This window comes from Drosophila rhopaloa, unplaced genomic scaffold, assembly GCF_018152115.1.
Source record: "Drosophila rhopaloa isolate 14029-0021.01 unplaced genomic scaffold, ASM1815211v1 contig_3, whole genome shotgun sequence".
NCBI classification, from domain to species: Eukaryota; Metazoa; Arthropoda; class Insecta; order Diptera; family Drosophilidae; genus Drosophila; species Drosophila rhopaloa.
Window position 1 is genome coordinate 20,578,286 of NW_025335123.1, and position 70,911 is coordinate 20,649,196.

Sequence of the window (70,911 nt, forward strand, 5' to 3'; positions counted from 1 at the left end):
AGTTGTGCGGAAAATTCAGTTTTGGAGCCGGGACTTTTTCAAAATATCACAATTAAAAAGTTTGAAACAATGTCCTTAGGGCAATGCGCAAATCACAAGTTGAGTTAGCAATTCGAAATCCAATAAATTTATTCTAAGTATTAAATAAAATAAAATTCTGATTTTAAGCTGTTCAGAAAATAATAAATATAGTAAAATAATTGTTTAAAAATTTGTAATTTTAGAAATCAACTTTATTATAAATTAATCAAATGTATCTACATTTAAAGGAACTTTCTTCAAAATGTATGTATTAATTTATGTTTAATAAAGTTTATTTATTTGCTTATTATATTTTTTTAATTCGTAGCTCTTTTTATTATAAATATTTAATAATTTAAAACATATACAAATTTGTATAATTCAATTTGTTCAGAAACCACAATGAAATATAATGAAACAATATTATTGATTTAATATAACTTGAATGGCATATTATTGCTTAGCTTAAAATAAACATATATTCCTGGAAACTTGACAATCAACCCACGCGTGCAGCTATATTGGCATTATACATTTTCTGCTTCTGACCGATACTCCTAGTTACCCTCTTCAACGTTTTGCAACGTTTTTTTCGAATTGGTGCTGCGTGATTTTCAATCGGTGGCGGTGCAACATGGCGTATGCTTATCAAATTAACGAATTACCCGCTTTTACAATAACCCGTCCGGCATTTTCCGCTGCGAGCGTATGCGGTTGCAATAAATGATAATCGTGCAGGGGGTTTCCCTTGAAACCACGCCCCTTCTTTAACCCTTGTCGCCGCTTCCTTTTTGATGGTCGCTGCGGCTGCGTTGACCAAAAGTCGTAAATTCCGTTGTTGCCATTTGCCGCAGAAAAACAGAGGGTGGTGGTGTGGGTGGGTTTGGGTTTTCGATTGTGGGCGGTGGGAGGGCTAGTGGGCTCGGCAACAACAATGCAAACAGTGCCACAAATGCACAAAATACGAACACCAACCCACCGCCCAACGTTCGACATAATTAAAAGCGCGCGCCGTTTACGCAATTAATGAACTCTCGCCAAATTAGGCTGCGGCAGGGCGCAGACAAGCAAAATGTCCAGGATCCCAGGATCCCGGGATCCTGATTCCGGGACTCACTGCACGGACCCACGTACACTTCCCGAAAATATCTCTTTTTTGCCATTCATCTTGCAGTGTTTTTTTTAACTGGTTTACTGCTCATGCGTCTTGCATTTGGTATTTTAAAAGCCCTATACTTAATTATTTAAAATTATAATACCCTCTGCAAGGGTATAAATATAACAAAACTTGAATAATTATTTTGTAAACTTTAAAAGATTATTTAAGCTGGCTTACTTGCAATTTAGTTTTAAATCGAACGTTAAGATTGCTCAATGTTTTTGTAGATTATTGATAATTTTGTTTAAACAAAAATCCTATATGTTTTCTATTAATTTTCATGCTATTTTTGACGTTTAAATATCCATGAGGTCCGGATAACCAAATTATATTGTATTTATAATGTAATTATATAAAGCTAAGTAGTATTTTTTCCCTGTGTAGGAACGCACTCATACAGAGACACTGGGCTTGTGGTTTTGCGGTCGAGGCGGGCGATGGCAAAATGGAGCTGCAAAAACCGCGCCGCTTTTTGCCGCATTGCAGGAGGCGAACCTTTGTTGCACAAAATGTGAGGGGGATTCGGAAAGGCCGGGGGGATCCCCCTTCCAGGGGGTTGTGGGTGGAGCAGAGGGGGCGGCGAACAGGGAGCCGCATTAATGGTCGCCAGTAAAACAAGGCGACATCACCTAAGCCTTGTCACCACTAAGGAATGAAATATTTCTCTACACAATGCAATAGATTGATTGCAGTGCAGTATTATTATTTTATCTAAAACAAACTGTTACTATTGTGATTTTTTACATACAATTTACCCATATACAAGCACTTCTGATAGGATCGCGAAAGGATGCCTATCTATCCGTAACTCACCGTCTTAAGTTGTTCCTCCGTTTTGTCCAATCTCGAATCCAGCTGGGTCTGCAGAGCCTTAATTGAATTAGCAGTCTTTTTTTGTGATGAGTTCCTGCAGTTGTTTCTTCATTCCGGCCTGCAGATCCTCTTGTCCTTGCGCCGTGGTCATCCTAAAGGAATCCTTAATGGCTGTCTGCCCTGCCTCGATTTCATCCAACCTTTTTCGGATATTGCGAGAGTGGTCGAAAAGAGGGTTGAGTGCGGCCAGGCAAAAGGAGCCACACTGACTTGGTTCATCTTGGAGAACGCACAACGAATGATCCTTTAAATTGGATGCAGTTCCTCCTTGTACACTTGGAAAAATTAATAAGCCAAGCAAATAGGATAATAGTCTCAGCATCTTAAGATGTTCCATCTGCTCAAATCGAATTTAAAAAGTGTACTGAAATGTAGCTATTAGTTGAAGAAACAGCGAAGCCTAGAATATTAGAAAATATAATATATTCTTATCTATAGTACGTAGCCGTCCAAGTCTCTCATCCGTCGGACAACAATTGGAAAAACCCAAATCACCAAATATGTATGTGGACTAGCATATAAATAGAAATGAGCTTATGTGCTTATCGATTATTTGTGCTTTAAATATTAATGCCAGTATTGGTGAATCATTTGGAAACCAAAAAAACAACGGGATAATTGCATACTTCTTCGAAAACAAATTTACAATCTGAAAATAATCTTCGGCTTTGTTTATTTGAGAGTGTATGTGCGCCAATATATTGATAGACACTATCTACTAGACTTTCCAGAATCGAGAATCCATCATAAATCACATTTGTCGAAATTTCTTGGGAAATTCAATGAGCATTTGTAACCTTTTGAGCGAACGACCCTAAATTTTTCCTGGGTATAATCCAATTTTCAAATTTTGGGCTGAAAAACATGTCCTATTAGTTTCTTATAAACAAGTAATACCATAGTACATAGTGCTTACTGTTTAATTGCCTTAAACAGTAATTTAATTTCATAGCTGATAAATTTAAGTTTTGCCCAATTTTTGCAAAAACCTAAAATAATGTGTATTTATTAATGGCCAGAAATTAAATACATTTTACCACTATATACAATACCACCACACATTAATCCAAGCTAAAGTCATGTTTTTTTTACCACAATTTTATTTTATTTGTCTTTTTTAGCTTCCATATCATTCTTAGTCTAAACATAAAAATTAAACAAAAACGGGTCACTTCAATTCCATTTAATATTTCATCTTCTCATTTTCATACTTACAATTAGGCGAAAAAAAATATGTGTATTATGACTATAAATTGTTGTTTTTCTGCTTATGTAGTGTCAAATGTACATCAATTTTACATTATATGTACGTAATGGAAGGGGAGGATTGGGGAGGAGCGGAACAAAACCAAGGGGAAACGTTAATAAATAGGAAAAAAAATCATAAAAACAGCAATTGTATGAATAATTGAAATGCCAGGCTAAACAGAACCATTGAATTGCTTAAATTTCCTTCTTATCGGCGGGCGTTTGCGTCGCAGTCGCAATGGAAGTAGTCGTAACCCCAGTCGGCGAAAGTTTTGATCCACTCGAAAGGTCCAAATCACTGGCGCTATTCTGAAATAAAAATCGAGGAAAAAAAAAAGACCGGAAAATCATAAATAGGGGTTAAGCAAGAAGGTCACCTGGTCAGCAGGGGGTTAATGTGACGTCACCTTCTCACAGCTTAATACATTTAATTACTTTATCATTTGGTTGCAACACACTTAAAGCGAATACTTGCCATAAACAAGGCAAAAAAATGCTTTTAATTTAGCAATACATTTGCAGCTAAAGTCAAAAGAGCAGCTTCAAGTTGCAAATTCACAATAATAACTATCAACATATATTTTTTTATAAAAAATACTGCTCATAACTAAGCAAGCCTAATATAATATTTAGACCTTGCTTTTCCAATTATACAATACAATGTGTTGTATTGTTTTCGTAGTCTATCTCTAAACGTCATTATAGCCTACAAAAAATTTACAAAATAGTTTTTACTAATTTTACTAGTTTGAAATTTGCAGCGCACTTAAGTTTTTGTTTATTTTACGGCATCCAAATTGCTAGTCATCTAAGCGGTCTAAAAAAAAAACAAATACTAAGTATGCAAAAATGTAATTAAGTCAATAGCCTTGTATTTTGATACATATAGGTGGTAAATATTTAACGTACTTCAGTCTTTGTTTATTTTACACAGTCTCAATAGCTAGTTCGTCGTGATTTTTAACATTTTTTCTTGCGAAAGGGAACATATTAAAATGGCATTTCAATGGGACTTCCGGCCATCCATTTGACTAAAAGAGCTTTTTGAAGTGGTTGGGAAGGGGACACAGACTCAGAAGGTTCCAGTCGCCGCCGCCCCGGTTGCTCACCTTCATCTCCTTGCGCAGCTTCATCGATTTGCCCATGCTCTGGAGGCGGTACCGCTCCTTGGCCCGTTCGCGGATCTTCTCGGGCACCACCCACAACGTGGTGGCCATGTTGCCGACGAACAGCAGCAGGAACAATCCGGACATCACAGACACGTGCCACGGCGCATCCGCCGTACCGTAGGCCAACTTGTAGAGCGTCCAGGCGTTGTACGCCTGAAATCCATAGCCGATGAACAGGAAGGGCAGCAGGAAGCTCAGTCCGCGCCACATCCACGAGTGGAAGCCCTCGATGGTGATGTCCATGTTGTGCCGCTCGCCGAGCGCCTTCAGTCGGTAGAGCAGCCCCTTCTGGTAGCCAAACTGCAGATACTGGACGATACCTGCAATTGAAAGTGAGGCGTTTGCCCCGTCTTACTTTTCATGAAATCAAAACACGAGGCACAAATCATAATACAAATGAATATGATAATATTAATATTAATAATACAAATAACCGCAAAGAAATCCCTTTAGCAACAAATGGGCACCATGTTATGGTTATCTTATCACTTTAAAATTTTAAGAATAAATTTAATACATTGTAAAAATCAGAAGAATTAGTACTTATTTAAAAAACACTTTCAAAAGCACTAAAACTTAGCCCCATATACACTCTTTAGAATATGATAAAAGGTAAGGCCCAGATTTTAGCAGCATTAGTAGTATCCCAAGAAACAAGTACTGCATAACTCACTGATGTAGACGTTGAAGTACATGAACTGCATCCGGAAGATCTGCCAGTGCTCGCCCTGGGGCCAAACGAGGAGCACTCCGGCGGCCACCGTGGAGATGAAGTGGTGCGCCCGCCACCAGCCCTTAATCCTCGAGCCGTTCACCTTCAGGATGGACTCGCGGATGGTCAGTGTGCAGTAGTACCAGACCAGCAGGAATATGAAGGCCAGCTCCAGAGCCCTGGGAAACAAATACAAAACAAAAAGAGTCTCAAATTCAGCGAAATTATAACATAGGCAGCCAGATGTAGGACGGCCCACTTACCTGTAGTTGAATATCAAATTGAAGAAGGCCATTATCAGTCCAATTACGTTGAGTATTAATTTAAACTTTTCATAGTCATCTTTATAGCGAACTTTGTCGTTTCTGTTGAGAATCGAGACGTTCACATCGCCCAGGATTATCTGCAATTGAAGGCGGAGAGAGGGGGTCGCAAGTGGATTTCAGTGGGTCAACTTCAAGTCAAGTCGAGTTGAGTTGAGTTGAGTTGAGTCAACTCGAGTGGAGTCCAAGTGAAAGACCAAGACCAAGACCAAGTCAAAGTCTGAAGTCCAAGAGTCCATAACAAGACGCGCAAATTGTCGCGCAGGAAAGAACTTTTTACTTTACTTACTCCCAGTTTTCACTTTGTGGAAAGTTTTCATTTTTTGTGGGAGGATTTCGAAATGAGGACTCACCTGCAAGTAGCGGCCGGATTTTGCTGGCAAGGATTGCTCGATTTCGTGCAGTTGCGCCTTGCGCTTCAAGGTCATCTTTTGCAGGTCATCGAACTTCTCCTTGTCCTCCGCCGCAACGGGGCCCTTGAACCTGAAATAATACATTTTAAAGGGGTTAACAATTTACTAATAAATTTCAATTGAATTTTATAAATAATAAGATTTTTTCTTCCTTTTATTATATTAAGCAAAAGACATATTAAATTGTTACAAATAAGTAGATTACCAAATGGAATACCAAATTGTATTTATAATATTTGTGATAAGCCAAACAAATAGATAAATTTTTTATATTAGAGCCGCATGTAATTTGTGATATAACGATTTTTTCCCAGCACTTGGATTTAATCAACGGAAAAGTATTTAAACAGAGTTCTAACATACAATAAACAAATTGCCATAAAGACAGGCAAACAAACGTACACCAAGATTAGATTAGATTCCTGCGAATTGAAGGTAAAATCGTAAGCTTACAAAATCATATAGCGTAAATAATGAAATAATCTAATAAATAATTTAAGTCTTTGATCTTTAGATTAAATTTTTTTTTACCAGGTATACAAGTTGTAAGTTTGCAAAATATTTCATTTTCCATAGTTTAATTATTAATTTCAAATTTGAAGCAATCTTTTAATAGTGATTTGAATGGAAGACCGATTAGATAATTTATATTTAACGCACTTAAGCTATGGACACTTTTTTTTTTTTTTAGTTTCCCATAAATTAACATATAACTATATTTTGGACTTTGTTCGAATTTATGCTTATTGTTTTATTGATTGACCACAAATGCTAGATTTTGTGCCATATTTTTGTAATTTATTCGCCTATAATTATTTGTTTATTGCGGGGCAAAAAAAGGGGAGAATGGGCGGAAAGAGGTCGCCCACCTACAAGAGCAATTTCCAGCGTCAAAGTTCAATTTAGATGCACAAAATTGATGGGCAAAGTGGGCGGGGTTTATGTGGTCAATTAACGGTTACCATAAACGCGGGTTCCGCTTTCAGTACATCTATATGGCGCTTCAAAGGTAGATTTATTATGGCACTGGGCTGGCTGGCTGGCCATTTATCAGGCCGCTTCTATAGTTCATGTTTTATTTTTAAACACCTCTAATACCCCGTTGGGGCCGATGGATAGATAACGACGGCGATACGGAGGTGACCGTTCAAAGTGGTTCGATTATGTTAGTTTCCGCTCCATTTGCTTATGGGAGCACAACCCCTTTCCGCCAATCTCGTCTGGGATAATGACTTGCCGATCTTTGCCAGATTATTTCGTCTAAGATAGTGAAAAATTTCCATGGGAACGAGTCCAAAATTAATGGGAGTAAAGACTTTTTCAACGATTTTTTGGGGAATCTTTGTACAAGTCACAAATAAGTTAGTAAGATAGAGGAAAATTTTCATAGCCAGGAGTGAAACAATTCCAAAAGAGATTATTTCGTTCAATATCAGGGAATACTATTACATGCTTATTATAATATAAAAATAATAATATGCATATTATTATAATATAAATTCAATATCAGGGAATACTATTACATGCATATTATAATATACAAATAATAATATGCATATTATTATAATATAAATTATAAAAATCAATGAGATTAAAAAGTATCGTAGGAACCGTCTTACAGATTCATGGACCCACAAAAAAAACACTTTAAAGTGCAAATTAATTAAAAGATACACACACACAGCTCTACAATTACAATTGACTGAGATTTGAAGCCAACAAAATCGTTACAAAACGAGCTTACCCAACTCTATTTGATCATTAGTGTTTGAACAATATTTTTGAGTGGACAGTGAGGCTTGGCAAATGATGATGCTAAATGCATTTGGATGGTTCGCAATTGTTTGCTTTCGAACACTTTCTTCAACAAACACAAACAGGAGCGAATTCCGTAACTCCGGCACCCAATTTGTATGTCTCAATTAAAATTCATTTGGCTCGGCAAGAAATACGGGAAAAATGGAAATCAGCGACAAAACCAGCGCGAATTTAACAGGTTTTCTATGTCTACACTAGGAAAAAAGATGTACATACCAAATGTCAATAACTAAAATTAAAAATCGTTTAGAAATTTAAAACTTAAAAATGAGCTTTAAATTATGAATTGCCTTAAAATAAATTCAGCCGACTAACAGTTGGTTATATTATTTTTCCAAAGTGTAGGGCCTATCAGGTCAAAATGGTAATGGTCGATTTTAGCTATTTGTTCCACGAATTGCATAATTTATGTGACCGAGTGAATGCGTTCACGAGGTCGCTGGGTTCATCAAACGTTTGCAACGTGACGCCTAACACGCGACATTAAAATGCAAAGTAAGGAAAGCGCGCGCGATAAGCCAACTTATATAAAAATCAAATAAACAAAAAGACGCCTAATAAAAGTGTCAAGAATCTGACGTTTCATCATTGCGGAGATTGTGTATTTATATACCCCACATTCGAGAGCGCTTAAAAGCGCGCCAATGCAAGCGATTTCTACTTCACTCGCTGCGAAACCGCGCTCAAAACAAATGAAAAAGTAAAAGGCCTTGGCCGCACAGTGGGTCAAAGTTGACATGCAAGGCAACAGCGATTCGCGATGAGATTATATCACCCCGGGGTTATTTAACACTTAAAGTAGCTTGAAAGTAATTAATTGAAAGTAGTTTTGGATGAAAAATAAGCTGGCTATAAGTTAATAATCTAGTTTCATCACCGAATTGACAATTTAATAATCCATATTTAAATATTTATTGTTTAAATATGTATGTTTATATGAACCGATATTTGGGGCCTTTTTAGAACTCGAGATATAGCCAGATTACTTTGGCTATTGAAAAGAAAAAGTATAAGTTAAGCCCCTTGAATAAAAGCGTTCAATTTCTGCCCGTGGAAATCCCGCTCTGCCCCACTGTGCCCGCTCAATTGTGTTATTGTATTTGCTGGGATTGCGTGTTGCGCAGGTGAATGTGTCTGTGCGATTACGGCGGAGGGTCAAGGGCATCTGGTCAGCTGGTCAGCTGGGCATTTTTCGGTTTAATTTGCAGTTCGTCCAAATAGCTCCATTCCCAATTTTTTCGTATTCTTTTTTTTTTTTATTTTTTTTCGAATGTATGGGCCAAAACTGTTATTTTTATGAGGCCACCATAAAATGTAAGTCGAATAGTCGTAGCCGCCGTACACCTAAAAGGTGCACGGAGAGCAAAGTCTAGTGGCTCTGGTTTATCAGAAGTTTTATCATGGCCAAGAAAAGGAAAAAGAAAAAAAAAAACAGTTGTAAAAACACTGTTTCCGAGCGATTCCACCAACTGTTGCCTGTTCCCCGATAAGAACTGATTACCGCCTGACTAATTGCCGCAAGACCTGTGTTCTCCCCACTTATCGGGGAACTCGAGTGCTCGAGTGCTGAAATGCGTGTGTTCGCCTGATTAGACGGCTCTAAATTGATTGAAGTCAAATTCCAATCGGGCACATACAGAACACAGAGCGCCCAGCCGAAAATCCCCGCGAAAGGGGTGGGAAAATGCCCCCGACTTTCAAGGTGCCAAGCGATTCGATTGGTAATGCCCCTGTGCAAAGATCGCACTGTGTTTTCAGAAAAAGATTTAGTGCTACGTTATTAATTAAATAAACAAAAAATCCACATAATAATTATATCATTATGCAATCTTATATTAAAACATTTTGTAATTTTTTTGAAATCAATTTATCTTATACAAATTACTTCGATTTGGGAATGGTTCAAAATGGGTACAATCTTTGGGTCGGATTAATTTTTATTTAGAAAATTGATCTTGCATTATGATGTTGTATGTTGAATGATAATAATGTTGTAAACTTTTTCCCATGGTTTTGGGCTTAAGAATAAAATAGATATCATACATATATTATTTAGGTATTCTCTCTAATGGGGCCCGATTATTTTTTTGTGAAAGGGTTTTCAAGGGTTAAGAAATAAGGTAAGCCTAGCAGATGGCTTTTCAGGGTTGATGACCTGTAGTACTCACTGTCGCAGAGAGGCCGTTATCTGGTTCATGCGGTACCGCTGATGCTTGATCTCATTGAAGCAGATTTGTTGGTGGCTGTGCAGCTGCTCCAGCAGCTCAATGTACCGCCTGTTGCAGCTCTGCGATCGGTGGGAATAAATAAAGGGATGGAAAAGAGTAAGTTACATCACTCAGAACATGCACGAGCTTCGGTAAGCCGAAGTTTGAAATACCCTTTAAGATCTACATAAGGTAAAATATATTTAAAATATAATAGTATTTCGAATCTTTAAGAAGTTTCATCAATATAAAGTGTTTTTTAAATTGACCAAAACATTGTATAACTTTCTATGACCGCAATTAACAGCCATATTCGAACCTTGGGTACAATAATCTTTAAAATCAGCAAAGCGATCGATTCTATTACCGATATCAGCTATAACATATTTTATTACTTCAATATGTTGAATTAATAAATTTAGCTTTAAAGTGTAGAGACCAATCAACATTTTTCTAGTTTCCTAGTTTAATTTATATAAGATCCATTGTTGATAAAAAAAAACATTTATTTATCAATTATTAAGAATTTGTTTATGAAAAAAATGTTTTAAAAATGTAAATGTTAAAATCTTTAATAAATATAATGTTTGTTTACGTCAAATAAGAAATATTAACTTATAATTTTTGGGGTGATCGTAAGGCCCTTTCTCAGGGTATGCTTAAAATATATTCATAAATAAATGTATGACTGTACGAATATATTTTGTCATTTGTTTCATATTTTAAATATTTTATATATGAGATAAAGTAAGCTTTGTAAGTTATACATATTTTGGTAGGAATAGTTAAATCTTAAAAAGTCATTGCAACATATTGTTTATTTCATTAGGTTTAGTTATGTTGGTGATCAGATCCAATACTCTTTGACAAGGGTATTTATAAGAAAACAAGCAGCTGGTTTTTCAAGGTGAAAGCAACACAGCCACCCGCGTGGGTGTGTGTGCATGTGTCTATTTCTTATTTTTCGTATATTTTTTTTATATATTTATATTTTATATATTTTTTTTTGAGGAATTTTCATTAGATTTTCATCTTATATTTACCTCCAATTCGGCATACTCCTTGTTGAGCTCCTCCCACTCGTTCTTCAGCGAATCGATATTCATGTTTATGGGTTTTTCTCTTTTTGCGGCTTTTGTCGCCGATATTCTCTTTTTACTCTGCTTTTCTTTCTGTGTGTTTTGTGTTTGTTTCTGTTTTGTTATTTGTTGTTATTGTTGTTGTTGTTGCATGCAACAGCTGGCGAAGAAGAGGAAGAACCTAAGCTTTGGGGTTAGGAAATAAACCGGTGAAAAATCAATTAAATTGTTTTACGCGAATTCTCAACAAACAAACACGCACCCACACACACACACATTCGCACACTCACACACGCACACACACACGTGTTGCCACGTTGGAAAAGCCAAAAACCAAAAACAACCAATTTGACTTTGCAATTGGAAAATTAACAAACAACAAAAAAACAACAACATACATTTTGTCGCTCTAGTTCTTTTAAAAATAAATTTGCCGTCGTTCTCGCGGAGAGCACGAAAAAAAACCGCACCGCCACCGTCGACTTATATTTTGTTATTAACTATTTCCGCTGCCCTTTTGTTTTAAATACTTTACTTCACTTCGGCGAATAATAAATACTTTGGTCTCTAGTTCTAGTGTGACCGCGACACCAAACACGCAAAATACAACGCAAGAAGCGCAAAACAACAAAAACACACCCACACGTGAAGAGAGAGAGAGAGAGAGAGAGAGAGAGAGAGAAGAGCGAGCCGAAGAGAATGCGAACCAGTTCCGCAAAAATCACTAGCATATATAAAAGATAAGCGGACCTACGAATTTTTTAAATTAAATTGAAATTAAAATCTAACAATCAATAAATAACTTAATTTAATTTACTTTAATTTTACCTTTAACTTTTATAAAAGTCTTTTAAGTTGATCCCAGTTGGTTAACAAACATCTAAAATACCTGAGGCAATATTAATATACAAATTTACAAGGAAAAAACAAGAAAATTAATTACAAATTAAGTTAACATTTAAAAGTTTATAAAATAGTCTGAAAAGTATTAAAAAAGGGTGTAACATTTACTGTTCTCACTATAAGCAAATAAGCAAAAAAATTCTGTATAAAAACAGCATTCTATTTATGTTGTTACTTACCTTATTTCTTTTAACATTAATATCACTAAATAATACTTATTACCAACACAACGAAAATTTAATAAAACCGATTTAATTTATCTACAACCAGTTGGAACTATTTACGCGAACTGAATTTCGCGGAACCAAAATAAGTTCAAGTTGAAAGGGTGGTGAAGATGAACGTGTGCGTGGTGGGTTTACTGCTTCGCTGTGAACTTGGCGACTGTGGTGTGGCCTCAAAGCGCGCGCGATTTAAAAGTTTGTTTTTTATTAGGGCGTACAAAATATATTCCAGTGTTCGGTGTAAAATCTGCTTTGTATTTAATGGAAATAGACTTGATTTGGAAGTGAGGTACGTCGAAGTAAATCCTTTGGTTGGGGAAACAACAACCACTTTCAGTTATGGGTACTGTATTAAAACTAATATCTGTTAAATGTGTGTTTTACAACAAGAGTAACAAACAGATCTTACCCAAGGATGCTATAACAAAACCCAAAAAGACTAATATGCATTTTTTTATAAGTCATATCTTGCTTTTATTGACACAAACAATGGCTTTTGTGGGGGCAAACAATAAACACGATGGTAATTATGGTAAAAAAAAAGCATTAACTATGGAGTTATTCCGACTACTCCTTGCGTCGCGCCCGAAGTCGTAGGGCCAGATAGGCGAACACCCGGAATCCCACGATCAGGATGACCAGGCCGACGTAGTCCAGCGGCAGGTCGGCGGCCGAGAAGTTGAGGGTCTCCAGGATGACCTTGCCGGAACTGGGGCACGTGGTGTTCGACGAGGTGCAGCTGATCTCGCCCGGCTCCACGTCCGCCCACTGGTTGATCAGCAGACCCTCGTTGGCGTACCGGAACCAGGAGAGGTACGACAGCCATTTGAGGTATACGGGCACCGAGCCCGAGTTCAGGAAGAAGCCGCCGAAGAGCAGGAAGGGTATTATGACCGGCGGACCCACGGACAAAGCCATCGACGTGGAGGAGCTGGCGCAGGATATCAGGTATCCGAAGGAGGTGGACACATTGGCCACCAGGGTGACCAGCGCCAGGCAGTTGAAGAAGTGCATCACCCCGGCCCGCAGCCCAATCATCGGATAAGCGATCGCCGTGAAAACCAGGGGCACGGTGAGGAATAGCGGCAGTTCGGCGATCGTCTTGCCCAGGAAGTAGGTGTCACATCGATAGAGGCGACTCCGTGCCTCCCTCATGAAAACCGGCAGCTCCGAGGTGAACACCTAAAGCGAAATGGGAGTTAAGTCAACTATTTCAGGGCGGATAATACGGGAGGTGCAAGAAAACAGTTTAGGAGTAAGAAACAAAGCTATGTCAATTTTTTTTGTAATATTATAACAACATTGTTAGACCTGCATTCAAGCAAAAATCTTATAAGTTTCATATTATTTAAAAATGAAATTAATCATTTAAAGTTGAGAAATTGTCTGTTAAAAATATAATGATTTGAATAATATTTATGGAATCTAAAACACATTCATAAATACGATAAATTGCAATTTATATTTACTAAAATATTCTATTATTTACAAATACACATATATTGTTTAGTATATACAAAAACTTACATTAATCGTGGCGAAAACATTTTGAAAGGTCATGTTGGTCAGGAAGAGAAAGATGGCTCCATTGATGTTCATCACGCCCACTTGCGTTAGTTGTTGGCCCAAAAAGATGAGGCCAATCAAGATGGCCACCATCTGGAAATTAAATATTTCTTATTTCTCTTTAATTCAAATTTGTAAAATAATGTTGGATCTAATTAATTTTATTTACTTTCGATAATAACATTACAATTATGAGGTCAAACTATTTGTTGAAGAATATAAAAACACGATGGGTAATATAAACATAAAATAAGAGCAATTGTTTATTGTCAAAAACGAAAAGCAGGATAACTAACGAAAATCCCATTTGAATATTATTTTGAGCTTAGACAATTAGTATTTGATGGAAAATCATAATGTTCTCTTTATTTAAACCAAAAAGGAGTAACTTGTGAACTGTTTAGATTAGTTAGGATATTGTATCCTGGTTGGCCTACTTGTTTTCCCTGGAACCACTCACCGTTGTCTGAATGAGTCGCACTTTGACGAGGAGTGGTTCCTTGAGCACCGACAGCCAGGATCGCCAAAGGACAGCCCGGAATTGCATGAACCAGGTGGCCTTGTAGGTGTATCCATTTTCCGGCTGTTCCAGCGGCTGCTCCAGATTTTTGGTGGCCAGCAGCTGCTCCATATCCCTAGCCACCTTGCTGATGGCAAAGTTGTCGCAGATCTTGGCAATGCGATCCCGGGACTCGATTTCCCGACCGGGCACCACGGCCAAAACCTGCACATAGAAGTCCGCCGGATTGTAGTTTGTGGGACACTGTGCACCCACGCTGTAAATTAGTTTAATAAATTATTACTATTTGTGGAGTACTAATTGCAAGAGAACTAATACATATAGCATCAATAATCTCACGAAATATTGTACAATTAAAAATAAATGTTCTGTACTTTTAAGGAAAATTGCAAACAACTCTCGAAGTAATGATATTCAATAAATTTAAATTCAATTAGTTCCTATTTATCTATTCATTTAGCTTGGGCAAATCAAATGAAGTTTAGTTTTATTGACAATACGGTGTGAATTTCTAGGATAATTAAGAAAGAATATATAACATTTAATGGGAAAACAGTAAAGATTTTCTGGATGGACAGAACGCATGATTTAAAGGCTTAAAATTACTTTGTACACAAATCCACTGTAAGGTACTACTACTGGTGATGGCTATGAATGGAAATTGAGGTCACCAGAGGGAATGAACTTATGGGATGGCACTCACTAGGAGAAGAAGTCGACGGCCTCGCTGGGAGTGCCCAGAAAGGCGACCCTGCCCTCGGCCATCAGGAGGATCTTGTCGAAGAGCTCGAACAGTTCGGAGGACGGCTGATGGATGGTCAGGATGACTGTCTTGCCCTTCTGGGACAGCTTCTTCAGCACCTGGACGACGCTGTGGGCGGTGAAGGAGTCCAGTCCGGAGGTGGGCTCGTCGCAGATGAGGAGCGGCGGATCGGTGAGGGCCTCCGAGGCGAAGGCGAGGCGCTTCCTCTCGCCCCCGGAGAGACCTTTCACCCGCCCCGGCACCCCGATGATCGTGTGCTGGCACTTGCTCAGCGACAGCTCCTGGATGACCTGGTCGACCCGGGCCACCCGCTGCCGGTAGGTCAAGTGACGTGGCATCCGCACCATCGCCTGGAAGATCAGGTGCTCCCTGGCCGTCAGCGAGCCAATGAAGAGGTCATCCTGCTGGACATAGGCGCACCGTGCCTGCATCTCCTTGGCGTCCACCGGCTGCCCGTTGAGCAGCCGCATCCCGGATGGCGACACCTGGATGCCCTGCGGCGATCGGAAGGCCAGCGCATTCAGCAGCGTCGTCTTCCCCGCCCCGGAACTGCCCATCACGGCCAGCAGTTCACCCGGATAGGCCACGCCGCACACTAAGAGAAAATCAGGGAAGGCCCATTCCAATTTAGTGTAGTTTTAATAGTTTTACTGGAGCAGATACTGCTCATACCATTGCTTAATTAAATAACTGCAACACTGCATTTTAATGGCCAACCCTTGCAGTTGTTATAGCAATTAAATATTCTATATCTCGATATCGATGCTTAAAACCAATACAGCTATATGATATAGTCGTCTGATTTTTATAAAAGTAAGACCGTAATTTTAAGAACCGCTATCTCGGAGTACATGGATATGTGTAGAAAAACAATGAGTTATAATAGCTCCAATGAAAATCTTAAGCTGCTTGGAACCATTTAATATTTAAATGATTAAATGTTTTATTGCAAAAGGAAGATTAATATTTGATAGAATAGTAATTTTAAATATGTCCTATATAATAAATATTTAATTGAGCTGGTAAAAAATTTAACAGAGCATGTTAATTTTATTATAAGTATTATAATCCTCACCAAAAATAATGAAACCCCAAGAATTAAATTGTTTTTTAGGATCCAAAAGATGACTTGGGAATTTTAAGACTTGAATTAATAATATGGATAAGGAAGCTGTCCTCTCAATTCCAGAAATTGGTAATATTTGGGTCATTCAAAATAGAAATCAGCTCACCGTTCTTCAGCAGATGCTTCCTGGGCGCCGGAATGTGTCGCTCGTTGCAGAAGAGTCCGCGTGTCCGGTTGACCAGCTGTCGCCATCCGGATCCCGGCTGGTTGACCGCCCCGAAAATGTCCAGGTTGTGCCAGGCGTAGGTGAGGTTCTCCGCCAGCGGACCGCTCCCCGATCCGGAATCCTCCGGCGGACTGGGCGGCCGGAGAGTGCCGTAGTTCTTGGCCTGCCCGAAACCCTGGTTAATGCAGCTCTGCGAAGCCCCTCCGCCGTCACCCTGTACAAATAAAAATAGGTTTTTCAGTTCCGTACTCTAGATTTAAACAATAAATACTGCTTCAGCAGACCTGAGCAACACCATAATGACCTTTGCGAGCTTACAAAATATAAACTATAATATATATTTGCATGCTTCAATGGTTTTGGGATACTAATATTTAAGCAGTATTTAAAATTTTAAAGACAATTTTATTTGAGAACCAAAATTGTATCCGAGTATATTAAGGAATATGAAACAAGTTGACTGTTAAAGTTTGTCAATGCTATTTTGTAATAGAATCAATGTAAAATAATAAGACAATATTGGAGCTAAAATCAAAATGAACAGTCAATATATATTATTTATATTAATAATATTTATATTAATTCATATTTTCTTATTTTTCAGAATAAAAGTCCACAAAAGTAAAATATAATTCTAAGAAACTTGTTTTGGCTGTATTTTCAAATGGTTTCGAAAACTTTTCAATTTCAGGGTGTTCGTCCGTAAAAATAAAGGCGTCTGTGCATAAATCTTGGCTAGCCTGGCTAATCCCTGCCCTCTCCCCTTTTAAACACAAGCCCCCCTTCTCCAACCTCCCCCCCTCTCAACACTTTTTAAGGGGCGCCCATCTGTTTAATAAAAATGCCCAAATCCAGAGTTTTTCCGAGGAGGCCAAGCCTATTTAAAATGTGCAAATTAGGGCAGGCCATAAGCCGCAGCCGGCCTTGAAAGAAGGCGGGGGCGGGGTCACGGGGCTTTGGGCGGTGGGCGTGGCAAGGGTCCACCATGTTGCCACTTCATAAGACAATTGCGAGTGTAAATCGCCGGCATCTTTGGCTTTCGTTTGGGGACTTTCAGCTCCGTCAGCTTTGTTTTTATTAAATATAAAACTTAAGGGATACTTGGCCATATAAATGGGTTTTTCCTTTGTCGTCGGTGCGGAATCTAAATCTTTATAGATGAGTGGAACGTGTAGTTTGGCAGTCATGCAATGAATATTTACTCGACAAAAGTTGTGAGCGAGTCGAGTCCTTTCACTCGATTTATATGCTCTCAAAGGGGATTTTCCATACGAGTGCTCCGAAACGAATAGTTGATTAACCATTTAAAATGAAAAATTCATGACTTTCTTGGGACAAAAATTTTGTTTAAAAAAGAAAAGTTTTGAAAACAAACACTTAGACCAACAGGCTTGGGTTATTTTAAAGGCTTTGAGAGGGTCTTTCATGTTAACACTCAAGTTGATTGCTTTCATATAATGCTCAAAATATCTAAACTCGTAGGAGGTAATGTAAAAAATAGATATCTATAAAACTTGAATTACCGGATTTTTACAAAATACTATGAAAATGTGTTGACTTTTTAGTTTAAAATCTCTTTTTTTTTATAGTCATACGGTTTTCGTTTTCAAAAGACTGCTAAAAAGAGTTCTTCGCGTTTTATAGTTATTAATCCAACCTCACCAAGAAATTAAAATGGTTATTAAGCTATAACAATGAATTGCCATTTATTAATGGGTGAAGTTGGGCCGAAGTGATTGCCAAACCCACTGAGCTGTCAGTTTTCGCCCAGGTGGGGCTTCCCTTTCGAAAAGGCGGTAACCGAAGACGTTTGCGGTATGGTCAGATCAAAACCCCCTCCCCCACACTTTTCCGCCCCCACACCACTTCCGCACCCCTGCCTCCCCGCATATTTTCATTTTCATAAACAATTTTCTGTTTTCCATTTGTGGGGTTTCTTGCCATCGCGTCGGCCTGCGGCAAAGCATAAATATCAGGGATCCACTAATTGGCGTCCAGGCAAAAAAAAAAAAAGGAAAAACAAGACAAAATGATGGCCACAATATGGAAAACATTTTATCCACCGCTGCTCTCATAATACTTTGTATAAATAATCATAAAAAATTAAGCAAAGAAAAAAATGCAAGCAAATGAGGAAGGCAAAATCCGAAGAAGGAGGGCCAAATAAAAAGCTGACATTCAATAAGAGCCGGAAAAAATGAAGGAAATATTGTCCACCTTGCACTCAGCGCCTGGCTCTTCGTACTACAGTGAAGCCCTGCAAGAAGGACCTATTTAGAGTACTTGACATGCTTTATAAAATTCAAGTATTTTTAATGTCAAGTATTTTTGATTATTATATTATTTATTACTTCACTTACATTTCAGGTTAATTAAAATTATGAGAAAGAAAACGTATATTTAAAATATTGCTGAAAGTTTATAAATTGATTTTTTATTAAAAATCGATACAATTTATTTTTTGTACTTTTAAAGTAATGATAACTGTTGTCAATAAATACAGCTTAATCAACTTGAAATCGTTCCACAAAAATAAATTTTAGTTAAAACTCTTTAAAATTGTTATAAATTGTGAAAACAATATTATGAACATAAGAACTTACAAAAACTGTGTGTAAATCAAAATCCTATTTAACGAGTCTTCACTGCTAATCTTCTGCTGCGATGCTTTGGCAGCTTATTCTTCTAGACACTCAGTGTCCAGTTTTTGGGCTGACTTTTTCCAGAAAAAATTAAAAAATTGGGAGACGTCGCGAGAGGTAGACGCGAATAAATGTAATATCCGTATTCGAGCAGAGCGAGATGGCCAGATGGTGGGGGGAAAGAGAGGGATGGAGTCTCAGACCTGGCAGAAATTGTTTTCACAACAAATGAGGCCGAAAAATGTTATTAAAAAGTTTTCCCTTTCTTTCGGTTTTCAGCGTCCTTTTCCCACCGGCTTTTCTTATCTCTCTGTCCTGGTTTTTCCCCATCATTTTCTTTCTTTTCTTGTTTTTTTTGGGAATAAACAGCGAAAGATGCTACATTTCATATTTATTTAATTTTTTTCGCTCACTTTTTACTTTGCGTGCTATTTTTGAATTACTTACGAAACAAGGAGGAAATTCGAAGGGCGAAGTGGGCGATAGAGGGCGTCCCGCCCTCCAGATGGCGCTGCGCTGGGAAAGAGGATGGGTCGCTTTTTTGATGAACTTGACAAATTGGAATGACTGAATGAAGAAGGGACTCAATTTGTTGTATTTCCCCCCGTTTTGTCGAGTGTGCGAGTGGCTAATGAGTGCACTCAAAAGTCATTCACTTTGATGCAAATACTGAATTATTAAGCGGAAAGTTCACAAGCACTCAATAAAATTAGAATACAAACGCACGAAAAAATGTATTTAATATTTGTGCTAGGAGATATTAATTTTAATTAAATTTAAATTTACTACTTGTAATATTTTATATAAATACAATTTTGAAAACATTTTATGAACTGATAAAACAAAATTTCTCAAATAAAAATGGGTTTCTAAAATATATAAGCAACAACCAAAACAAAAAAAATAAAATATTAAAAAAAACATTAAAGATATAGCGTATGTATATATATATTATTTTTCATTAAAAAAGATAAGAAATTTTAGATTATACCGACATAAGTTCATTAATTTAAATATTCGCTCAACGCACTGCGAAGTAAAAAAGTATTTAAAGCAAAAGAAAATTAAACCATTTTAGGCAACACCTAATAAATGACAATTGAAATGCTACACTTAATATATAATAATATTGTTAGCTTTAATTTCTTTTTTCCTAAAAAGATAAAAACTCCTTATCTGTTGTACAACTTTGTGAGACTTTTTCAAAGTTGTTTAAAAGAGCCTAGGGGAAGGAATACCCTACTCACTTATTTGCTTGTTATACATGCCGAGGTGCCAAGAATTTGAAGCAAGACACAAGATACGGAGATGCCAAGATACACATCCAAATAGCAGATATCAGATGCTGAACCTGAAGCATTCGTCTAGTCAAATAATGACCCAGATAAGACTAGATTGTACAATTTCAGACGAGGGAGACAAACAAACAACGAGGTCTTAAGATCATGTAGAAGGTGCAGATACAGAATCAGAAACAGATACGGATACTGTATCTTGTATCTTGTATCTTGTATACCCCAGAGTTATAGACACTCAACAATGTTGTTGGGCAACTTAAGCTATAAGCTATAAGATAATCCAAACCGCTCCCCACTGGTTATGCATCACTAATTGTAATCTATTATTTACACATATTTTATTGAAGATTAAGGAAGAATTATTTTAAGTGTTACTAAATTTGGAAAGTCTTGGGGAAACTGGAAAGTAACAATGAAATATCTTGGTCTAAAAAAAAGGTTAACTACCGACAGGTATTTTTAAAATTATATTTTAAAACAAAAAATAGCTCAAAATATGTAAAAATAATTTTGTTATTATAATCGATTTTGTAAGAACAATAAAAAACTTTACAAAAAAGTAAGAATTCATTTAATATTTGTAGATTTTTTCAAATACAACAATTATTAAACAACGTTTACTAAAACCAGATTTTCGGCGTACTTTTCATATTTTGTCGTATAGCATTCTCAATGGTTTAATTTAATCTACAGAAAGCGCTATTATTTTGATCACACTGCTGGCATCTTTTGTTTTAGGTCTTTGTTTTCTTGCGCAATTGCGGTTTGCACCTTTGTGAAATCGCGGATGTTGCAATCGCAGTTCCTGCGGCTCAACGGACTCTACTCACATTGTTCAGATGCTCGGCGGATGGGTGCTTGCTGCCCCCGCGTATTAACAGCTCCTGATCCTCTTGGCCCATCGCCGGGTTTTTCCTGACTTTCCCCTGTTTTCCCACCCACGAAACAATCACTCGAAAAAAAATGAATTTGCGTTTAATTGATGGAGTTAACCGCTTGGAGCTTCGTCACGAAACCGCTGACAAAATGCAACTGATGGCGGACATTGACGCTAGGTAAAGCGACAACAGTGGCGAAAGAGACGGGTATATGACGGCGGGAAAGAGACGGAGGCGGCAGCGTTGACTTTGAGTGGAATGACGCTTCGAGTGAGAGATAATCGGAGGAGGAACCCCATGGGACTGGTACTTCGAATACCCTTCGGTATTGTGAAGGAATTCGCGTTGGCCTTTAATAAAGATGACGAAAAAATTAAATTCAAATTAAAATTTAAGGTTTCTCAAATTCCAAAGATTGCCAAGTACTTGGCAGCCTGTATCTATTTATATAAATTTTATAACTTTAAAACAAAGCTCGAAGAAGTCAGGATATCATTTATTATTTATTTCCATGGTTATAAAGCAACTAACCAGCTAATTAGGAAGTAATGATGATATATACCTTAGTTTAATAAGACCAAAACATTTTGTTCATAAGTGTGTATGGTATGATACCCCAAAAGAAGAGAGCACGATAGATGAGTGCTTCTATTTGAATGCTGATTAGGTAGAAAGAGAAGCGAAGCGTATTCTTATCGTGAATAAGAAAGGTCTTGTGCTAATCCGCCTGTTGTCGTTACATTTCGGGGGTTTGCACTGTACTTTGCATGCATGATTTATCGGACGACCGGCGACTGTTGATGATGCCAACTTCAGTCCCGGCGCCCAAAAACTCCGCTCGTTGTCGTCATCGTTAGCACCTCATCTCGGATGCCGGACTTTCAGACTCTCGGACTTTCGGACTCCCGCCATCGGCTGTCCGGACATTATCAATCTTCATCATCGGACCGGTTGGCCGGGAAATGGGGGGCTGTCAATATCATTTTCACGGGCGATGGGGTAACAGGTTAACAGTCGCAGTTCCCGAATTTCCGAGAATTAATTTGCTAACGACGATTAAGTTACCAAATTACCAATGAATATGCCTTTGTGTGTGAGGTCCTTGGAAAGTATTTGAATTTTCCTTTAAGCTCTTAAGATTGTTGCATCACCTGAAATATTATAGCATATCTTATTTTGAATATTATTACTTTACTTTCCGATATTGGGATAAATTTCCAATGCAATGCCTTAAATATGGACAAGGACTTAATTAATAATTTTGGTATACATAATACCAACACAATATTTAGGAAATTGGTCTTCGCTTTGTTCATTTAATTGTGTTAATAACTATCGATGGTACTGTTGTAAAGGTGGTTTTATTTATACCAGTTGCCCTATTTGCATAGAGTTCATATATTTTCATCGTTTCATACAATATCTCAGACCGGAACAAAGTGCGTTCTGTGTTCGAGTCGTGAGGGATTCTCTTTGTGTTGCAATCTGCAGCCAGACAACAAAGCACCGGCAATGTCTCGATTTTCCACTCATCTAGCTGAGTTTTTTGCTCAGTGCACTTTTGGGGCTTCCTCCGATATGGTTTGAGTTTAGATTAAAGCGGGTTTCGCCCGTCTTGAACTTCGTGTTCGTGTGTGTTGGCCATCACTCACTCACTCGAATGCTATAAACTTTTTTGCACTTAACAATTTATTGTCACTCGGTTGTCGCTGCAGTGAAATAGCTACACAAAAAAAGTACTTAAAACCGATTATAAAATGCTCTTAAGGTCTTCACGAATTAATTGATTTGCCGTTTTTATGCGCTTTAAATCAATAATAATGTTAATTGCATAAATAAATATGGAGTTTTTTAAGTTTTTTTTGTTACAGTTGCGGTAACCTAATTTTCTTATTAGCCCTGTAATTGAAAAATGGCTATTTGTTTATTATAAAATGTAATTAATACAAGTTACTACATTTATGTAACTTTTTATAAAAGTTCATGGAAAGAAACTGATTAAAGTTTTTGGTGCATACGAAATCTTTAAATTAAAAATGTTGAATTTATTTGGATTATTTACATAAATTGCTAAGTCCAATTTGCCAAATAGAGAATTTTGTTTATATATGTTTAGTTATCCAATATTTCGTCCCTCAAAATGTTGTTTGTGGCAAAAGTCCTCTTATATTAGACATACCCTGTAGAAAAGCGAAGAATAAGAAACTCGATCTGAAGCGTAGAAAGTTTTTTTTTCCAAACACGCTTTTACACTCTCTCCCGCCTTCACATACATAGGTAAATCCCTGGCCATTGACACAGGAAGTCAGGCATGGGGGCGTTAAGGGGTTAAGGGGCGGGGCTGGGGGTCTAGGTTGACTTAGCCCCCGGATTTTCTTGCCTCCTGTACGTTTAACCCATGCAAATTATTGACGCGGACAGCGGGCTCAATAAATCTGTGTGTGTGTGCGAGTGGAGAAACTTTTGCTGGCTGCACGCTAATCAGACAGCTTTCTAGTTCATTGCTTTGGGCCCCCTCTCCTCCGGCCATGTCTCCCCCACCACCCACCACCCACTGCCAGCCACCACCCACCGCCCACCGCCCACTTTCATCTCAGGCACTCAGTTGGCTGTAATTGCAAAGTAAATCAGCGCTGCCATTTGCCATGCCCGAAAAGTATGCTCCATGGAAAAGTGGGGAATGTAGGAAAGGGGGATGGGATTTTCCTTAAGGAAAAAAGGGGTTTTCCGGGGGCTAAGGTTTTTGCCAGGGGCATTCTGCCGCACCGAGGATAATGTAAGAGGGCTGCTGCCAAAGTTTGGGCAACTTTTAAAGAGAGGAATGTGTTATGGGTTCGGGTCACATAGTTAGTTAGTCCCACAACTTCAAACCAAATGACGGCGAAGCCATGGAGTTAAACGTTTGTCAGCCATCGAGGCGGAGATTTATGGGGAAATGCCAAGAGAGATGTGAGGGAAAAGTTTTCAAGATTTTCCAAGGTTTCACTGGATTTAAATTAGCAGAGATCTGTGCAAAAAGTTGGACACGATTCGAATTTGCTACGAAATAAATGTTTGGCTCGTAAAGATTTTGATTACGAAAACATGTCAAGCATATCGGCCATAATCGATTGTGTATTTGTTGATAATTATTTTGTTGTAAAACTATTCTATCGAATTACAAGAAAATATATGATTTCAAAAGGTCTTCTGAAAATATGTTTGATTTCATGAACTTGAATGTATAAATATGATTTATTAAATTATTATTAAGAACATTTCCCGGTTTTTTTTGTAGTTGATTAACCGAAAGTCGTAGTAGCTATGGACGCTATCCCCCGCTGTAAATTTAGTTAATAACTTTAGGCTTACATCTTTAAATAAATAATTAAACGAATATGATTAACTAGTCTTCAATCTAAAATCTTTCTATCTAGAAAATAAAATTTATTGACTTAAAAATGAAATATTCAAGCACAGAATCGGGCAATTGATCAGCAAACATAGTTCTAGAAACAGAAACTTAAAAAAAAAAGTTTCAATCTTATGTTGGTTTAAAACAACCCCTTTTAACCCTCGTCCCCGTTTATGGGTAAATAAAATGCCATGAGCTCCTTGGTCCATTTTTCACTCCCTCATTTTATTTGGCTCCCACTTGCTTTTATGTGTCATCAATTCGAGTTCCTTTTGCCAACTGCCGATGAATTTGTTTATGCAAAGGGCCGATTTCCCTGTCAGAACCAATTTCGACTTCATGGCAATCACTTCAATCTTCGCCTAGTTGGTCGCCCTGCAATAAATGCGAAAGACAGTCGGGCAAATATTTAGATACATGCATATATTCCCTTTTCTATACTCTACATGGCAGTGCTTAAAGTTTGATGGGAAGTACGAAAACGGAAACCTTTCTACAAAATTTATATATTATATATATATATATTATTTTCAAAAGCCCCGAGAAGTGAGTCGTTTATTCATTATTTTTTAATCATTTTTGTTCTGTTTCGAAAGAAAAAATAGAAAACATTTACTTGGAATTTTCTAATCATATATTTTTTATAATCTTTTCTGTGTAAAGAACATTGAGTCATTATATTTTTTTAAAGTAAATTAAGTGATGGTTTGATGGTTTTTAATTTTTTTAAAGAAATAAATTGTACGCTTCTAATTATTAATAAGGGGTTTTTGATTGATTTAAAATATTGTATTTTAGGGGATTAGATATTTGCGATATTTTCATTTCCGCATCTTGTTTTCGATTTCCCTGCCGTTTTCCATTAGAGCACATCAAGCAAATGCTCAACAGTGCGATAAGGCAGTGTCAGTTTGTTGGATGTCAAAAGGGGGAGGGGTGGTCGGGGGGCGGTGTGGCGAAAAGGGGGTGTGGCCGGGCGTTATAGACGAGGCCTATGGCGAGCGGAAGTCGGCGTTCGCTTACAGCACGCGCGCGTCTCATAAAAACGTATCAAAACATCCGCTGGGAGTCATAAAAATTTTGCACTCTGACTTCGCTTTCCGTCGCTGGTTTTCCCCGCTTTTCCTCGCCTTTCCCACCACCACAAATTTTCCTCCTCCTGATTTTCATGCGATGCAGTTGCTTTCGCCTTCTCCATGCGGGACCACCCGGCGTATGTGTAATCTAATAAAATTTGCTGTTTATGTGGCAACAGGCTCTGCCCTTTCTCTCTCTAGCTAACTAGCTTCCTCCAAGTGGCTTTTCCCGCTTTTCCTTGGCCAAGTTTTCCTCTGTTTTTTTTTTTTTTATTCTCATCTGTGCAACAGTTGCGCTGCTTTATGGTACAATGGTCGAGGAGTCAGGAATTCCAGTTAACTACCAGTTATTTGTTGCAGTGTGTGTGTGTGCGGCAGAAAGTTGCATTGTAGGAAAAGTTCCAGAGACTGAGGAAATTTCGTCATTGTTCTTAGCCGGTTGCTAATATTTAAACATGTTTAACTATACAAGATTTTTAAAACAATTTCCTTAGCAGGTAAAGCTGTACATTAAATATTTATTTAATTTTATTTACATTAAATTTATAGATTACATAGCAATATATTTATCATTTGTATTTACGTACATTTTATTAATTTATTAACCACAGCAAAATGTATATTTATGTATAGGTACATAGATTTAGTTTATTTTTATAATTAAATGGAATGATACGATCTAAACGCTTATAAAATGGTATTGAAAGGAAACATAGTAAGCTAAGAATAAGTCCCAAAATTCATATTTAAGCAACTTTAATATGGTTTCACTAATAGTTGATGCGATTTATCGCAGTGGACGTATCATTTGGCTTTTCTGTGCGTTTATGGTTGAATATTTATTTGAAAAAGAAGCGGAATGGAAAACTGATTTTAAGCGGCTTGTGCCTTAAATACAATTATCGCATAACAAGCATACAGCTAAAAAAAGCGAAATCGCTTATAATAGCACACACATAAATACATAAATATGCATATTTGTCCATGGTTTGAGCTTATCGCGAAATTATTCCCAGGCCATGTTTATAGGCAGATATTTAATGGCTGGGCAAATCCCGCGAAATGCGGATAAATCTGCCTCTAGAAAATTATTTTTTTGGCATTACCCCTACCCAAAAAAAAAAAAACCATTTCAATTTGTACAGTCCGGGTAACAACGAATTTAATAAAGCATATTTGTTGTTTTCCAAATGAACAAAAACATCCATTTATATTTTAAGCACAAATGTATTTATCTACTTCCCATTTTCGGCGACGGGAGATTTATATGTATGTTGTATACCATAACAGTCACTTATCAGCAATATTTTAGGCTTCGTCTTTCTTCAACTAATAGCTTCATTTCAGTACACTTTTTGAATTCAATTTGAGCAGATGGAAAGTCTTAAAATGTTGAGTTTATTATCCTTTTTGCTTGGCTTATTAATTTTTCCAAGTGTACAAGGAGGAATTGGGTTGAATTCAAAGGATCAGTCGTTGTGCGTTCTCCAAGATGAGCCAAGGCAGTGTGGCTCCTTTTGCCTGGCCGCTCTCAACCCGATAATCGACGATACTGATAGTATGCGAATGACGTTGGATGAAATCAAGGCAGGGCAGACAGCTCTTAAGGATTCCTTTAGGATGACCACGGCGCAAGGACAAGTAGATCTGAAGGCCGGAATGAAGAACCAACTGCAGGAACTTGGGAGCAAGATCATCACAAAAGAAGACTTCGCGAATTCAATTAAGGCTCTGCAGACCAAACTGGATGCGAGATTCGACAGAATGGAGGAACTTAGAACGGTGAGTTACGGATAGTTAGACATCCTTTCGCGATCCTATCGGAAATGTTTTTTTTTAACCAATAATACTGCACTGGAATTATGTATTAGGTAATTTTCAAATTTCTTTCCTTGCATTAATTTTAGTTTTGGATTGACGCTGCCATTTATCGGTGTATTTGAAAGTGTTTCTATTGATTTACTTTTGATAAAACATCCTGGGTTAACCTCAATTTAAGATTTACCGCAGGAACCAACTAATTAGAATATTGAAAAGCAATGCAGCTATTATTATTTTATCCCCTCTTCTAAATCATTGTGTACAGATAAAAATAACAGCCGATGCCAACGATAAGCTGAAAAGCCAACTTAATACTTTGAAAGATACTATAAAAGACTTGCAGAGTCAGTTAAAAATATCGGAAGTTCAAACCAAAAGCAAAGAGGATATTTTAAAGGTGAAAGAGGAGGACCTTACAAATAAAGATAAACAAATCTCTGATCTTACGACACAAATTAAAGCGATTGAGAAAACAAAATCAGAACTATCTAGTCAGCTTTCGGAATTGCAGAAAACTGATGACAATTTACCTGACTCTTGTCCCAATGGCAGAACCAATTTCATTTACCAAATAAAGCTTCGGGGTCTTGAACCCTTTAAAGCGCCATGTGCTTCGTCTCCACCTGGTTATACTGTAATTCAGAGACGCATTGACGGATCCGAGGACTTCGAGAGAAACTGGCATGATTATAAATCTGGATTTGGGAATGTCAGTGGAGAATTTTTCATCGGGCTGGAAAAATTGCATCGGATGACTGAGGCACGACCCCACGAACTCTACATTAAACTTGGCAAGGTTGATGGATCCACCAGTTACGCTCAATACGATGACTTTAAGATTGGGAGTGAGGAGGAATTGTACGAGTTAAAGAATCTAGGGAAATATTCTGGTAAGGCCGGAGACTCCCTCACAGAAAATAAGAACCAAAAGTTCTCCACATTTGATCGGGATAATGACAATAAAAGTAACGGAAATTGTGCCTTAGAATATGGTGCATGGTGGCACAATAGCTGTTCACCTAGGTATACCTGTTTATTTATGCTCTTATTAAATCTTCTTATTATAATCACTTAAAATTGCAGTACGCTCAATGGAAATTACTTCAAAGATGGCAAAGGTCGTAGAGGAATTAAGTGGTACTGGTATATAAATTGGGATGAATCAGCTACCTTTGTCGAAATGATGATAAGGGCCAAGTCATTGAGTCGCACTGTTTAAGTATCAAATAATTGATTATTAATACAAACTAATAAATCTATACTGTATTCTTAATGGTGTCTGGTATTAATTTGTTTTCGTTTGATGAAATGATTATGAGATTATTTGACGACTGATCTGCGTATTTTAGTAACATAAATACGGATAAGTGGAGAGGGTTGGTAAACTTTTTGTGGACTTCGCTAAATTTGTGTCCTGAAACCGAATCCTGAATCCGGAAACATTTATTCAAGGACAGTCCCTAATAAAACGGAGTTTGGGGGACTATGCAAGTTTCCGCTTAACTTTATTTAACACTTCATTATTAAATACTTAATTTATTAAGGTTTTGTTAAGTCATTTTGGTGGGTGTCAAAGGGGCTTTGGGGCAATTATCTGGAAAAAGGTACTTTCCAGCTTGAAGACACTATTGTTCATGGGTTCGCATGTTGCAGGTGGTACTCATCAAATTTAGCATTACTGCAAGGATATTAGCACTTTGACGTTTATACGGACAGACGGACGGACTGACGGACACGGCCCAATCGACTAGGCTATTGATCCTGATCAAGAATGTATATACTTGATAGGGTCGGAAACGCTTTCTTCAACCTTTTACATACTTTCCAACGAATAGAATATACGAATATCAAGTATAGGAATTAAGATTTCTTCGGGTGAGAGACATTTTTCAGGCATTCTTGCTGGATTTTGTAGTAATATCACACATTTATCATGACAAGACGACGGCCATAAAAAAGAACAGCAGCCAGTGACATTTGCCGCCTGTTGCAATTTAATTAGATTAAAAATGCATATAATTTATCAAATTGTGAAGGAAAGCAGGCGGAAAAAGGTTGGGGTATGTGGCACATGTCACAAGACATGGGCTTTGTCTTTCTGTCTGTGACACATACAGCATATAGCAAAATAATTAAATTGCATTAAAAGAATGAAAGGACACAAGGCGAAAAACATAAATACTCAGCGGAGTGGGTAAATATGCATATGAAAGGAGTTTTAACGACAATGAAAATGCGTAGCTAATTAGCAAAATGACAGCACAAAGAGGCGAAAAATATGTGTGTGTGCTTGGGAGGGGGGGCGGTGGGGGGGGATACGGAAAAGCTCAAGGGGAAAGTGGGGATAACGCATACGCACCGTTAGACAGGCCAATGAATTATGCAAAAATATATAGAGCCAAGGGAGCGAGATCTCTTTGTTATTTAATTTTCACTCTCATTTCCCTTTCTTTTTGTGGGCTTTCTTTTTCCCTTGTTTCCCTTTTTCTTTCACTTTTTTTTTTTTTTTTTGTACCACAACATTTGACATTTTGTCGGATTTAAAAAAAAAAAATATTACAAAGGCGGTAAAGCCACGTACTAATATGCCATCTAATTTGTTATTCATGTGATTTAAGCGCGTCAAAGAAGATTAATGACTGAAAAGCGCCTGGCACCAAACTGAAAAGTGGCAAAAAGCCAAAGCAAAGCTCATAATAACAAAAGCCAAGACCGACTGAGAGGAATTCCATGGGGGGAGGGGGGTGGAGTGCGATTGCGGTGTCTAAGGGATAATTTAATAATGCCCAGATTGGTTAGCCCACCCACTGCCACGCCCACTGGGGCGCTTTAATGCGAAATGAAATTCAATTAGGGCACTTTGCGATTAACCTAACGAGAGTTTAAGACGGCGACAGCCAATTCTGAATTTCTAGCAACCAATTCACCTTCTACGAATTTTAGAGAAACCTCTATGCGAATTATTTGATTTTCAATTAATTATTTTATTAAATATTTATTAATTTACAGCATCAAGAAAAAGAACCCCGATTGAATGGAAGAGCGAGTTTCAAAATAAACCTTAATCAGACATTATTTTTCACGTACTTTAAATTGTGTTACATATTCTAAGTGAATAAATATAATAAATCGAAATATTTAAAATAGATATCGCCTAGGAAGTTGTGACACAAATAACTGAATCCTAATCGAAATCCATTCAATTTGTATGATACGCCATGAAAGTTTCATTTATCTTTACCTTTGGCACGTCATGCTTGCCAAAACTTTTTCCCAGCGAAATTCTTAATTGAGTCGGATGGAAATCTGGCGAATAGTTGGAGAACAATGGAAAAACCAAATATTGTAAAGAAACCGGAATTAGTTGAGAGGAGGGGAAATGCAAGTTTCATTGCTGGTTGTTGGTGGAAGTTTTCGTGCCGCAGCTATTAGCTTTTGTCTGTTTACAAATGGCCCTCGCAGTGGCTCTTTGATGCGGTCATTCGGGTTTTTGGGTCTAAGGTCGGGGAAAAACTTTGCCAGTTCTGCTCACCGCAAATTAAAGTGCACAAAATGCTAAAGTTCTCACTGAAATATTTGCGAGACAGCGAGGAAAATCTTCCACCTTCACCCTTCCCCCATCCCCCTTCCCTTCCATTGAAAAATAGCTTTGTTTCGATAGGAATGAAAACGGGAGACTGGCCGAGGGATTTTCCTTTGCGGTTTTCCCGCCCTTTCCAAGAGCAACAGTTCGAAAAATTGCACCCGCCTGCAATGGAAAACACCCCCCGCTGCCCGTCCGCTAACGAAAGTCTTGAGAAAATGTGCGGTTTCTGAGGTTCCCACTTGAGAAATCTAATTAAACAAATAGCAGAAGCTAAGCTTGGCAGTAAAATCCACACTGCAGCACACTAAAGGATATTAATAATAAGTTTCGGTTGACTGTACACGCAAAACTTGCCAACCGGCAAGGAAGCCAAAATAATTCCAATCTATGAAAACTTTCGGCATGCGGTCAATAACTTTTGCCAATGGAATTGTACGGTTTTCGGCATTATCATAATATTGAGTTTATATGGAGTACCGCAACAGATGGCGAAGTGGTTTTGTAGGGGTCCTTAAAAGCTGTACAGCAGGGCGAAATTAATGCTGTATTTATTGAGTGTGCCGAATAGTTCAAGAAAATTATATTATGACCTTGGGGAAGCCATTAAAACTAACATTAAAATGAGTGAACGTAACACAAACCAAACCAAAAAGAATTGAGTCAGTAGTCAATCCAAAAAAAAAGTTTAATTTTATTTCATTACTTGTGAGCTTACCGCTCCCAAAATCTCATATCTTAATTTTCTAGAGAGATATGAGATAAGAATATGATAAAAATTGTTTTTTTTTACTTTTTTATAATTTCTATTTAAGGTCCTTTTTTATTACCCTATTATTTAGAATATTTAGATAATAATGTTGTTTTTTTTATAGAACAGTCCTGATTATTTCAATTGATTTTTTTCTATCGGCTTAAATTGAGCTTGTCTGTAGCTTTTTGGCATTCCAGATTTTGTGACAATCTAACAAACCCTTAAAAACTTGTAAAAAGCAATTTTTCAGAAAGGAAATATCATTCATTTAAAAAGACCGAAGAAATTTCAATTGATATTTATACGGGAATTGTATAGTATTTTACATCTCCCATTTTTAATTTCAAGGCTGGGTTTTATTCTAGTTATGAACATGTGGCTAGGGCAAAGTACACTTTTCCAGCACTTATCGCTTTATTTCGGCAACAAGATCGTCAAACTTGCCATCTATCAGTCGGAAAATATGAAGAAAAAAAAACTCGACTACGTCAGTGTGTGTGCGTGTGACACATGTCGCTGCGGGCGTGGGAAATTTTCAGGGGATGGGGTGAAAAATAGAAGGGGGCGGGGGTGGGGGGCTTTGGTGACAAAGGACAACTGTTGCTGCCGTACCTTTCCCGCTTTCCCTCGGCGGCCGGAAATGTCAATGTCGACGCCAAAATGCTCCTGTCATATAGATGTCCCTATGTGGGCGTGTGTGTGTGCGGGTGTGTGTGCGAGTGTGTGTGTGGGCGTGCGTGTGTGGGTGTGCCGGCATGTGCGTGTGCGGTTGACAGCAGCACGTTTATGTGTCTATGGAATGTCCTTGGCTCCAAGTTCGGTTGAAGCCCCCCGCAATCCGTCTTTCCCTGCCTTCACGTGCTCGTTTACAGTCATTTATCATAAAAATATTTTTGCACTCTCATTTTTATAAACTGTATTGTTTCACACAATTCCCGCCCACAAGCCCCCTCACCCTCCCTTAAAGAACAGAAAAAAAAAAGAAGCAACTCTGTGGCACCGAGCGAGTCGACATTTTTATGAAGCTAATTTGATGTTGTCATTCTTCATTTCTCATTTTTGTAGCGCCATTTTCATTTTTACAGCACATGTGTGTGTTGCTTTTTGTGCGAGTAATAAGTCAAGTCGAAGGAACCCGGCAAACTGGAACTAAGCACTGAGGAAAAAGCCCTACCAACATTACAATTATATAGCTAAAATACTAATTAAAGATACTGGCTTTTTATACTAATTGTATTTTTAAACTCAAACAGTTTACATATGAGCAGTTTGCAGTTAATCGAATTTATTAAACCTAGCGACTTTAATTTAGAAATAATGCGATTATAAAATATTGAATTAAAAGTTCAATTTATTAAGAAATAGTGTAATAATTTGACAAAGAAATCAAAAGACTCATTTTTACTTGCAATTGGTATTCTAACTGGTCTTGAAACGTTTTAAATAAAAAGAATAAAAAGTACTAATACTAAAGTACTAATACTGGCTTGAGTCACATTTATTCTTTCGGTGTATTAAGAACATATGGAAAATGCTAAAATGTGCCCATAAAGCGACACCTAACGGCCGTGCACTGAAACTTAACGAGAATAGGAGCACAACTTTTAACTGTTTTCCACTCTCAGTTTAGTTGGGAAATGCGCCCGGAAAATAAGAGCCGAAACACAAAATTATTATCAAAGCAGATGGAATGGGGTGAAGATAAAGCGGCAGACTTAATGTAAGTATCTTTCGGTGCGAAAGATACTTCTACATTATTGTAATCCACAAGATAGAAGTTAATCGGTGGGGAGAATGAGGAGGATACTTTTTCTTTAAGTACTAATTATCTTTAAGATAAATCCTTGATTTTAAACTAATCGGTTGAGTTACTAATACCAAATCAAATTTTAGACAAATTCGGCTTGCATATATTTACATAAGTTAAGCTACAATATAAATTCAATAAAAATAACTAGAAACGGTTGTTTTTAATATGTCTTAGCGAAAGAAAAATAGACGAAGAAACTTGGTAAAATGTCCTAATTGTTTTTAATTAATCGATTAAGTGCTTGGGAAATGCCTCACAATTTCCGAGATCTGGCGAGAAATGGAGGATGCTATATCAAAAAGGACAAAGGCGGTTTTGGTAAGCCGGCGCTTTTCCGGCCACACCGCCCACTTTTCGTCGACTTTTCCTTTATGAGGGCATGTCAAAAGGAGCAGCAGCCGATGTGGGATGAGATTAAGGACAGCGACGGAGGGGAATGCGAGTATAAAAAGGACTTCCTCTTAGACGACGCTTTTAGCTAAATTGCGACAAAAATGGCACAAAGATTCGGGGAGGAGGCGACAAGGACTAAAATAATAAAAGAACAATGTCGAAAAGAAGTTGGGCACATAAATAAGCTCTCAGTGTCCTGCGTGTGTGTGTGTGTGTGATTAGGATAAATGTCCTGTGGCTCTGTGTGTGTGTGTGTGTGTCTGTGAGGGGGTGGAGTACCGGAAGCGGATATGCGCTGCAATTGTCATCCAAAGTTGGGCCAAAACGCGTGCCTAGGTGGGCGCCATCATAATCATTATCCGTCCTCAGCTGTCCTTTACGCTCCCGCTTTTCCAACACCCAAAATTTCCCCCAAGTCTCCTGAATTTTCCACCCACTTTTCCCATAACACAACACCCCACCCAGCTCGATTTATTTGCGCATTTGTTTGCCTTACTCGGCACTCATTCATATCACAAATCTCACACCCCCCGGAAAAACGAAGGAAAAACTCTCACATATGCTCCAATTTTTCCATTTTCTTTATTAATAAATACAGAGGGAAGTGGGAGTACGGAAAGTACAAGTTCTCTGGTCAGAAATCATTTATGAATCATTTATTCACTCGGCTTCATAGAAATCGCCTTCTGATTCATTCATATGGCTGCGAAGGAAATGATTAAATGTCTCTGTGAACGAATAAATGATTCATTTGTGACTTTTTTTTAAGATTAATAGAAGTTCTCACGAAGTTTGTTAGCTAAATTATAAATACATCATTCTGTTATTAGCTTTGTTGATTGAAATTATCTAATTTAAATAAGCTTATCTTATTTACAAGTTATAGTATGTTACAGGGATCACGAGAGTAGAGGCATTTAATAACAGCTACATTTTATTATTTTATCAAAATGGTAAGTTCCAAATTTGTACCTATATTTCCTGGTATTTTATAAACGATATGAGCGAGACAAATTAAAAATTCATTTCAAAATAAAAGCATTTTATTTTATGTTTTGTTTTATATAAATTAATTATTTATATATATATATATATCTATTTAATTGTGTTGATTTTATTACTTAAATAATAAAAACAAGTGCGCCCGTTTTTATCCATTTGTATGTGGTGATAATTTTTATTTTTGTATATGTTAATTAGCATAAAATCAAAATATTTTTTTATTTTTATTCTATTGTTTTCTGTGAGTGTTTTGTCTGATTCCCATCGTGCTTATGTACTTTTTCTGGTCGACTTGCAGGGCTTTTATTCCACCTTGACTTCTGTCCTTAGCGCCTGCTTCCGGTGGATGCCGCTTTTCCTCGCTTTTCCCCGCTTTTGCCACCCTTTCGACCTTACGGCCTTATTTTCCACCCACTCACCACCCGCTTTTCCAGCTGTCATTCAGCGTATTTCCGCCCGTTCACAGTTAATTGCGGCTCAGCAGTTAATCGTCATTACGGACACATGTGGGACACCCACGCCCCTGGGGGCGTTCCCACCCCCTTGCCACCCCCAACCCCCTTTCGGAAAACCACCACCCACCAGGCAGACCAACCTTAACCCCCCAATGCCCCCACATATCACTTACAGGCTGCTCTGGGATGCCGTTTGTCTGTTTGCGGTTTTGATTGTCACTTGATGTGTTGTGATTATGATGTGTGTGCTCCCATCTGCCACGCCCACTGTGCCCACAGCGCCCACTAATGTGGTGATTTGTGTAAATTTGCTTGTCCAATGCCCGTCGATTATGTTTGCTCTTGTTTGACAGGCTTTTTTTTTTGCGTTCCTAGCTTAAATCCTAAGGCCCCCGCCTCCGAAAAAAAAACACACACACACAAAAACAAAAAAAGTTTTTCGTTGGCAACAAATTTATGCTCTCACCTGCTGCCAAACGCATAAAACTGAGCCAAGGGTAAAAAGAAAATCATAATTTCGAGCTTTTTACTTCTTTGTTTTTAAGCCAAAGTCAAAGTCGAAGGACAGGTGTCGCAGGTGCGTTCAATGCTCTCGACAACTTTAACACTTGCCCCCACTGGCAAAAGTGGGTTAATATTACGAAAGGTTTATGGGCTCTACTTAAATTTGTCACCGGATTTCTTAAGCTAATTTTGATATATTTGAGAAATTTTTTATAAAGGTTCTAAGACACATATTATTGGAAATAAATCACTTCACAGCATTATAAATCTACATTGAAATATTTAAAAGATTTTTAGGCCTTCCAAGTTAACTAACATTTTGGCTGATAAATACGGATATTATAGGTATAATTTAATATACCGATTAAGGGAATATTGAGCATTTTATGTATTCAACTAGCTAACAAAAATATTTTAAATTAAGTGAAAGATAAATATTGAAGGGCTGCATTCAAACGGATTTTGTACGCTAATTCCTTACAATGAGGGTAAAGTGTCCATTTAAAGAACGTGAGACCATGACTGTAAAATCGAAAACTCTTTAACCTTTGCTCTTCGAATTAAAATAAAAGAAAGTTCCAAAAAAAGGTCGAGTTGCAGTACAGTGGCACTGCAATAAATGCTTTCATGTTGCCTGTCAAACAAAGGCAGTGCAATTGAGTAACTTTTTTTTTAAGCTTCTCGCAGTTCGTGTTTGCTATCTGTGCCACACATCCCTGTCTCTCTCTTTTCCTTGCTGGCTGTCCCTGTCTGACAGCCTGCCTGTGCATATTTGAATACCCAACATGGCTCATATTCAACTAATTAGGCGAGTTTTGCAAATACATTTTCATTATTGTAATTCTGCACTAGAGAAGGGGGAGTCCCCGGAATCAGCTAGAAATGAGTGCAGAAAAAAAGAACTGCAATAGGCAACATGCTGGCAAAAGTTTCCCATATGCCCCAAAATGGGGGGCGGGGGGAGTGGGGGGAGGTCTGAAAAAAAAGGGACGTGCGGGAGGGGTTCTGCGGGGTAACAGACACCGACACATGTAGGCCGAGGCATTTGCATATGCATACGGAACGAAAAATTCCTGGAGGTAAAATGCAAAAAGCTGCAACTGCACAAGGAAACAAAAAAATATCTACTAGGCAAAAAAAAGTAGCAAAAAATCCAGCTCAAAATAGCAAAAGAGCTCACGTCACAGACAGAGGCGGAGTGAAAAAAGAGGGAAAAGGGGGGCGAGAAGTTGGTGCAAGGGTCTGGTGGTTGGGTTTTTGGGGTTTTGCGGGGCAGACTGCGGTGGTTTCACACTGAAATTGGCCCAGACTGAAACATTGAGGGGCGGGGAGCGGGAAAAAAGAAATTAAATGAACAAAAAAGGGAGAAAGCGAGAGAAGGGGCAGAGAAAAGCCTAGAGAAAGTAGGAAGTACGGCTTACTGTCATGACACGCAACCAGAGTTGATTGTCATAAGGAAGACCACAAATTATCATGATCAAATTATCAAGGAAAATAGGAAACAAACAATTTCTATCAGGGTGCTAACTTACAATTTTTGACCACGTAATCTTAATGATTTAACATTTTCATTGCTTTTATTTTGTATTTTCTTAAAATTTGGTTTTTATTGGACGTTTCATATAGAAAGTAGTCAAAGGTATGACATTTTATTACCACAAAACAAAGTGTAGAATGTGAAGTGATTTTCCATGAAACTGTTTGTTGTATATGATACAGTTAAAAGATATTAAGCGCGCCTTGGAAAACTCACTTTTTTTTTGATCATTGGTAAAGCGGGAAAATTGTTACAAAAGAGGTACTACTTCGCCACCACACCTCTAATGTGCAATCTAATCTGCTTGGACTGCACACTGTCCAGCTGTCCGTCCTGCGTCCTTTATCCTGCGTCCTTCCTACTTTTCCCTTCGCGTTTGGCGGCGCCTAAGCCCAAAACCATTAACACTTGTTTCTGTCATTTTACATGAAAAGCGGAAGCGCTTTTGTTTCTGTGCAACAAACAAGTTTCCCTGCCTGACTGCCTCACTGCCTCACTGGCAACTGGCAACTCGCAACTGGCAACTGCCCCTGGCCTAGTCACATTCCTGTTGCCTTTTTCTTCTTTGTCTTCTTTTTTTTTTGACATGGGTATCCGCATCCTAGATTCGCTCTTAGCCAGCCTGCGTCCGCCGCCAGTTGCTGTATGGGAATTTTCCAGCACTTAAGTCCGTGAGTTTTTGGTAAGTGCGTTTGCCTACTACCAACTGAAGACGAGTTCGTTTCGAATACGGCCAAGTAAGTAGTACTAGACTGCTGCAACAATTGTATTAACAATAACAGTGTGACCTTGAAACCTTAAAGAAGGGCCAGTGTGACCATGTCACGATACGAAGGGGACAATGTTACCATGCTACCTGAAGAATAGGCGCAATGTGACCATGTTTCCTGAAGAATCAATGATTCGGCAAGGGTATTATTTTGCATTTCATTAAGGCTTAGAAACCAGCCAGTTAAATACTTATGTCTCCATTTCTGGGCAGCCCAGTTGGGCGGGGGGAAAAGGGGTCTGGGCTCGGCATGTCAGCCAACTGGATGAGGGTTACGCCCCCAGAGCTCCTCCTTCGTTTGGTCCTGGCTCTCCTGGTGGACGCAAACTTTTTGCTCAGCCTGTCAACGTCAAGGCGTGGCTGACTGGCCGTTATGGCGGTGACTGTACTTCGCCCCCCGGCCCAAAGGTGTTCGAGGAAAAGTTCTTGAGCCTCGTAGACTTGATGTTGGGTCCTCACCAGCTGATGCCCTCGTGATGGATGGCTCTCATGGCATTCAGCATTTTCTAGGATTTTTCACACCCATAGCCACTCTGTTTAGATTATTTGCATGATGTTCAGGTTTGCGGCGTTTTAATAACTTCAACGCAACATGCTTTGTTTTAAAGTTTAGCAATGGAATTATGCCTTTTATCTGCAAGCTAAGGATACATACTATATACTATCTGTCTGTCTGACTGAATTAAAGGATTTGATTTAGCTAGATCAATTAAAGCTAGGTGCTTCCAATTATCTTTTTTAATTGCCAAGCAGGCAACTAGGTTAGGGTAAAAACAAACGATTGAATAAACCATTAAAATGTATATGTAAAACAATATATTTGTATCCATCCATTGCTTATAGTTTTTTGATTAATGTCTCAGTTTTTCTCGATGCGTTTCCCAAAGGTATTGGACTACGAAATGGATTTATAAATTTATTATAAAACAAAGGTTTTTATTTAGGACCTCTTCCTCTAACTTTCTGTCTAATGCTGCGAATTCTCATCCTCTTCAAATCTTTTTCCATCTTTATCATCATGTGTGCACTGAAAAATATGCTAGGCTCCCAAAATCAATAAAAATATATTTCAAAAGGCGAAATTTAGTGTTAATTTGTTATGTAAAATATTTCAATTTAAAATTTAAAATATTTATATATAATTAATATTCCTTGATGGCCTTCGCCTAACCTATTTATCCGCAGTGTGTCGTTCGCTGTATGTCCAAAAAAGAAGGCATCATCGGAATCGAAGGGAATTTCTGTTGGTCAGCTCGTCGAAGATGAGGAGGTGTTGGATGTTGTGAGTGGGTGGGGCTTACGGGGGGAATGGGGGATGGTGATGGGGGAAGGGGGATGCAGGATAAAGGATATGGGATATGGCCTGGATAGCGATGCTGCTGTGGCGCTGGATGTATATGACGATGACGATGATGATGATGATGATGATGACTGAGCTTGCATAAACGAGTTTGCCCTTAAGTGTGTGCGCATGCTGAAGGATGGGGTAGAGGATCCATAGATTCTGGGGTGAGAAGGGGGTGGTGGTGCAGATGGGGGGCGGTTGGGGGCTGGGCGCTGAGTGGGAGTGGCAAGGCCGAGGAGAAGCGCAAGGAAAATTTGTGCGTGAGCAGCATATTCGATGTGCCACACATACAACCAAGTTATTTATGCAGACTCACATACAAAGCATGCAAAGATTTTGCATTACCCCTCCATCAGCCAACCACCAACCACCAACCACCACCCACCCATTAACCCACCACCCACTACCCAAACCCCCCTCCCCTCTTACCACCACTCAATGGGCACTGTGCCAGCATCAAAAGTAGCATCTGCCCGGGAGGTCCGCATACAATTAGCTGCAACTGTAATTAAAGCAATTGTATAATAAATCTTTTGCCAAATGGGAAAAGATCCACCCATTTCACTCCAGCAGGTATAATCGGAATGGGGGGGGATGGGGCAATAGGGGGTTAAGCAGCGGGTGCCAAGTGAAATGCTCGCCAAGAAAAAACTGAGAAATTAATATAAATTTAATAGTTTGGCCCCTCGCATTTATGGAGGGCATAAAACGGAGGCGGGTCGTTAAATGCATTCCAATGGATGAACTAGATAACAAAAAGGATACCCTGTAAAAATATGTAATCCATTTTACGTTACTAATATTTTAACACAAAAGTGTTATTAAAAATGAACTCCCATAAAATCAAAATATTAACAATATAAAACATTTTCGCAGCTTATATCTTTCAAAGATTTTGTTTGAAATTATTTTGCTTGTTACTCGTATTAAAAAGCGCAAAGAAAGCTCACATTAGGTTCAACTTAAATTAAAAATTATAAAAAAGGGTATTTAAAAATACCTTACACAAAACCACATATAAGCTCGTAAAACCCTTTTTACAATTTGGCCGCCATTCAAAGACAATAGAAATGCCTAATTAATTCTGCACACAACACTGAGAAAATCTTTCTGTAAAATGTTGGATTGATTCAAAATAAATTATGGTAAATTATTTCATCTGATAAAAATGATACTTAAATGATTATAATTTATTTATGAGAGTAACTTTTTCTTATTTTAAGTACTATTTATTAAAATGGCACCTAAATGAATGTCGAAAGAACAATAATTTCCTGAATTAAAGGAGTCTTAATCCGTATTTTCACTTCTGAATTTTCTCAAACTGTTTTTCCGACCTCGATCCAGTTGTCACCATTTCATTTTTGGTCCTAGCAAATCTCTAAAGTCAGCAAAAATTGTTTAAATGCTTTTAGCGCGCCATTTGGTGGAGCAGAGCAAACCGTTTGAATGTCCATGTCCGGTCGGCAGACTCGTCGCCCGGCGGCGGAAATAGTCCGGGAATTGAGGCGATTGAGGTCCTCGCCCTTGCGGATCGACGACGAGGACGAGCGGTGGGCGGAGGGACACGAGGGGGCCCCCGCCCCGGATGTGCCCGTGGCCAGTCGCCGCGAGTTGGAGCAGCTGCGCCTGAGTCGCCACCGGATCGGCCTGCTCCTGGTCCGGCCCGCCTTCGAGCAGGCCGTCACGGGATGCTTCGTCCGGGTGAACATCAATGGGCGGGAGGAGCTGCCCGACTATCGCATCGCCGAGATCCTGGGCCTCGGCGAACTGGACATCGGCTACAAGGTCGAGGACATACCCACAAATGTGGCGCTGAAGCTGCGCTACGAAGATCTGGTGATGCACCACGAAATCAACGACATCTCGAACCTGGCCTTCACCCACGGCGAATTTGAGCTGTGGCGCGACAATTGCGTTAACCAGGCCATCAGTCCACCCACCACCCACAGGGTCACCCGCAAGAAGATCGAGCTCTACAACGCCCTGCAGTGCGAGGCCAAGGTGCTGGCCACCACCCAAAAAAGCCTCCCCTTCGAGCTGAGGCAGCCGCAGAAGCGTGGCATCATGGAGCGGCACGGCGGCGTCTATCCCTGGCCCTTGAAGCACCCTCTGCCGCTGATACCGCCACCGCCGCCCCTGCCACCGCCGACGAATCCGCCCCGGGGTCTCACATACCGACCCGAGATAGCGGACCCCAAACCCAGCGATCCCAGAGGGGAGGAGTGGCATTCTGGGGCAGGAGCACTGGCATCCCCAAATTCCCATCTGAACGACAAGTGAAACGCCTTTTGTACATATGTACATTTGGCCAGTTGTGGGTCAACTTTCTACAAGCCATCGACAATTATTAGTATTAGTATATGTTAATCCAAAATATTGTAACATATACTATTAAATAAATACATTTAACTGCTGATTATTAAAGAATAAAGCCACTTTAAGCCCCGAATTTAATTAGGAGAGTTATGGGTCACCTTTCTGCAATGCATCGGAAACTTACAAAAAATCAACATAAAAATTATTCAAAAACTTGGCCATAATTAAATTATTAAAAAATAAAACCACACCTTAAAATTGGAATTAAATTAATGAAATTATGAGATCTTGAAGTGAAGTTCTAGATAACCCTTTTAGAAACTGAATTAGCTAACATTTAATTGGCTAAATGGATATTTTTTTTTTAACATCTATGTATAAACTTCCATTAAAAACTTGATAAAATAAAAATGTTAAAAAATTGTAGTACTGATAATATTTAGGAACATGAACTTTAAAAGTTCGAAACTTTTCCAAAACTCAAAATCAAGAGTGCTCTGATTGTAGCAGTCAAGTATGCTTACGACCCAAATGTCTACTCACTTCACTCACTAACCTACTTTTAAACCTCACAGTACTCTCGTGTCTCTAACAACATTTTGCATTTATATATTTTCATATTTTGTGTAAAATACTACCAAGTTTATTAATTCTTAAAATGCAATCCACAATGGAAAATCGCGAAGATCAGGCTATCACCATGCTTAATAGCATGTCCTCTGTTCAGGAGAAGGAAGTCCGTAGTGCCAGCGAAGCCCTGGCTGAAGAATTCGGCGATGGCGATGGCGATGGCACAAGGACTTCTTGCGCATTATTGATGAGCTCCAAGAACGCGGTAAGTGTCCGCCTAAACGCAGCCAAGGTCCTGGAATCGCAGATTACTGATGGCAAGTACTGGGAGTCCCTCACCGCCGACCAGAGCTCAGAGATCCTTGCTCTACTCTTCGATGCATTGAAGTCCCTGGTCGACGACGATGTGGAGCAACTGCGTGGCCCCACCGTGCGCATCGTGGGCTTGGCCATGTCCCAGGAACCCGGCGAGTGGAGCTCCGCGATCCTTGCCTTTGTGGAGGCCAATTGTCTGTCGGTGGACGCGAAGGACCGCCAGTTGGGCGCCACTATTTTTAGCCAACTTGCTAAGGAAACGCCCGAAGTGTTTCTGCACCAAATGGATCGAGCGCAGCGCATATTCCTCGATGGCCTCCAGCTGGCCGATAACGAGGGATGCCTGGTGACCCCGATCACAGAAGGCCTGGTCGTCGGCTGGACCCGAGCCTTGGCTGTCGGACACAAGAACATGCAGGTAGGAAAAAAATAATTATATAAACCCTTTTTCGAAGTTTCTAATGTCTACAGTCCATAACTTTTTCAAATTAAGTCCGATTTCAAAGTGACATACCTCTAAAGACTTGTGGGTTCATTCTCTAAAAATCTGCATTCAAAATTTTCATTTTAACGTTGATCGAATTTTCGACCCATTTTCATGTTACTTATTTCTAAGTTTCCGATGAGTTGAAATAAGGTGACTCACCCTTGGACTTCCACAGTCCATAACTTTTCCAAATTAAGTCCGATTTCAAAGTGACATACCTCTAAAGACTTGTGGGTTCATTTTCTAAAAATCTGCATTCCAAATTTTCATTTTAACGTTGATCGAATTTTTGACCCATTTTCATGTTACTTATTTCTAAGTTTCCGATGAGTTGTAATAAGGTGACTCACCCTTGGACTTCCACAGTCCATAACCTTTCCAAATTTAATCCGATTTCAAAGTGACATACCTCTAAAGACTTGTGGGTTGATCCTCTAAAAATCTGCATTCAAAATTTTCATTTTAACGTTGATCGAATTTTTGACCCATTTTCATGTTACTTATTTCTAAGTTTCCGATGAGTTGTAATAAGGTGACTCACCCTTGGACTTCCACAGTCCATAACTTTTCCAAATTAAATCCGATTTTAAAGTGACATACCTCTAAAGACTTGTGGGTTCATTTTCTAAAAATCTGCATTCAAAATTTTCATTTTAACGTTGATCGAATTTTTGACCCATTTTCATGTTACTTATTTCTAAGTTTCCGATGAGTTGTAATAAGGTGACTCACCCTTGGACTTCCACAGTCCATAACTTTTCCAAATTAAATCCGATTTTAAAGTGACATACCTCTAAAGACTTGTGGGTTCATTTTCTAAAAATCTGCATTCAAAATTTTCATTTTAACGTTGATCGAATTTTTGACCCATTTTCATGTTACTTATTTCTAAGTTTCCGATGAGTTGTAATAAGGTGACTCACCCTTGGACTTCCACAGTCCATAACTTTTCCAAATTTAATCCGATTTTAAAGTGACATACCTCTAAAGACTTGTGGGTTGATCCTCTAAAAATCTGCATTCAAAATTTTCATTTTAACGTTGATCGAATTTTTGACCCATTTTCATGTTACTTATTTCTAAGTTTCCGATGAGTTGTAATAAGGTGACTCACCCTTGGACTTCCACAGTCCATAACTTTTCCAAATTAAATCCGATTTTAAAGTGACATACCTCTAAAGACTTGTGGGTTGATCCTCTAAAAATCTGCATTCAAAATTTTCATTTTAACGCTGATCGAATTTTTGACCCATTTTCATGTTACTTATTTCTAAGTTTCCGATGAGTTGTAAAAAGGTGACTCACCCCTGGACTTCCACAGTCCATAACTTTTCCAAATTAAGTCCGATTTCAAAGTGACATACCTCTAAAGACTTGTGGGTTCATTTTCTAAAAATCTGCATTCAAAATTTTCATTTTAACGTTGATCGAATTTTTGACCCATTTTCATGTTACTTATTTCTAAGTTTCCGATGAGTTGTAATAAGGTGACTCACCCTTGGACTTCCACAGTCCATAACTTTTCCAAACTTAATCCGATTTCAAAGTGACATACCTCTAAAGACTTGTGGGTTCATCCTCTAAAAATCTGCATTCAAAATTTTCATTTTAACGTTGATCGAATTTTTGAACCATTTTCACAGTTTTTTTTAAGTTTTGGAAGAGTTGTCACTCCCAATATTGGACTTATACCGTCCATAACTTTTCCAAATTTAGTGAATACAGTATTTAAACATATTTTATTGATTAAATATCGATATTTATGAACTATGCATTTAATTTGAAGGTCTCCGGCGAACTGATCGAGCGAATGCCCCTGATAATGCGCCTGTTCCGCCTGTGGCCATATGAGTCGGAAGAGCAGTACTGCTACCGGGGCTACCAGTTGGTGAAGAGTCTCCTGGACCATTTGCCCGCCACCATGGGCCGCCAGTTGCGTCTGTTGGTGCCGGAAGTTGTCTCTCTGGTGGCGGATCACAATCTGGCCATGCCAATGCGCATCATGGCCATGGTTATTCTGAGACGACTTCTTTTGGAGAGGTTCCGCAAGATTATTGAGCTGGAGATGATGGACGGTGTGCTCATGGTTCTGTACCGCCTCATTGGCGTGACCCTCGAGCCGGAAGGTGAGGCTCTGGAGGATTATCTGAACGCCTGTCGTGCGCAGAACTCCATCGTGGGCCCCGCCGTCGATACCGTCCGATCGCTCTCCTCCCGCCTGGTGGCCGATGATTTCGTACCCCTGTGCCTGGACCTGGTCAGCTCACACCTGGAAACCAAGCCGCCGGCCAGCGAGCGACTGGGCATCCTGATCTTCTTGGGCGTGGTGGCGGAGGGCACCGTAGATCAACTGGACGAGATGCCATTGGGACGCCTCCTGGCCTTAATCGAGTGCGGACTGGATGACCCGGCGGAGATGATGGTCAGGCGGGCGGCCCAGTTCGCGATGTGCTTGATGGTGGAGAACCTGCAGCCGGAGATCACCCAGTTGGCCGATCGTCTGATGCCCCTGTACGTATCCTGTTTCGATCGAATGGCCGTGGACTCCCCGCGGCTCTTTCATTCCATGGAGATCCTGGTCGAGAGTCTGCGCGACGATGTGGTCGCCATACATGTGCCCGAGCTGATGGGCAGTTTCTTGAGACTCCTGGAAAAGGGCTGCAGCTCGGTTTTCGCACGGCAGATGGCCTTGAGTGGCATTGCCGTCGTAGGAAAGGTGGCCCCAGGGGAGGCACTGCATCCCTATTGCGACCGGGTTGTGGATGCGGTCCAGCCGTGTCTCTATTTTCCCGGCGATGATGCACTGCAGCTAAAGTCGCAGGCCTTGCGGGTGAGTTAAGGAATTAATTTATTTAAAAATATCAGATTTGGTACAAACTAATCCTTAAACATGATTACAACTTTGAGATTTTACACCTAGTGTGAATCACGACGTCTCTCAAAAATATAAGACATTAAATCCTTTTGTTTGAAATACAGGTTCTTGGAATGATTGGTCGAGTGAACAAAGAAAAGTTCTTCCCCTTGGCTTTGGATCTTTTGGAGATGATATTGTCCATTCTCCAGGAAAGGAATGCCATTCCGAGGTTCACCTTTGACCTCTTGGGTCAGCTGTGTGCCACAGTTCCCGATGCTTTCAAGGCCCCCTTTGACCTAATCATCAACAGCGTTTTCTGTGAGCTGTACAAATCCCAGCAGGTGAATATCGAAACTGACGGAGAGTCTCAGTCGGAAAGTGAAAACCAGAACGAGGACGAGGTGGGGCTATTGTTTGAATATATGTCAACCCAGGAATGCGACCATGTGACCGACGAAAGGGAGGAGGCTGTGAGTTGCCTCAAGAGCCTGGTGGTTCACTTGCCAGATCAGTTCGATCGGTATTTCATGGAGGCCACTGACCTCCTGCTCCAGTGTACTCAAGATTCAAGACGCCTAAGGCCGGAGGGATTTTCCACCCTCATCGAGATTATTTTGCACCAATGGCGGCGGAACAAAGTCGACGAGGCCCAAAGTCTGTGCTCCAAGGTCCTTGCCCGGCTATTTCGCTCCATGCTGCAGACCTACCACCTTGACCACGTGATCGGGGCTCTGAATTGCTGCAAGACCCTGCTGCAGAATCTCGGCATGGCGACCTTCAAGATACCCAAACATGCCGACAAACTATTCGCTATTATGCGAAAGGCTCTGCGTCGCAAACTCAAGTGCCAGATCCAACAGGAATTGAACTGCTACGAGGATCTGGGCCCCGAGGACTGGAGTGATTCAAGACTTTGGAGTAAACTGGTCCACCAGGAGTTCATCCTCTTGCAGACGGTGAGCGAACTGCTTCCGGTCTTTGGTGACATTGTGGGTCCCCAGAAGTTTGTCGCCTGTGTGAAGACGATCAACCTACGATCCCTGTGGCGTCCCCGAAAGGATCTTGCCCGAAAGTACTTCCTCTGCGGCGTTATCATCCGCTGCTTGGAATCCCTGGGCCACGAGGGCCATCCGTACTATGAGATGCTCTGTAGATGTACTGCCCAGGGTCTGCTGGCTAGCAAAAGGAAGTGGCGAAAGCGCAGCTTCGAGTCCTTGGTCGAAGTGGTCAAGTTAATAGACCGAAAACCGGAGATCATCATCACGACTTTGGCCATTCCACTGGCCAACGCTCTGCGTGAGCCTGAGTCGTGGACTCGAACACAAAGGGAGCAGGGATGTGTTCTGGCCAGTAAAATGATGCTACAGGACCATACCATTTGTCCTGTCAGCGATTTTCTGGACAGCTTCTTGGAGTTGCTGCCTTTTAGGGATATACCAGATGTGGATTTGGAACATGGACTGGTGGCTCAGGCCATGTTGCTGGTCTACGAAGCCAATGGTGAAGCTATTCAGTCGAAAGTACCAATGATTCTGAAGGCTTTTATGGAGATACTAGAAGGGGATTCGCTGATGGACAAGGGATCTCGCTATGCCTTAGATCTCATTGAAGCGATTAAGAAGGACCAGATGAAGGAACTAGAATCTCTCAATTCTTTCCAGTAAATAACCACATAGTTTTAAACAGATGTTTGTTGATGCGTTCAAAATTATTGGAGTAACAACGGAAATAACCGCAGTAGCTGGTATTCCGGTGAAAATTGTTAAGAAACTTTTACAAATGTTGGAAACTCAATGCTTTGAGAAATTTCAAAATTTATGTTGAGCTTTTTAAAAGCCAGAAACAAAATGTACACAAATTTAATGTTACAATGTAAAAAGGCAAGGGAGTTGAAATGGGGGCCATAAATGCTGTGCAATTAGCAGCGAAAGAGCAGAACCTGAGAAGGAATGATGGTTGGCCCCTTCAACACCTTTTTGTCCTCGCGGTGGCGCCACCTGCCGGCCAGCCCCCAAGATTTGGAAGCAACTTTGGCACGCTAATGAACAACAAACTATGGGTAACGTAACGAGAAACGGCAACAAAATATCGTCAATAGGGCAAACGAAATTACGGAAATTAAATGAAATGCAATTAACCAGCTAAATGAGCCAGGACCTCGCGAAAAAGGGGATTTTTCCAGGAGGCGGGGCAACAATCAAGCGACTGATGAGCAATTAGGAAATGTAAAATTAGCAAGTGAACTTGGCCAAAAAGGAGAGAAGACAACAAGCCAATTAATTAATATTTAATTGATTGCAAAAAAATCCAAGGGAAATTCGTTGGTCAAACTTTTGTAAAAGCCTCTCGGATTTTCTCATATTTCTTAGTTATTTATTATTAAACCATTGCGTAATTAACGTTTGTCCAGCAAATGTTTTTCTCGTGTTTACGATGTTTTATTTTTATATTTTTCTGTTGGTTTTCTTTATGGTTATGCCTGTTCTTTCCCCTTTTTTTTGTTTTTGTTTGCCTGCTTTATTTTACATACACAAAAATGTCACTTAATAAATTTTACGACTGTTTTATGTTGTCGCTTTGGCCCTAAAAACGGCAGCGAAATAGAAGGTGGGATATGGCCGTAACACGCCCACTACAACACGTAGTATCCATAAATATAAAAAGGGGGCACAGACACGCCCACACATGTCATGTGGAGGCTGGCGCTGCTTAACCCTTGTTTGCATGTGCCCTTTTCCATTCCATTCTATTCCATTCTATTCTATTATTTGGCCTGCCCTTTTCCCCTTTCGTCACGCACATGTCCTTTTTTTTTCGGCCTACTCCTGTTGATTCCCCATGATTTGGCTAAATTAATTTCGGGCCATTCTGATGTTGCAGGGGCTTGGGCGTAATTAAAAGCCCAATGGAGGGAAAAAAAGCAGGAGAAAAATAAAAAAGATTTAGGACCAAGGAGAGGCCCGAGAACATCATGAGTTATGAGCGAGAGATGCTTTCAAGTGGCTTTACGGGAGGACCTCGTAAATTTGCCATGAAGAAAAGGGGCAAATAGCTCACCCCGGTTGTCCTGAAAAACTTTTGAACATTTTAATTTGCCCCTGCATTTTTTTTTTTTTGTACCATTTTCCCCATCTCAGTGAAAGTCATTTTTATTGTTTAGAGGCGGCACATGTTTGGTATTAGCCCCTCGACTTCGAGTCCTTGACTTGACTCTTTTTTGTTTTTTGTTTTCCGAAACAGTTTGGCTGTTGATGTTAGGACTTTTGGTTGGATTAAATGCGCACTTCCACCTGGTGACATATCTTCTGGCTTCGGTTCCTTCGGCTTGTTCTTCTTTCGAAAACAAATGCACTTAGAAAATGTATTATTTCCATCAAGCAATATATACAAAAAAGTAATTCTAACGAAAAGTTATTTCCTTATCATTTAAAAGATTAATGAAATATTGTTTCGCGATCATAAAAAAATAATTGTTCATGACATTATAATTTTTTTTTATTAAAAATTATTTTAATATTATTTTAGATGCCATAAAACTTATAAAGCTATGTTTTTATTTTGCAAACCAATTTAAAATGATCTATTGTAAACAAAACATATTTTATAAGTTGTAAAACATTACATATCCATGTTTTTCTTGGTATTAATTATTTTGTCTTTAATTTAGAACAGTTTAATTTAAGACCGTTAAATGTTACCTATATTTTCAGCCCATCATTTTTAGCTCTATATTTTTCTTTCAGTGTTTATAAAAGGGAATGAAAATGAGTGCTTTGGCAAGATGGTCGGCAATCAGCGAGCATCAGAATCCAACGCTGAACTTTTGGCCAAGAGGCCATGGGAGGAGATGGCCTCCAGGATGGTGTGGTGCCAGGGGCGGGGGGAAAGGGGGAACGGGGAAAAGGGGGCCACTTGTCATGGCATCAGTCAAAAACTTTGCCAGCAACTGAATTATGTCATTTGCTTGACATGCTCCCCATCGCTCCACATGGGAAAAGATATATATACATATATATATATATATATATATATATATATAGATATATAGATGTGACTGGGGGCAGGGGCGTCGGCGGCAAGGGGTAAATAGCGGCATGTGTATAGCTTAAAAATAGGAAAAACAAAACCGAACGGGGCCAGGTACAAAAGGAGAATAAAGTTGAGAAAACCGAATTGGAATGAAGACGATGAAAATGCCAGCGGCTGCAATCAAGCACTGTGAAACTAGGGCTGGAAAATTATAAAAAGAAAATAGCTAAGCACTTGAACTAATATATTTCATGACAGGAGAGATTGACAACTATAAAAACACTTATTAAAACTAATGAAAAAAATCGGTTAACAATGCATAGATAGATATTAAATAATATTTTGTATACTTTCTTTTAATTCTAGTTTTTTTTGGGCCCAGACAATTCATCAATATCTATTGATCGATAATAATCCATTGAAATATTAGATATATACCATATTTTTGATGACTGCCTAACTTTTTACCTATTATTTCTAAAACATTGTATTTGGACAATAATATAATGCCCAGTTTATTTCGCAATATTATGAATATAACTTAATTAAATATAGTTTGGGTAATTAATCAATTTTTTCAAAGACTTTTGGACCACTGTGCATGTGACGTGGCCGCTATTACATAGCCGCATATTTTGCGTTTTCACATTTTCCGCTTTTCATTTCGCCATCGTCCGCTGCTGTCGCTGCTTCTGCGGCATTGCCTTGAATATTTTTCTTCAATTTTATTAAAATTATGGAAATGAATGAAATATCTGCTGCATCCCATAGCGTCCCACACCGCCCTTTTCCCATTTATCCAGCGCATCTTTTGAGCAAAGAATTTATCGAAAATTGCAGCAGCTGCAAAATTGTCTTCCACCAGTTTCCCCCATTTCCATTTCCCAGCCGCTTTCTCAGCCAGCTTTTCCCAGTGGCTCTGCTGCTCGGTACACACCTGGCCAGTGGCAAGTTTAATAATCCGTTTCGCATTTTGCGTTGATGCGAAATCAATCGATGTGCATCGAAAATGCCCGGAAGGAGCTGCAAGATGGAGCTCCAAGAAGGGGCAACTGGGATGCATAAATCCAACTCATTTGCATGGCCAAGGAATCAAGGATGAGCCCCCGGCAATGCCATCCAATTGAACGAAAGTCCCAAGGAGCTGCTTCTCCCCCACCCCTGCACTAAGGGAAAAGTGTTTCAAAAGTATCAACTATTTTGGAAATTTAAAAATAATATTTACTCATTTATTATAAACTAAAATCAGTTTAATAATGGTTTTATTAACACAATTAGCATATAAAGAAAAATGATTTGTTTTATTTGTGGGTACAAAATGGCTATTTAAATTGTTGATTTGTTTTTACATTTATTTTTCCTAGTGTGTTCTGTAATTTTGCATTTGCTAATTACCGAACAGAAGTGTGATTCCTGAATCTAAGTTTACAAGTCGGATTCCTTCTCCTTGGCAAAAAAAAAATCCGCTGCTTTCCGGACGAATTTTCCATTTTCCCTCGCAACTTTCTCACATTTCCCTTCCTCGAGGGCTTTGCCCATTTAGCTGGTTAATTGCATTTCATTTAATTTCTGTAATTCCGTTTGCCTTATTGACGATATTTTGTTGCCATTGCTCGTTACGTTTTTTCCACCGGAAAACCCTTAAGTTTGTTGTTCATTAGCGGGTCCAGATCTGCGGGGGCTGGCCACCAGGCGGCGCCACTCAAGGGGACGAAGGTGCTAAAAATCGCAGCTTTTACTAAAAACTCAAAGGGGAAGAAATCCTCTTCCGTTTCCTGTCTTTTCCCATCGCTGGCTGCTAATTGCTTTGCATTTTAGTGGAAAATCCCCTCTGTTTCATTGGGATGCGTTGACAATTTGATTTCGGGCAATATTTTTCGCATTTTCACACTCTGGCGAGGGGATTTGGCAATCAATCACAGAAGGACTACGTCTATTGCATATGTTACGGCAAATCTATTTTGGCCATGTGTGCACACATTTTTGCAGTATTTTCCATTTGGTTTTCTTCCATGAAGTGCATAAAAAATGCATTTCGCTAATGGCGATATATAGTATATTTGTATTTAATGTTAATTTTTGTATTTTATTTGCAAGTATTCTTTAAAATATTTAACTGTCATTTATTGTACACTTTAATATTTTTAACATTTAATCTTAACAAATTAATGTGTTCTATATTTTTAACCGAGGCAGTTCTTTTTTTTATTCACTTGAATTAAAATTTGAACTTTATTAAAGCAGGTCAGCTCATGTTGTTATTATTTTAAGGTCACAAATTGTAAATATAATATTTATGTTTCTAAAATTTTGTTAAAATATTTTATTTTGTTTTGCCGTGTGATCCAATTTTCCGCCTATATTGCAATGGCTTTTCCTGGGCTCTACTGCTGAATTTTCGCTTACTAGTTTCGGAAACACCCAGTGCCTGGGGCTTATGGACGACAATTAGTATCTCTGCTGGTTGGCTGCTGCTGCTGATGATGATATCCTGGCCATGTCCAGTTTCCAGGACCAGTTGCAGTTGACAGCTTAGAAAAATCACCGCAGGAGCCTCAAGTGTTTTCCTGCGGAAGTTTGATGAAGTATTTGTTGGCTAGACAAATGTGACATATCTGTGGGTGGCGGCATACCCTGCTCTTAAACACCTACCAGTCATTCTGCACTTAGAACAAATGTGGATGTACTAGATAGCAATGTTAAAGTAATCTTGAAATGGCCTCAAGCCAACCAATTTGAATCGTTTATTTATTTTATGTCCATTACCTACATTTCTACCTACTCATTTTCTTTTGTTGCTATGATTTCTGAACCAAATTTTAAGTATTTTAAAAATTGAAAAAATATTTATTTATACTTTAATACGTATGCTTAAATATATTTTGAATTTAAGTTATTTTATTCTTGATCGTGCAACCTGCCATGCAAACTTTCTAAGATCCATTACCTTATATTATTTAATCCTTTTTTCTTTTACTTTTTTTATTAGGCCTTTTTCTCAGTGTAGTCCCCAAGATGACTGAACAATCTGTCATTAGTCATCTTCAAGTGGCGTTGAGTGGAATTATGTAAAGAGCTCCTCTGCCTTCTGCCGTCCCACACTGGAATTAATCTTATTTAATTTGAATTTTTATTTAAATAATGAAAACGCTTCGTCCCCGAGAAAGTTTTGTTTTCTGGGCACAAATTTCTCCTTTTTGTCCGGCCCTTCTTTATTATTATTATTATTATTATTAAATGGCCGCGGACAGACCAGGGGCGTTCGGCCGAAGGGGGGGGCGTGGCACGTGCTACTTGTGGAACACTTTCCAATTTGTTGGAACCCCGGCAAGCTCGAAAACAATTTGTGACCCCGAGAACTGCAAACAAACCCAACAATGAGAACAAACAAAGTTCCTGGGGGCCGTTGGATTGGTGGCAAGGGGAGTGGGGGGTCTTTGTATGCCACCTGCTGCGGGGGAGAGGGGGAGTAGTGGGAGGTGGGCGGTGGGAGGTGGGAGGTGAACGGCAGTCGTGTGTCATTCTGCGGCAGCGCGCGGCACGAAAATGATTTATGAGTGAGCTGGGCCAATGGTCTCCTTTTATAAAAGGGATGGGGGAGGGGGAGGGGGAGGGGGTCAGGGGGGCTTGGTGACCCCAGAGCAGCTTTAAATAAATGACAGGGTCAAGGGGATGGCGGTTCACAGGTCCCGGACTCTCATCACACTGTCGCATAAATGCGAAAAGGTTTTAAGGTATTTAAAACACAGTGAAAAGTCGAAGAGTACTGAAAATATATTTTAAATATGTATTTTCTATCCATTGGCTTACAACAAACTTAAAAATAGAACCGCACCTTATTGGACTATTGTTTATGTATTCTTATTTGTTTTTTAAGCTTTAATTAAATATTAAATATTTTGAGTAACCATTAATTGTTAGAATATTTAAAATACTGAAATTCAAAGTTATGCATATTCAATTTTTATTTATTCTTGAGTTTTGAGTTGTTGCCGGATTATCTGGGGACTTTCTTTTTGCCTTATTAATACAATTCAAAAGAGATTAATGCCTGTAAAAAATAAGACAAATGCCCATTGATAAATGAGGAATATATTATATTACAATAGATATGGATATACATGGATTCCCATCTGTATTTCATGGTCTTAAAGTTTTCCCCAGTTTTCTAAACAGAGAAAATGCCCTTACCATTGTTTCCTTTGGGACTGTTGCGAAAGTGAAAGCATTTTTAATTTAATTTTTTCTTTCTCGTCCGAAGATTCATTGTCCTGGCAACCTATTATTTCTTTTTTTGGGTATTCCGGCGCCTTGAGCCGACTTTTTAATTGCATTAACACGCTAATGTAAGTCGCATAATGCCGACAGCAGTCCTCCATCCTCGATTTTCGTCGGAATGCCCTGCTTATTACATATTTATGTTTATATTTTCCCTTATTTTTTGGACACTCCCCCGAAGAACGTTGAATAAATTTTAATTGTCTTTGGGTGTCCTCTTGTGTTTTTTACGCCTCCAGGCGGGGCATTAAATAATATTGCTTTGCAACATATGGACAGCGTCGGTTCAGGTTTCCCGTACTTTTCGCAGCCATTGCTGGGAAATAGTAAAAGCAGGACGAAATTAGCAGGACGCCAAAAGGACAAGGAAAATTTCTTACCTGTTGGCCATAAAATAAATTCCATTATACGAGCCTTTGTTGTGTGGGGGGGCTGAGTTTATCGGAGGGGGTTCTTCGTTGCTCGGCAATAATAATAAAAGCAAATGACAAGCAGAACAAAATGGGGAGTTTACTCCTAGCTGTGCGAATCAAACGTGGGCGAAATAAGACGGACTGACAACCAGATGATGGCTGAAAAACATAATAAACACGAATATTTTGTGTTTCTGATTTTAATCGTGGCTGTTCGGATTACTTAGAAATCAATGGAAAATAACTAGAATTTCAAGGAACACTTAAAAATATAGTTGCAGGCAAAGTAAACAAATTATTAAAACTGAAGACGGCGATAAACACAACCATATAAAAATATACTTTAAATTGCTTTTGTTTTTCCAGAATAATGCAAAAATAAATTATAAAATATTAAAGTATACAGCTAATCAAATAATATGTATTCTAAAAATTATGGTCTATTTTTTTCCGCAGTGTTTTGTGATTCAATTATATGTTTCTTTCAGTATATAAAATCAATTTAGTATGTTAAATATTAATGTCCGAAGAGGCATTTAAATCAGACAAAAAGTGGCCCAAAAGGTGAAAGGAAAATGTCCTTCAAATTTATCTCGCTGGCAAAAAAATGTTAGCCCAAGGGTCTAAAAAATCCAATATTCGAGCAAACACATACACGCACGGCAAAAATCGCGAAGACAAACAAAAGTTTCTCCCAAAAAAAAAAAACGAGAAGTGGTGAAAGAAAGTTACACTTTTGTGTAAATTTAATTTTATCTGCGTCCAGGGCGAAACAAATAACACATGGAAGTGTCTCCATTTCTCTCTCTTCGACTCGTGCCTTCTCTTTCCTTGCAGCCATCCCTTTCTATTGCCTCGATTTACGTAGCCCACTGGACAATCGTAAGCAGTCTGGCCACTTTTGCGGGCGATTGTCAAGTCCTTTCGGTTTTTGGCATGACATTTTACCGGATATATTTTGGCACTGGCCAAGGTCACGCCCACATTTTTTTTATACGTACAAACCACAGGCGGGCAAAGGTTAATGCAATTAGCCTTTTGGAAATAGTCAAAAACCGAAATGGAAATAAACCTATTCAATTTATAAACCTTAATATTTTTTATTTAATGACAATCAATGTGGTTTTTCCTTGCGACTTTCAGGAAAATCTTTTTAAAAAGTTTTTTATTCATTATCTGACACCTGAAATTTAGTGAAATGAAAAAGATGCTGTCAACGTGAATGGCAACCCACGAACAGGAATTTTTTGCTTCGGGGTTAATTAACTTTAACAATTTTGGCAAATTATGAAAATAAATATCTTAGCTGTAAAGAAAACTTTTCAGGAATTTCGCAAATTCTAAAAGGAAATTATGGAACCCGTAAATGTGGTTAAAGATTTTATTCTGACAAAAGCCGCAAATGCAGCTTGCCAAAGAATTTAAAATTCAAATTGAATTTACAAGATATTTGCAAAGAATTTTTCAATGTTTTTCTACCGCCTGGAAACATTTCACAGAACCAAAAGAAAAGGAATTCCAAGTCTAATGGACTTCAAAAAATACAATGCAGTTAATTTAAATAAAAAAGTTAAAGGAATTGACAGCAACTTGATATAAATTACAAGTCTAACAAAAAGTGGCGATAAACTAAATGATAAATACGTAATTGTTTGGCTATATATTTTTCTATACCAGTTGAACCTCAAGCAGTTGGACTGTTTTTGGCAAATTTGAGAATTTCATTTGGCAAAAGTCAGGTGCTCAACTGCTGTGATGAAAGTACTTAGCATTTTGTATTTAATTTTCATTTCTGCATTTGCATTTCAACTTTTCACTCTCACCACACAAAAACACAGAGGAAAAGCTTCGGGGCGTTCTAAGCACATCCCCATATGTGTGTACAGTTGCGGTCGAAATAAAAGTATTTGTGCACTTTTATTCGACAATATATTTAATTAAAATGAATGTGGAACAAAGAAATCATATTTCAATTAAATTAAATTTTATTTAATATTGTTATTAGCAGTACGTAAGCAATTTAAAATTGAAATTTAAATCCGCTTATACATTTTTGTCAGCTAAAATATACAAATTGAACGTTGGATTTCTTTGTGCGATAAGTTGATTATTATATAACAAAAAAAAAATGCTTTCATCATTTTCGAAACTTTGTTTAAAATGGTACTATTATTTGTGGCGCTGGTGTTTGGGCAGCAGAGAGATGGGAGCAGTTGATGTGTCATAAAAACTATTTTCCATTGAAATTTTGTTACACGAGACAAAAACGGAGTCAAAGTAATCAGGCCCCGGGTGGGCAGGTGGGGGTTAAGGCCCTGTACCAACGACAGTTTTCGGACAAATTGCTCGGCATGGGTTAAGTGCGGGGGTGTCGAGTTCAGGTCGGCGAAACTTTTTACGGCCGAACATGTCCGGGCATGCAAAACATTTGAAAATGTTAATTAAATTTCTCCGTACACTACGTCTTCTAATTGGCTGGGAAATTGGCATCGAGGGTCGGGCGGGAAAAACACGTTTTCCCAGGCCCACAATTATATTTTTGGGCCACTAATCAGGTTGAGCTGTCCTTCTGCGATTAATTAATGCGAAAATTTCGTTGCCACTGCAATGTATTCCGATTGTTTGTGCCAAAAATACACACTAATGTAATATAGAGCGATCTATGTACTGCCTGCAGTGTGTACACATGTATGTATTGCTTATTATTTTAATTTCGGCAATTGTTATTGTTATAATGGCCAAATATAATTTGTGCAGAATCGAAAATATTTCGTGCATAAATTAAATGCAATTTATGCCAAAAGTTCAATGGAGGAAGGAGACTAAATAAATCAAATTTTTGACCATTGGTTACTTGGAATTTTCACACAAATATTAGTGATTTTCACTTTGAATTTAAAAGACTTATATCCAAAGTTAAAATGTTTGCTCCGGCAAAATGTTTTTATCATATAATTTGGTATTTACAGCTAAAATAGTTTAGAGCCCTAAATAGTTTGTTTTATTTTTTGTTCAAGTCATTTTGTTTCTAAGTTTTAATAGAAAAAATAAATTTCCATTTTAAAATTTCTTGGTGGGCTTGGAAAACTTCCTCAAACCGTTCTCAGTTTTAATTATGATTTTGTTTTAAATATTTTGCATTAATTTAGTAAATAAATAAATAAATAAAACATACTATACGACTTTGTGTCGCCTTGCACTAAAAGTTAATTATTTTTATGATCGGAAATATCGTTGACTGCAATTAGAACAAGTGGCCGGGGCCTCACCTGATATTTGTTTTTTTTTTTTCCGCCGGCCACTAAGTTTCAAAGGACGAATCTTGGGAAATCCATGGGAAATCCAGCATTTTCCCTCTGCGCAGGACGTTGGTCAAAGGATTTTATTAGTTTTTCGTTTATTCGCCGGCTGCCTTAACTTTTCCGCTTTCGCTCCTTCTTGGCCTGTGTAATTTCTTTATATTTGTGGCTTTTATTACCCGGCCACACAGGACCAAGTCCGAGTCCTTGTTGTTTGCCGTTCGCTGCCTCGTTGTTGGTTTTGCTAATTTTTATTTATGTTCTTAAATGCTCCTTGCCGTGCCAACGGGCCACGCATTTTTATTAATTTTATTTCAGCGTGATTATTGTGATTAGTTTGCTTGCTCCACTCACCTCTCTTTCCCTTCAGCCGCTTTATTTATTTGTGCGACGACTTTGTCGAAGTAATTTTCATAAATATTTTCCTTTATTTTTTTGGAGAGGGGACGCAACAGGGGAGTCGCCACTTTTTGTTAGCCGGCGGTTTATTTGGATTAATTAAGACAAAATCCGTTTTCTGGCATCGAAGGAAATTGGGCCTAATAAATTTAATTAGCATATCTGTATGTATGTGCTTCAACATTGCGCTGGGAAGATATCGAATGCTGGGAATGTTTCTAATTTAAAATGCCTTAAACATTTTGATCTTAATTTTGATTATGTTATCAAGAGCCAAGGCTTGTTATTGAGTAAAATTCAGTGGGTCTGATTCCGGTCAATAGGTGTATCCTTAATGATTTATGCCGGCCTCAACAAGTTGCTGACCTATAAACTTAAATATCGTACAATGAAAGGGTTAGGAAAAAGGGAAGTGGAAAGTGGAAAGTGCATTAGGCCAGCGATGAAGCCTATTTTGCGAAAAGTAAATCGCCTCAATTTCCACCTTTCAACATGTCTCGACATGTCCGTGCTCTTCGTCCTGCCAGTGCGTGTGCGTGTGTGTGTGTGTGGGTGTGCTAGTGTGTGTTTCTCTGCGAGTGTGTGTGTGCGTGCTGAGTAGGCTCTTGAGCCGCACAACACTTCCGGTTGCCACTTGTGAGCGAAAAGCTTTTCAGCCTTTGAGTGTTTTTTGTGGCAGGAACGAGCAGACATTCCAGACATCCCCTACCACCGATTTTCCTTTCTTTTTTTTCCAGTGTTTGTGTGTGTGCTTGTCGCCCAATAACAAAAAAAAAACAAGAAAACTGGGGGCATTTTCAGACTACCACGTACCCTAAGGTATATTTATATTTGTGTAATTTCATTGTTTTTAGCTTCATTGTTTTTAGTAATATTGAATATAGAAATCGAAATAGTCGTTTTGTAATAACTTAAAGGGTATACAAAACTTCGGCCTGCCGAAATTTGCTTCTTTTCTTGTTTGTTATAATCAGGTTGATTTGGAAAAATTAATTTGTTGACCGACATTATTTTCGGTTTTTGCGAAAATTGGGCAAAACTTAAATTTATCAGCTGTGAAATTAAATTACTGTTTAAAGCAATTAAACAGTAAGCACTATGTACTATTATATTACTTGTTTAAAGGAAACTAATAGGAATAAAATTGGACACTTTTTCAGCCCGAAATTCGGAAATTGGACAATACCAGGGAATAATTTTGGGTCGTTCGCTCAAAAGGTTACACATGCCCATTGAATTTCCCAAGAAATTTCTACAAATGTGATTTATGATCCGAATGAATCATGGATTCTAGATTCTGGAAAGCCCAGTAGATAGTGTCTATCAATATATTAGCGCACATACAATCTCAAATAAACAAAGCAGAAGATTATTTTCAGATTGTAAATTTGTTTTCGAAGAAGTATGCAATTATCCCGCTGTTTTTTTGGTTTCCAAATGACTTAAAAAACAAATAAAAACCATTGGTATTCTGCCAATAAACTAATATAAAAATAAAATAAAATAAGCGATAAGAACATAAGCTCATTTCCATTTTTATGGTCCATACATATGTATACATATGTACGTATAAGGTGATCTGATTTCTTCCGATTTTTGGGCAACGGACCAGAGATTAGAAAGACCACGTCCCATACATGCGGAATATGAATGTTCACGGGACTTATCAGCAATATTTTAGACTTCGTTGCTTCTTCAACTTATAGCTACATTTTAGTATACTTTATAAATTCGATTAGAGTAGATGGAACATCTTAAGATGCTGAGCCTATTATCCTATTTGCTTGGCTTATTAATTTTTCCAAGTGTACAAGGAGGAATTGGGTTCAATTCAAAGGATCAGTCGTTGTGCGTTCTCCAAGATGAACCAAGACAGTGTGGCTCCTTTTGCCTGGCCGCTCTCAACCCGATATTCGACGATACTGATAGTATGCGAATGACGTTGGATGAAATCAAGGCAGAACTGAAGGCCGGATTCGATTCGAGACTCAAGCTGGCGGAAGAACAACATATGGCGGTGAATTCCGAAATGAAGAATCAACTGCAGGAACTTAAGAAAAAAATGGAGGGCCAGCACACTGGCCTTCAGGAATCCGTGAGCAAGATCATCACAAAAGATGACTTCGCGAATTCAATTAAGGCTCTGCAGACCAAGCTGGATTCGAGATTGGACAGAACGGAGGAACAACTTAGGACGGTGAGTTACTTATAGAGAGACATCCTTTCGCGTTCGTATCAGAAGTGCTTATCTCTGATTATATGTAAATTGCATCTAAAGAAAACACAAAAGTAAGAGTTTTTTAGCCCATTAAATAAAACTGCACAACAATTGTCATATTGCATTGTTTAGAGCTTTATTAGGTAATATTCAAATTTCTATCCTAGCATTTATTTTAGCTTCGAACTGACGCTGACATTTCTCGGCGTATTTAGAAGTTGTCCGTTTTTTTTTGGTGTAAGCTCAATTTAGATTTACTACATTAATCAACTTATTAGAATATTGAAAACGAATGCAATGATTATTATTTTATCGCCTATTTTAAATTATTTTGTACAGATGAAAATAACAGCCAATGCCAACGATGAACTCAAACTCCAAGTAACTACTTTGAAAGATACAATAAAAGACTTACAGAGTAAGTTAAAAATATCCGAAGGTCAAATCAAAAGCAAAGAAGATATTTTAAAGGTGAAAGAGGGGCAAATCAAAAGCCAGCAAGAACTCCTTAAAAATAGAGATGAACAAATCTCGGACTTTAGGACTCAAATTAAAGCGATTGAGAAAACAAAATCAGAACTATCTAGTCAGCTTTCGGAATACCAAATAAAACTCAGGGAGATGGAACCATTTAAGGTGTCATGTGCGTCGTCTCCACCTGGTTGGACTGTAATTCAGAGACGCATTGACGGATCTGAGAACTTCGAGAGAAAGTGGCATGATTATAAATCTGGATTTGGGAATGTCAGGGGAGAATTCTTCATCGGGCTGGAAAAATTGCATCGGATGACTGAGGCACGACCCCACGAACTCTTCATTAAACTTGGGCTGGTTAATGGATCCACCAGTTACGCTCACTATGATGACTTTATGATTGGGAGTGAGGAGGAATTGTACGAGTTGAAGAATTTAGGGAAATATTCTGGTGAAGCCGGAGACTCCCTCGAATTTAATAAGAACCAAAAGTTCTCCACATTTGATCGGGATAATGACAATCATAAAGGAAATTGTGCCTCTAGATATGGTGCATGGTGGCACAATAACTGTGGATCTAGGTATACCTGTTTATTTATGCTCTGCTTAAATCTTCTTACTATAATCACTTTAAATTACAGTGCGCTCAATGGAAAATACTTGAAAGAAGGCAAAGGTATAGGAATTCATTGGGGCTCATGGCATAAATTCATAAATAATATATCACTGAAGTTCGTTGAAATGATGATAAGGCCCAAGTTCTTATGAGTCCCACTGTTTAAGTATAAAATATTTGGATTTTAATAAAAATCACTAAATCTATACTGTACTCCTAATGGTGTCTGGTATTAATTTGTTTTCATTTGATAAACTGGGAGATTTGATAAAGTGATTGAGATTATTTTACAACTGATCTGTGTATTTTACTTTTCATTCGGATGCCGTTTGTAATCGTTATTAAATTACGTATTTTAAAAGATTGTATTGAGTCATTATGTATGTAAAGGAGAATGATCTGAATAAGAGTACTTTCCAGCCTGAGGACTCTATTATTCTTAGCTCCGCATGTTAGAGGTGGTTGCAACCCAAAGGGCAAAGTCAAGGCAACGATTGCACTTCTGCTCTGGTGTTGAATGTGATTCCCGAAATCGATTCAAATACCGGAAGAAGGTGTCTACAAACATACTTGCGCACAGTAGCATCTTAAGATCATTCTGCGGTTCTAGATTATCAGCTAGCTATAAATAAGTACATAAGTACGAAACGAGTGCGATAAGCGTTCGCTTTTTATACTCAGGGGATCTTATAATTCAGGTCACAAGTTTGCAATACTATACATTTCTGACCTTATACACTAAAGGAGCAGTTATTCGCGGATCGAAAATAAATTACAAAATTAGTTGTGAGTTTATCAATCGTATTTCTACATTATTTCACGACTTGTGGGCGTTAGAGTGGGCGTGGCCTAATAGTCCGAGAAAAGTGTAAATACTCTACGAGTAACGGATATAAAACTGATAAAATTCTGTCCAGCTGCCCGAGATTTTCTTTAGGTTGTGGTTTTGGAATCTGTATTTCAGTTGGCATCCACTTCTTGACTTTGATACTCTGGGCTCATTGTCTTTTCTAACTCATCTTGAAAATGTTTTATATAATAGTAGGTTTTAACTAGGTTTATTTATTTAATTTGGTCCAAACTTCGTCAAAAGAATGACTATTTTGTGTAGCTGAGGGCATACACTATCGATGTCCAAATTATTTTTTTACGATTTTAGCATTTATACAAGGTGTTTTGGATTCTTGTTTTTTGCGATAAAATTGGTCCAAAATACAATGTTTTAGCTCGGAATTCCAATGAAAATGTTGTAACGAATTATTTACGTAAAACCGAAAATCGAGTTGCATTTTTCCGAACTTAAGTATTAAAAACATATTTTTAAAAACTCATATTTTAAGTTTTTTTTCTCATTTTTTATTAGGCTTTGGCTTGCCGAAGTTAGCTTCCATTCTCGATTTATTTACTTATTCTTTTTTTTGTGATATTGGACCAAAGTGTTTTTATGGCCAATTTGACGAATGACCCCCGATGGAATGGGTTAAGTGGCAATACTCTGGTGGTCGTGGAATATTGGAAGGTCGAATCGACCGATTTTTGCCTAATTTATTCGCTCGTATCGCTCATAAATAAACGAAAATTGGTTCAAAGGGAAGAGGCCAGAGTTGACTTATTGAATTTGCCTAAACGGGGAGAGAAAATAAAAGAAAGCCTGCGAGGCCGCCACTAAAAACATAAGAGCAACGCATAATCATCATGGGGGAAATGGCTGAAGGTCGTCGACCGGGGGGCTGTGGGCGTGGCCGGAGGCGGGGGCGGTGGCGGGTCCTAGGAAACGCCTTAATGCCCCATCTAATGGTGCAAATAAATTTCAACTAAGGAATTTTTATAGAGAGAGTCATAAAACCAAATGGCTGCCAATGTTTTGCTTTTCCCCCGTCGTAGTAACGTTAATAGCCTTAATTGAGCGTCTGCCACGCCCACTTATTTGTTTATTAGTGCGCCCATCCCCGAAAACAACACGGGGAAAATGTGCGGGGGAAAAGCATCATGCTGGAATTTTCATTTGTCGTTGACAATAAAAAGACGTGGCCAAATAGGTAGTTTGCACTAAGGGAAAACATATTTGGAAGAAAAATTATAATACTTCTTGTAAATATATTTATTTGACTCAGAGGAAATATTGCAATAAAATATTAAACCTCTATTCAATGTTTACTAAACAGAGATATTATTTTGAAGTATTAATAAACGTATTTAATGTTTACATAGCAGTGATTTTACTGTGGAGTATAATATTATTATATTAATCCCGATAAAATCAGTAAAAAGACATTTAAGCTTGATAAAGAAATCTAAAAACATTATGAAATCATTCAATTGAAGCAATCATTTTTTCTCACTGCACTTGAGTCGGTTTTTCTTACAAATTTCCAGCGTTCTCAGATTCCTACAGCTTTCGTCAGTCGAATTATTTTCCACCTGGAATTCGCAGGTATATTTTTTAAAGGGTCCTTGCCACGCCCACCCCACATAATTATGAGTGTGTGTGTGTGTGTGTGTTGAATCTTGTGCTGCGGGTCAAGTTTAAAGATTCAATTTCCGAGGCAGCGGGAAAAAATCCATTAAAATTGTTAAATGCACCGTTGGCAGTTTTCCACATCCTGTCTTCTTCTTCATCGCCATTTCCTTTGCACTAATTTGCGTGTGTGTGTGGGTGCGACTGTGTGTGTGTGTGTGTGTGTGTATCCTGGCCGGTGAGGTGTAACGATGTCGCCTGAAGTATGGCGCTGCAATTTGCTCCGAGAGTCAAATGGATTTGACCTTAGCCACATGGGCGAGGTGAGGGGGCGGTTGGGTGGTTGGGTGGTTGGGTGGTGCAGTATGCTGGACCAGCACTAATGCTTAAGCTGATTTTAACAGACACACACACACTCGCAAACACCCTCAAACACACTCACATCGCGGGCAGACTTAATTTGCAGACAGAGCGCAAAAATTTCTCGAGCACTTTGGCACAGTGTGGCAAGTCGGAAAATTTGTGTAATATTTCAGGAACACAAGCATTACAAAAATGAACCAGATATTTATCTTGACATGTTTTCTACCAAAACTAAACAAGCCTGAGAAAAACTTTCTCTTGAAAGAAAACTTACCTTTTGTTATTAACCCATATTTTTTAGAAAAAACTATATTATTAAAAAAGGAAGACCAATACAAATTTTGAATGGACAGTTCTAAAGTTTTGTTTTCATATAATAGAAAACTACCTTTGTAAGACTCTCTTTTAATTCTTTAATCATCAAAGAATTCCATTTTCATTACAATAAAATGGCTTTCACAAAATATTGTATGTAAGTAAATAAAAGGCCCTGTTTTTCCGACGATTGCGGACAGTGGGCAAGTATCACGTAATGCAGCGCGGAAAGCGCATTAACACATTTACACGACAAACACACACATGCAGGTAAAAAAAAAAGCCGAAAAAGACATTTTTTGGATAAAAAAAAAGGAAACACGCGACACGCTTAAAAAATCTTTGCAACTTTCTTTCTGCGCCAAAAGCTGCAAATTTCATTTCACACCCAAAAGACCCCAGACATGCCAAACGAATAAAAGAGACGGAAGTAGAGGAGTGAAAAAGACGGGTAGAGGGCGCCAGAGGGAGAGGGCAGGCGAAAAAAAGTGCATGGCCACGAATTAAAAAGGTCATTTGGTCGCACTTTAGACAGTTTTTCCCCCCACTTTTTAGGTTATTTTTTCACAAGCATCGCACAGTGGATAAATAGGGGAGTACGGGGCGGCATAAGGATATACCTTTCGGTTTGGGGACTTGTAAAATAACTTTGGCGCCTGTCCAAATGAGCAGCCCAGCGGCGCGTGGCGAATCCAAAAGGGAAAGAGCAACGGGTCAGAGGTGGAAAAATGGGTAAAACCAGGCGGAGAAAGGCGGGGAAAGCGCGGAAAATCAGGTGAGTCCCACACAAAATAGAGAGGAAATTGCTAAGCCCGGGAAGCTTAAATCTTCCAAAATAAGTTAATTCAGGAGGCCTTTTGCCGAAAACAAAAATTACAGAAGTCGCTCAATTAGCAGCAACTAAAACTGCATCTAATTTCGAAGCCAACAAGTAAATTAAGTAGACAAAAGTTACTTACTAAACTTATAAAGAATCGGTTTTCAAAACATTAAATTTTCTTAAAACGAAGAACCGTCCTTTTTCTTTATATGTAAATTAAAAGGTATTTCCCCCGGCCTTTTCCATTGAAGTGTTGGCCGTAGGTAGATTTTACTGTTCCCTTGTTGCCAGGGCTATGGAAAAAATCCGTTTAGGGACAGTAAGCCCCAGCAAAGTGGAACTTTGATGCCGCTTTAAAGTGCATCAAGAATTAACAAAAAGAAATGGTGGGACGGCAAGGGAATAAGTCCCAGTAAAGTGGAAAACAACAACGTGGGGGTTGGAAAATACGAAGAAAATGCCGGGAAAACCCGGAGCGGAGGAGGCGCTACTGGCGGAAGGATAAACAGGGCTTAGTTGACCAAGTTGGCTGCATGGCGAGATAAGAAAATTGCAATTTAATTAAACTAATTGAAAGACGATAGGCGGCGAAAGGTGTCTCCTTCGGGTTTCTCCAGGGCTTCTTTGCCCCGACATTTCCCGTCCGACTGTAAGTCCTGGCTTCATCCTTATCGCCGCCTCCACACAACCAACAAAAGCAACAATAGGTGTATTGTACACTGGCCAAAACAACTGATAATCGCCAAATCATTCTAAATAATATCCAACATTTTACGTTACAAAAAAAGTTTAATAACAATAAATATTTGCTTAAAAATATTCGGTAACAAAGCAGGAAATGAGTGCTATTTAGCTCGTAATTTTTAGTTTCCATCATCAAACTCTTTTAAATTCTTTTAGAATGAGTACAACAATGTAATTTCAATGTCTTTTTTTCCAGTAAACTGATAGAAAATGTTTATAAAGTAAACCAGAACATAATAAATCGGCAAATTCTCTTGCATTATTATTTTTTTCAGTGTATTTGGTGAAAGGAAAAAAGTGAAGCCATGCAAATTGCTTCTCATCTTGCCATTCGCCTTCTTCTGGACATTTGCATTCAAAACCAATGCGTCGTTGACTTTTGCTTGAGAATGCCAACGAAAGAGAGGGCCGAACTGCGGCGAGAAAGAGACGGCCTGCTGGCAAATGAAAAGCAAACAGGCTGGGAGCGATAGAGAGGGACTGAGTGGGTCGAAAGAGACGCATTCAGGCATACAAATGAGCCCAGGGAGTGGGAGTGGGATTAGGATGGGTAATAGGCCAGGCAAAATGCACATGGACTAGTGCCAATGACAGAGACGTGCCGGCCAAGAAAATTAACACATCCCCCTTAGGATCCCAGTTCTTCGTCCTTTTTTTCGTACTGGGGCTTCAGCCATCGACTGCAGGTTCCAAGGCTCCCAGGCTCCCATGTTCCATCTTCCATCGTCCATCAGTAATGAGTTCCTACTTGCAAATCAATTTTTAAGCAGCAAATCCAAGGCCATTTCCATCATAAGTCATCCCCCTTGTGTGGTTACCTTTTTTTAAGACATCACAAGGGCCTGAGATCAGGGAATAAAGTGTGTTTGGCTTTAAGATAGGCCAATGACCAAACACTATCCCTTAATTTATTTCAAATATTTTATATGCCATAATTCTTATTGCAGAATTGCAGTGTAACAGAAACAAGCGCTTGGTGACTTTTTTGTATATTAATAATTGATAATCAGATAATTATTTTATAATCTTTGAGGCTAAGTGTATCATTTTCCTTCCAGCTTTCAGAAAGAGATAAATTATCAGCGACTTCTTATTGAAATCAGATTAATTTGCCCATTCCAAACTAGTCGTCTCTGTAACCGAAAAATATTGAAAATAGTTACTTAAAAATACGGAGAAGTGGCAATTGCCGCACTTAATGCGCTTATCTCAGTTTGCAGTTTTGAGCCTTGTGTGCGATGGAATATTGCAATTAAGTGAAGAGGCAGCTTAGGCAGTCTATCCATCTTTCCCCCGATTTCTCCCTTTTTCAAGATTCCTAGACCAACTGCTCTTCACATTCTTTGGCAGCGAAATAATTTTTGTTGCCATTTTATCTTGCCTTTTTAGTGTGTTTTTTTCGAGTTTTTTGGCCCACTGCTTAACTCTGTTGCTGTCGTCTCAAGTCTCGCTATAAATATGCCGTTACGCACTTTCTCCACCCATCATATGTACTGGAAAAAATAGTGGCATCATATATAAGAAGGTCATTTTTAAATATTATATCTATCATTCTAATATTTTGATTTACACTTAAATATAGTTGACACTAGAAAACTAAAGCCATATCTTAAATGTGATTAATCGCTAGTTGTTAGTCTTAGAAAATAGTGCCAACTTATTTATTTGAATATTTTTATAATATGAAATTATTTTAAGTGATAATAAGCTATTATTTTTGTAGGTTATCATAAGTACTTTTAATATATTATTTAATACATAAAGTATGATACATTTTCTTAAGGCTCTTTAAAGGTTAATTATAAACTTCAAAATTTTGTGTAGGAATACATTGTTTTTTGTATATTTATATTCTCGTACTGAGACGATTAGTAGTTTATGCATTTTTGGGACGCTCTTTCATTTTTTTCCAGTGCACCCCGTTCTGTCTGTCTCTTTCGCCCTCGTTCACACGCATAGTTAGTTCATGCCAAATTGAATTGCTGTTGAGCCAAAGTCAACGTTCTCAGGCTTTCAAACACTTTATAGTTTTCCTTTTTCTTCTCGTGAGGTTTTTCTTTTTTTTTTTTGGCCAAGTGTTTGCCTTTGCCGCTTGTTGACTCACACACACACACACACAGCCATATAAATTATGACGTGCGAGTGTGTGTGGGCTAAGCAAAAGTGTTAAGTTGGCAACACGAAAAATGAGCGCGCCGCAAAACTTTGGTTTCCTTCGAAAAATGTAAAAAAAAAACTGCAAAAATGTGCTACAAGCTAACACACACACACACTCTACACACACACACACATACGCACTTAAGAGCGTGGCAACAAATTTTTCCAAATGCACATTGATTCGTTTTCCCCGGAAAGGAAAAGTGGTCTTGTAACATAAAAAAAGGTATGTGTTTTTCAAATGTTAAAGCAAGTATATTGTGTCTTTGAAAATTGTATACAAATATTTATATTCAATAAAAAAACATATTTTAATGATTTATCAAGGTTTATGCTTCAACTTTGTTTTAAAATACTTACAGCATAATTGGCTTCTTGAATGTTCAATATAGCTCGAATTCAGCCCACTGTGCGACTTGCGGTTTCTTCCACTGTGGCTGTTCTGTTGGCATAAGTGGATTACCGTATTAAGTTTTTATTATTAGTCTAAATGGCAAAGTCCTCGTTGACTTTCCGGGACTTACGAAACTGACGAAAAGTGCAGAGTGGTGCGAAGTGGTTTAGGCAAACCCTTGTGTGTTGGGCTGAAAATTAAGTGTAAAATAAGAAAATTAGCTTAAAATAAATTCTGCTGCGGTTTCGTCGTCCTTCAATATTCATTTGGCTTTCCGTGTGCCAGTGTGAGGATTAATAATTAGAGACGACAGTGTACACATACGGTGTAACCACTGAGCCACCCAGAAAGCCACCCCGAGCACCACCCCAAAAAACCACCCAAAAAACCACCCAACGAAAGGAGGAAGAATCGCTTTCTGGTTCGCACAATTCTCAGAGCGTTCATTTGCTTGGCCAAAGACGGCATAACTTTCATTTATGACAGGCCCAGTTCGCATATTATGCGGTATTCCCTTCACTTACCAGTCGTTACACTGAGGGAAACACTTTGAATTGGGATCGATAAGTGGCTTTGGGTTGTCTGTTTTTGGAGAATTTCCCCAGAACACTTTTTGCAATTTTATAGTAATTAAATTATATGCTTTTAGGCTGATTTTGTGGACTTAATTTGATCTTGGAAATAAATGATAAATGATCTTTGAAAGGTATTCATTTTTCTCTGCACACCCTGTTCCGCTCTCTAAAAAACTATTAGTTTTGGCCCACATTTAATAGCATTATTGTGCTGAGGATGTTGTAATTTCTCTCCGTGTACACCCTCTCCCTCGCTCCCTTGGCCATCAGTGCATATGCATAAAGTTTATGAGGCACTGGCGATTGCAAAACTTTTACCAACAATGGCGACAGAAAGTTTCCTTTCCTGTTTTCCGTTCTTTTACCATCTCTTTCTCCTTCTCCTTCTCCGTCTCCCTCCCTCTCTCTATCTGTCTCTTTTTGCAGTACCTTAAGTTAAAGACAACAGCAAACCAAGCCGGAATAATGCATATCAAATAAAACTCATATATCCCTGGCAAATTTTAATCGAAGTCAAGGAAATATTCGTTTTGATAAAGTTGGGTATGCGAAATATCTGGATGAAATCAAAAGAATTGATCGAAGAAATCAGATATATTTTTTATATTTTTTTGGAAAAAAGCTTCTTTCTAGCTTAGATTATTTATTTATGTATTTATTTATATTTACGTATAAGAGTTAATGGGGCATATTTAGAATCTCCAGCTTAACACTTTTGAACGAAAGGGATAAATTGAAGAGTCGGAGCTAAATATTCCCAGCTGTAAAAGCCGAGTTTATTAACTCAACTGCAAGTCCATGGCCATCCTATTATCCCGAACTTAAGTTGGCGATTAAAGACATACATCGGTCCACTTCACACCAACCCGAAATGCGTTGGAAATCTCAAGTAAAGTCCTTTTCGCCGAGCAAAAGATTTAAAATCAAATTAAATGCTTGTTGACATGTCATCCACACATACTCGTACACCAGAGACCGGAAAAAGGATTCAAGTTCTTAGGGGGTTAAGCGGCGGGGGTTAGGGAGTGGAGGGTTAAGGCTAAGCTGCTGCATCAAGTGTCATGCAATAAATATCACTCAAAACTTTCTTCTTTTCGGGCCATGTGTAGCGATAAAATGTATCTAATTTAAGATGTTTTTGCCGCCCGAGCAAACTGCAATCCAAGCCATCCGAACTCTTTGCCAAACTGCAAAGAGCAGTAAACATTTTTAATTTGACAAAACTTTTTACCTTTGACCGCAGGTGGCTCGAGTGGGTGG

The 70,911-nt window shown here is 38.6% G+C and overlaps 6 protein-coding genes across 8 annotated transcripts; 4 read left to right on the forward strand and 2 right to left on the reverse strand.

Moving 5' to 3' along the window:
• Window positions 1–3,221: 3,221 nt before the first annotated feature.
• On the reverse strand, window positions 3,222–11,631 carry LOC108046127 (transmembrane protein 120 homolog). Of its 3 annotated transcripts, none has more exons than XM_017125696.2 (8): window positions 11,558–11,631; window positions 10,987–11,208; window positions 9,905–10,023; window positions 5,859–5,988; window positions 5,446–5,585; window positions 5,144–5,361; window positions 4,411–4,790; window positions 3,222–3,610 (listed from the first exon to the last, which is right to left on the reverse strand). In XM_017125696.2, the coding sequence occupies exons 2-8, from the start codon at window positions 11,047–11,049 to the stop codon at window positions 3,497–3,499; spliced, it is 1,164 nt and encodes a 387-aa protein (XP_016981185.1). In that variant the 5' UTR covers window positions 11,050–11,208; window positions 11,558–11,631; the 3' UTR covers window positions 3,222–3,496. The 3 variants fall into 3 exon arrangements, with proteins under 3 accessions (XP_016981185.1, XP_016981184.1, XP_016981183.1); XM_017125695.2 differs by having other exon boundaries at window positions 10,987–11,203; window positions 11,421–11,624; XM_017125694.2 differs by having other exon boundaries at window positions 11,421–11,624.
• Window positions 11,632–12,598: 967 nt separating this feature from the next.
• LOC108046126 (protein white) lies at window positions 12,599–21,248 on the reverse strand. The gene is made up of 6 exons (XM_017125693.2): window positions 21,061–21,248; window positions 16,231–16,504; window positions 14,939–15,593; window positions 14,176–14,491; window positions 13,677–13,808; window positions 12,599–13,331 (listed from the first exon to the last, which is right to left on the reverse strand). The coding sequence occupies exons 1-6, from the start codon at window positions 21,130–21,132 to the stop codon at window positions 12,717–12,719; spliced, it is 2,064 nt and encodes a 687-aa protein (XP_016981182.1). The 5' UTR covers window positions 21,133–21,248; the 3' UTR covers window positions 12,599–12,716.
• A 5,896-nt stretch (window positions 21,249–27,144) lies between these two features.
• On the forward strand, window positions 27,145–28,618 carry LOC108046076 (fibrinogen-like protein 1). Its single transcript, XM_017125630.1, has 3 exons — window positions 27,145–27,360; window positions 28,043–28,422; window positions 28,483–28,618. The coding sequence occupies exons 1-3, from the start codon at window positions 27,145–27,147 to the stop codon at window positions 28,616–28,618; spliced, it is 732 nt and encodes a 243-aa protein (XP_016981119.1).
• A 12,290-nt stretch (window positions 28,619–40,908) lies between these two features.
• Window positions 40,909–41,964, forward strand: LOC108046102 (RNA polymerase-associated protein RTF1 homolog). Its single transcript, XM_017125663.1, has one exon. The coding sequence runs from the start codon at window positions 41,001–41,003 to the stop codon at window positions 41,832–41,834; it is 834 nt and encodes a 277-aa protein (XP_016981152.1). The 5' UTR covers window positions 40,909–41,000; the 3' UTR covers window positions 41,835–41,964.
• Window positions 41,965–42,437: 473 nt separating this feature from the next.
• Window positions 42,438–48,526, forward strand: LOC108046160. The gene is made up of 3 exons (XM_017125736.1): window positions 42,438–43,173; window positions 45,029–46,072; window positions 46,222–48,526. Exons 1-3 carry the CDS (start codon window positions 42,529–42,531, stop codon window positions 47,761–47,763), a joined length of 3,231 nt encoding a protein of 1,076 aa, XP_016981225.1. The 5' UTR covers window positions 42,438–42,528; the 3' UTR covers window positions 47,764–48,526.
• An 11,735-nt stretch (window positions 48,527–60,261) lies between these two features.
• On the forward strand, window positions 60,262–61,977 carry LOC108046075 (fibrinogen-like protein 1). Its single transcript, XM_017125629.1, has 3 exons — window positions 60,262–60,714; window positions 61,075–61,790; window positions 61,851–61,977. Exons 1-3 carry the CDS (start codon window positions 60,262–60,264, stop codon window positions 61,975–61,977), a joined length of 1,296 nt encoding a protein of 431 aa, XP_016981118.1.
• The last annotated feature ends 8,934 nt before the right edge of the window (window positions 61,978–70,911 follow it).

Coding starts and splice junctions, on each gene's coding strand:
- LOC108046160 (XM_017125736.1), top strand. CDS start 42,529: ATGCAATCCACAATGGAAAATCGCGAAGATCAGGCTATCACCATGCTT. Junction 43,174..45,028: donor TCGGACACAAGAACATGCAG/GTAGGAAAAAAA, acceptor TTTAATTTGAAG/GTCTCCGGCGAACTGATCGA. Junction 46,073..46,221: donor TAAAGTCGCAGGCCTTGCGG/GTGAGTTAAGGA, acceptor TTTGAAATACAG/GTTCTTGGAATGATTGGTCG.
- LOC108046127 (XM_017125696.2), bottom strand. CDS start 11,049: ATGAATATCGATTCGCTGAAGAACGAGTGGGAGGAGCTCAACAAGGAG. Junction 5,362..5,445: donor AATTTGATATTCAACTACAG/GTAAGTGGGCCG, acceptor TTTGTTTCCCAG/GGCTCTGGAGCTGGCCTTCA. Junction 4,791..5,143: donor GTACTTCAACGTCTACATCA/GTGAGTTATGCA, acceptor TTTCAATTGCAG/GTATCGTCCAGTATCTGCAG.
- LOC108046102 (XM_017125663.1), top strand. CDS start 41,001: ATGTCCATGTCCGGTCGGCAGACTCGTCGCCCGGCGGCGGAAATAGTC.
- LOC108046126 (XM_017125693.2), bottom strand. CDS start 21,132: ATGGGCCAAGAGGATCAGGAGCTGTTAATACGCGGGGGCAGCAAGCAC. Junction 16,505..21,060: donor CCGCCGAGCATCTGAACAAT/GTGAGTAGAGTC, acceptor TTATTTGTACAG/GGTGACGGCGGAGGGGCTTC. Junction 15,594..16,230: donor GAAGCATCTGCTGAAGAACG/GTGAGCTGATTT, acceptor ATTTTCTCTTAG/TGTGCGGCGTGGCCTATCCG.
- LOC108046076 (XM_017125630.1), top strand. CDS start 27,145: ATGACGTTGGATGAAATCAAGGCAGGGCAGACAGCTCTTAAGGATTCC. Junction 27,361..28,042: donor GAATGGAGGAACTTAGAACG/GTGAGTTACGGA, acceptor ACTGTAATTCAG/AGACGCATTGACGGATCCGA. Junction 28,423..28,482: donor CACAATAGCTGTTCACCTAG/GTATACCTGTTT, acceptor TTAAAATTGCAG/TACGCTCAATGGAAATTACT.
- LOC108046075 (XM_017125629.1), top strand. CDS start 60,262: ATGGAACATCTTAAGATGCTGAGCCTATTATCCTATTTGCTTGGCTTA. Junction 60,715..61,074: donor CGGAGGAACAACTTAGGACG/GTGAGTTACTTA, acceptor TATTTTGTACAG/ATGAAAATAACAGCCAATGC. Junction 61,791..61,850: donor CACAATAACTGTGGATCTAG/GTATACCTGTTT, acceptor TTTAAATTACAG/TGCGCTCAATGGAAAATACT.